Here is a 60,948-nt window from a genome sequence, read left to right as displayed (position 1 = left end):
CGGATTAACTAATTTTTGAATTTTTCGTTTGACCTTTCCGAATTAGTAACAATTGATTACTAAATTTAATTCTAGCAAACAATTATTGTAATTAAAATCTAATTTATCAATTCAATGAATTATATATATTAGAATTGATTTATTTACTTATTAGAATAATTAATTACTAATTTTGTAGCAAATCAATTATTGTAATTAAGATGTCAATTCAATGAATTAAAAGATTTATTTCTTTATTAGACTAATTGATTGAGATCTAATAAGTCAATTCAATATATTTATTATTATGTATCAACCAATTTTCGAATTTTCCGTTTGAATCGGATCTGAAAATTACTTCTTGAGGAGTCCAAATGGAGGTATAATAAACCTCTTGGAGGTTAACCAAATTATTACCTCTTTAGAATAATTTATTATTAATGATGTGCTAGCAAAGACAATTATTGCAATTAAAATCTAATATGCCACAATTGTAATAAAGAATTTAATGAATTATATATTACTAACAAAAAATAAAAACAAATACTTCTTTGGATTGTTAGCATTATATCATATAAATAAACAATAAATCTTTTAATTCAATTAATGGAAAATCTTAAAGGGAATAATATACATGCATATTATTCGGCATCCAAATAATTCTATTTCAATGCAAAATAAATATATTCTAGCACAAAATAAATCTATGCATTTAATAAATTTATATTATAGAATTTCAAATCCTACAAATCTACTAATATTAAATTAAAAATAAAAGTAGAAGAAAGTAGCCTGATTGAAGGCAGGTCGAAGCGCGTAGACGCTGTCCCAAAGAAGTATTTGCCCCCATGTACGGGTCACCCGGCAATCCTTCTCGGAGATACGACGATCCTACAACTTCTTCTTCGGCACGTCTCGGAAGAAGTCAAAGCGAATCCGATCGGACTTGCAGATCCAGCAAAGAGCGGAATGAAAAGAACTAAATAAACAGAATAAAAATGTAAAAACAAAATTTGGAAGTGGCTAAGAGGGAGAAGAATTTTTTCAGAATTTTTTTCACTATTTTTCTCAAATTTTTCGTGTTTTTAAAAGAGATGAAAACAAGGAGTTTATATAGGAATTTTCATAGGGGCAATATGGTAATTTTACAGATGCGTATTCAAACGCGTCTGCGTAATGTCCGCGGGCCTTCCTTTTTCTCAAATGCGCATGCGGTCAAATTTCGGGGCGCATGCGCATTTAAATTTTGTAACACTTGCTTCTCTCGCTCTCTCTTTTCCTTAAATTTGGCCGCGTGCGTATTTAAATTTTTCCTAACACTTGCTCCCCCCCCCCCCCCCCCCCCCCCCGCCCCGCCCCGCGCGTCCTATCTATTCCCAATGGTTTCCACTCCTACCCAAATGCTCCCCCCACCCCACCCCAAATAGTATCTATGGAAAAAGGGATATGGGATGAGCAATGCTGAAATTGTTGAATGGGGGATGCACATAGTTAGCAACCGGCATATTGGCTTGGTGTGACACACAGATTTGATTCCGGTTGTTCATCTTGAATGTGAGATAGAGGGGTAAAATCATTTCTTGAGGTTGTACAACCGTATCCTTGATTGCTTAGAAGACAAAAGCAACTCAATCTAGTAGATGATATAAAAACCCATGGGGCTAGATGCATGAGCAGTATTAGCAGATGGGAGAATCACGATTAGAGCTTGAAGTTTATTGAAGCATAAAGAGAAATGTTGGGGAAAATAAGTTGTCCCGAAGCACGTGAGCATACCACCGGCACATGATCGAAGGCGCCCGACCTCAAAAGGCGCCCGACCTCGAAAGGCGCCCGACCTCGGAAGGCGCCCGACCTTAGAAGGTCCCGACCTTGGAAGGCGCCTGACCCTGGAAGGTCCTTTACCTCGAAGACCAGATCTCCCCGACCGCTTGCTGTGGTCATATCCTTCTGAAGCCCGGCCAGGTACCATGCCCTACCACCGCCACTCAAGCATTAAATGCGCATGGCCCCTGTGAACCTCCGGCTCACTTAACAGTTAATGCGCACGTTCTCTGCAGACCTCCAGCTTACTCAACAATTAATGCACCTAACCCCTGCTGTCTACGGATCCTCAGTCCTCCACGGCAAGTCAGCTCGGCCGCGTTTGGTCAGCCGCGACCACTCCCTGACACCGACCTCATCCTCTACGACAAGGCATTAATTTGCATGATTGCGGATCAGTTTCTGCGACGTGCTCAGTTATACGGCAACCTGCTCCCATCACATCACAGGTAATCCAGCACCCCACTATAAAAGGGAAATCCCTCTGCCATGAAATGGGGGACCAAAAAATACGAAACAAAACTCTGGACAGATTGCTCCTGCTTGTATTTCCTCTCTGATTTAAGCATCGGAGGGCCGATGCCGGAACCACCGGCCACCGGCTTCTTTTTGCAGGCTACCAGGGAGACGCCGCTCGCCGACGGGACGCCGCCTGAAGACCTTCGCCGGAGCCCTACTTGTCCAGCTGACGGCCGCCCCCGGGTCCAATTTCCAGCAACAGTTGGCGCTAGAGGAAGGGCCCGAGGTGCGGTCATAAAGTTGAGAAGTAAGGGAGCCTCTAATACCTTCCGGTGCCCTACGCCGAGTCCCGGACATTCTGTCCAGAATTCACCGCCAAGACTCCCGGCAACTCCAGTTCCTCAGGTGCAGCCGGAACAGTTTGACATCCTGATCCGACAAGTCCAAACCCTGGCCGCTGCCGTCCAAAACCTGCAGCAGGCCGAGGCGCCACCTATGCCGCCTCCCCAGGCCTCGGTCCGGCCGGTCCTTCCCCCGAACGGACCGGCGCCCCAGACCCGAAGCCTTCATGGCTCTTCGAGGGCCAATATTGAAGAGCGAGCATCCCCCCAGAGAGAGCTACCGGGGGAAGACGTAGATAGAAGACTGCAGTCCTCAGAGGCTGAGTCCGCCCCGGACCGACATAAGCCGGAGCAGACTACGGTGGCAATCCCCCAGACTGGGGAGCTCGACAGGAAGGTGAAAAAGCTCGAGCGCCAGATTGAAGCGCTCCACAGTAAAAAGGCGAAGCGCGAGGGTGACTTTGAGTTCACCACCAAGTTCCCCTTTTCCTGCCAGATCGAAGATGAGCCGGTCCTACTAAGGTTTAAAATGCCCCAGGTGGAGCCTTACAATGGTACAACCGACCCCCTCGACCATTTGGAAAGTTACCGAGCCCTCATGGCTTTGCAAGGATCTTCGAAGGCTGTGCTCTGCAAGGCCTTCTCGGCGACCCTTCAGGGGACGACTCGGCTCTGGTTTTTCAGGCTGAAACCAGACACGGTGTCGTCCTTTGAGCAGCTCGGCAGATAATTCGCCACCAACTTTGCTGCCAGTCGACGCCAGCGGCAGACGTCACTCCCCCCTCGACGTCAAACAAAAGAAGGGAGAATCCTTTAAAGACTACCTCGACCGCTTCACCGCTGCGACCTGGGAGGTCCGTGAGCTTGATCAGTCAATGGCCATCTCGGCGTTGAAGACTGGGGCTCGCTCCTACAGATTCCTCTTCTCTATTGAGAAGAGCTTCCCTGCCGACTTCACAGAAATGCTGGCCCGAGCTCGGAAGTACGCGAAAGCCAAAGAAGCTATCGCTTCCAGGAAGGGCGTGACCGAGCAGGCCTCGAAAAGGCAGAAACGCCGTGAGGAGCGCAGCCGCCAGAGGAGCCAATCTCCTCGCCGAGGTAAGAACCTACCTCGGCTAAGGAATCCACCCCGGCAGCAGAGACAACCTCGACCAAGGTCGGGATGCCCCGTGAGTCGACCGTAGAGTCTCAAACTTCCTCGACCTCGGGAAGCGTCGCAGGTCGACAGTGCGTTCCCAGACCCCTCGACCTTGCGTACGATGCCTAACAGAGTTCGAGATGCCTCGTGAGTCGACCGTAGAGTCTCAAACTTTCTTGACCTCGGGAAGAGTCGCAGGTCGACAGTGCGTTCCCAGACCCCTCGACCTTGCGCACGATGCCTCGACAGAGTTCGGGATGCCCCGTGAGTCGACCGTAGAGTCTCAAACTCTCTCGACCTCGGGAAGCGTCGCAGGTCGACAGTGAGTTCCCAGACCCCTCGACCTTGCGCATGATGCCTCGACAGAGTTCGGGATGCCCCGTGAGTCGACCGTAGAGTCTCAAACTTTCTCGACCTCGGAAAGCATCGCAGGTCGACAGTGCGTTTTCAGACCCCTCGATCTTGCGCACGATGCCTCGACAGAGTTTGGGATGCCCCGTGAGTCGACCATAGAGTCTCAAACTCCCTCGACCTCGAAAAGCACCGCAGGTCGACAGTGCGTTCCCAGACCCCTCGACCTTGCGCACGATGCCTCGACAGAGTTCAGAATGCCCCGTGAGTCGACCGTAGAGTCTCAAATTTTCTCGACCTCGGAAAGCGTCGCAGGTCGACAGTGCGTGCCCAGACCCCTCGGCATTGCGTACGATGCCTCGACAGAGTTCGGGATGCCCCGTGAGTCGACCGTAGAGTCTCAAACTTCCTCGACCTCGGAAAGCGTCGCAGGTCGACGGTGCGTTTCCGGACCCCTCGACCTTGCGTATGATCCCTCGACTAAAGTCGGGATGCCCCGTGCGTCGACCGTAGAGTCCAAAACTCCCTCGACCTCGAAAAGCGTCACTAGGTCGATAGTGAGCCCAAGCTCCCTCGGCCTCGTGCTCGGTACCTCGACCAAGGTCGGGATGTCCCGTGTGTCGATCGTAGAGTCCCAAACTTCCTCGACCTCGGGAAGCATCACCAGGTCGGCAGCGAGCCCAAGCCCCCTCGACCTCTGAAAACCGGAGATAGAGCCTTTGCAGCCCCCCGAGACATTCGACAACAACCCCGAAGCAACACCCGCGAACAGACGGCGGCGATGTCTCCTAATTCGTCGGTGTCCCCGAAACGGATCCCAAGCTAAAGAACACCTCCGAAAACCAGGAGGCAAGGCAGCCTGCTTCGACATGGGACGCCCGACATCAAAAAAAAGTAAGAGGTACATCCCACTTAGCACTTGCTCCATTACATCTACACACTTATGGATCGCTGGCGAGACCCTGATCGAGCTCGGGATTTTCCCTGACTAAGGTCGGGATGCCCTCCTGGATCGGCCCAAGGCCGGGGTCCCATCAACCCCGTGCATACCTTCCTTATTTACGATCCCCATTTCAGCCCACACAAACCCCTCTGAATAAGAGCTCGGCCGAGCCCCAATTATTGAAAGATCAACGCCAGTCTCCAATGACGACCTCGACCATGGACGCCCTGATCAAGCCCGAAAGGGCCAGGCACTCATCATAGATTCCAACCCTACTCGTTGGAACCTCGACTAAGCCCGAGACCAACGACCGTCAAGGCCCCGGCGGCAACTCGACATTGGCTCGCGGTCTCCTTAGGGGCTGACCTTAGCACTTTTTGTAAACTTACGTCCGAAAAAGCCGAGCTTAAAGGACGTGGTCCGAATGCCCCAGGAGATAAACTTGGAGGTCTAACAAAACCCCTTTTTGGGGTCCGAGGCCCGAGCCGGGTGTCCTGGAACTTCAGGAGCCAGGTTCAGCGGCCCGGCAGACTTCGAATCCGAGCCCAGAGACCTGGTGGAATTTCCTAAGATCTAAGCCCGACGTCAAAAGATCATTTTTATCGAACTTAAGCTCAATAATGTAGCGAGCATAATCCGAACTTAAGTCTACGAGCTTAACCGAGCTTGAACACTTGGATAGATCAGCCAGAAGGAAGAAAAGCGAGTACAAACTGGCAAAAAAATGCTCTTTTATTAATGAAAACCCCGAAGGCTGAAGTACAAAACTGAGGGTCGGCCGAACAATAAGCTTGAAGGCCGACCCCACTTACAACAAAAAAAAAAAGAAAGGAAAGAAAGAAAGGAGAAGCCAAGTCCTAAGGAGCGGCGACTGCACCAGTATCACCCTCAAGGTCATCGATCGCGATAATCTGAGGGTCTTCGGCGAGTGCTGGCCCTAAACCCCCCTCGGCGACCTCAATCGGGGCCTCGTTAGTAGCCCCGGGAACCTCCTCGACGACTTCTTCGAAAGGAGCCTCCGACGTCGCCCGATCGGCCGTACCCGTCTCGGCCTCGGCGAGCTCCCCTTCGGCCATACCACCCTCGGCCTCGGCCAGCACCTCCTCAGCCGCAATGATTGCGGGGACCTCGGCCTCGACCTCATCACTTAGGCCCATTCTCGGCTGAAAGGTCGAGCTGAGGGCAATACCGGGCCATCTGCCTTCGAAAATTCTCGAACCTCCGAAGGAACCCGTCCACGGTTTCCTCCTCCAGCATATCGCGGAACTCTTCTGACTCTTTGAAGAGTTCCACTGCGTTCTCAGCTCGCTCGAGTGCCCTCTTCTCCCGGACCTTGAGCTGCTCGACCTTCAGGTGGAGAACTCCGCCCTCGTACTTATGGCCGGTGGCTTCAGAACGGGCCTCGGCAAGACGCGCCTCGGAGGCGCGCAATTCCGACCTTGCCAGCGTGTGCTCGGCCCTCTCCTCTTCGAGCACGTCCGCCAACGGTAGCCGCCCGGCCTCGGTGGCCTCTCTCCATGCCTCGGCCTCCGCCAGTGTGGCCTCCAGCTCGGCGACCTTCTTCTTGGCCGACTCTAGTTGTCCGTAGAGCCGCCGAGACTCTTTCTGGCATTCTGAGGCAATAAATACCAGGGCATCGATCTCATGAATGTGCTGCAGAAAAGAAATAATGGTAAGCAAAAATGAAGAAGGTATTGGTGACTAAGGACAAAATGAAAAGATGACTCACCCGAGTAGTGTTGCGGTAAGTCTCATCGATGACTTCCTCCAATGAGAGAGTCTTGAACTCAACCTCGTCAGCCAGAAGCATTGCGCGGCGGAATACCGCGCGCGCGACCTCGACATCCCGGAAAGCCGAGCTGTCCTCGCGAATGGGGGACTCTGGGTCGGCCGACCCCCTCTCCCCAGCCTCGGAAGAACTCGGCCCGGCCGAGCTCGTGACGACGGGACGAGGCGCCCTCGGAACCCTAGGGCCCCTGCTCGACTCAGGCCCCGAGCGTCGCAGCTGGATGACCGGACGACCCGCCCGTTGGGAGATAGGGGTGGGGCAGGTCGGAGAAGCCGAGCTCGATGCCCCCCCGGACCCGAACTCGCGTGCTCAGTGGGCGGAGCTCTCCTCCCGGTGGACCTTGAGGCTCCAGCCTCTGGACCCCTCACCTCGGCAGGGGCAGAAGGAGCGGCCGACTTGGCCTTCTTCCGGGGCTTAGGAATAGCCCCGCCGGCTTCGACTTCCCGCTTCTTCAGTCGAGAGAAGAGGGACGTGTTGCTGGTCGGCATGTGGGAAATGTCTGAAACAAAGGAATTCTTCTAAGTGTCAGCCCAACATCGGAAGGACAAAGGGAAGAAACAAGCAAGGTAAAAATCAAAGAATAAAGGAGCAGCACAACTGCCCTTACCCTCGGGGCGCGCCGAGCTCAGGCCGACTTCTGCCAGAGCTTCCTCGGTCAGAAGCTCGGTCGGGAGGATATCCTTCCCGAGGATTCGCAGGGCATCAGAAGCCCTCTGCTCCCTCACCGAAAGACTGTTGAGCCTATTTAGGGCCTTTAGCCCGGGATGCCCCCATCTCGGATCGAACCCCCACGAGAGCTCGGAAGAAAGAAAGAAAAATCCTCCCTTCCACTCATGTATTGAGGAAGGGGCACCTCGGAAGAGCGACATACCGCTGCTCCAGGCAAAATACAACCATTCTACGTCCGCCGGGTTCGTTTTTAACATGAAACACCAGCGGAAGACGTTCACCGAGGTCGGGATCCCGTGCGCCAGGCAGAGAGATACAAACCCGACGATGGTCCTCCATGAGTTTGGAGTAAGCTGCGCTGGGACGAGCTGGTACTCCACCAGCAGGTCATTCACAAACTCATGGAGCGGGAACCGCAGGCCGGCCCAGAGCATATCAATATACACCCCGACCCGACCTGGCGGAGGTCTAGACACCCGACCTTCCGACCCGGCAACTTCGAGACGAAACCCAGGTCGGAAGAAAAACCGGGAACGGATCAAGTCTAGCTCCTCCTCAGTCACAGTGCACCCAACCTCACCGGGACCGAGACCCATTTTAGAAGAAAAGAGAAAAAACAGAGAAGAAAATAAGAAACAGTGGCGAAGAATGGGAAGGGAACAGATACCCAAAGAAAAGAAAAAAGACTTCTGAGCCAATGGGGAGAACGACCTACTGTGGGATCACCGGAAATTGTCTCTGGACGCCGCCGGGAAGACTCAGTCGCAACCCAAGAAGAAAGAGAAGAAAACAGTAGCAACAACAAGGAAGCAAGACCTCCTTAGGGTTAAGTCGGGAGGTTTATATAGACCCTCTCGATGGCCCAGATCGGCGAAGCTAAAACTCGACTCCCGCCTAGATCTCGCCACGTGTCGGCCCCAAAACCCGAAGCGACACATCTAACCTGGACCGACGCTTCGAATATGAAAACGAAAAGGCCCCTTTATCGGATCTCGAAACCCCATCATGAGCTCACCGCGCGAGGCAGCCTCAAAGGACGCAAGGACGTCGCCCCATCTCCCCTCATTAAAAACGCGATCGAAACGCGCGAAACACCGGAATAATTTAAGGCTTCCTAACCCCCACCGGCGCAACCAAAGCAGTTACTTCCCGCGTCCGAGCTTGCAAACGGCTCGAACTCAGAAGTCGGGGGTAGTGTTGGGGAAAATAAGTTGTCTCGAAGCACGTGAGCATACCACCGGCACATGATCGAAGGCGCCCGACCTCAGAAGGCGCCCGACCTCGGAAGGCGCCCGACCTTAGAAGGTCCCGACCTTGGAAGGCGCCTGACCCTGGAAGGTCCTTTACCTCGAAGACCAGATCTCCCCGACCGCTTGCTGTGGTCATATCCTTCTGAAGCCCGACCAGGTACCATGCCCTGCCACCGCCACTCAACCATTAAATGCGCATGGCCCCTGTGAACCTCCGGCTCACTCAACAGTTAATGCGCACGGTCTCTGCAGACCTCCAGCTTACTCAACAATTAATGCACCTAACCCCTGCTGTCTACGGATCTTCAGTCCTCCACGGCAAGTCAGCTCGGCCGCGTTTGGTCAGCCGCGACCACTCCCTGACACCGACCTCATCCTCTACGGCAAGGCATTAATTTGCATGATTGCGGACCAGTTTCTGCGACGTGCTCAGTTATACGGCAACCTGCTCCCATCACATCACAGGTAACCCAGCACCCCACTATAAAAGGGAAATCCCTCTGCCATGAAAAGGGGGACCAAAAAACACGAAACAAAACTCTGGACAGATTGCTCCTGCTTGTATTTCCTCTCTGACTTAAGCATCGGAGGGCCGGCGCCGGAACCACCGACCACCGGCTTCTTTTTGCAGGCTACCAGGGAGACGCCGCTCGCCGACGGGACGCCACCTGAAGACCTTCGCCGGAGCCCTACTTCCCCAGCCGACGGCCGCCCCCGGGTCCAATTTCCAGCAACAAGAACTATAGCTACTACCTTTATTTTGATAAATAATAAGATGAATGGCGTCTCACAATTGGAGAAGATTACTCAACTTATTAAGCTTATATCTTGATTTGCAACATCTTTTAACTCCTGTAGTGAGACTATCTCCAACATCTGAACCATGGACGAAAGCCATAAAATTATGGTTTTGCAAAATATACTTTCGGAAATTGAGGACCAGATACACAAAGAGTATAAGTAGATGGAAGAATCACGGTTAGTGTTTGGAGTTATCGGAGGATAAAGAGAAGTATAACTACGTTTCAGAAAAAAAAGAAAGAAGTATAGCTACTACTTTTACTTTGATAAATGATGAGATAAAAGGATATTATATACAATTGGAAGGGAGGGTTACCTAACTCACTAAGCTTATATCTCGATTGATGTTACCTACCAACTCAAGCATAACCAACTTCTTTAGTGGAGATGTCTCTAATGCCTAAACTATAAATCGAGTAAGGAAATTTGGAGCTCCCATTATTCTCTTGTAGCGTTCAGGATCGTGCTTGTTTCTTGGGAGCCCTCATCATCTGACTTTCTTAAGATGAATTTCGACGATAGTGTTGGTGAGAAAGGAAGCAGTGGAGGTATCGGATTTGTTATTAGAGACCAAGATGCTAAACTGGCGGCGGCCGAGGGTCGGCGGATCTTTGACACGTCTATCGTCAGCGCCGAGTTCAGAGCTACATGAGAGGGCATCATCTATGCAAGGCTTGTGCTGGGTATGGATCGTATCCTTCTCGAGGAGGACTCAGCTACGGTGATCGAGTGGGTTTGGGGTTGGGGATGCGCTGTTGGGGGAAGGCCACTGCTCCATGACATTTACAGGATCATGGGAGTGTGGCTCCTATCGTGCTATATATGTCTACAGGAAAGTAAACGGTGCTGCTAACTAGGTTGCTTCCTTTGCGGCTTACCACTCTAGAGGTTTTATTTGAGCGAACCACGTGTTCGTGCCTGAGCTCTTGTGTGATTTTTTTTTTTTTTTTCTGATTTTGTTAGTGGCATTCATATCCATCACGTGTGAACCACCGTTGTTGAAAAAAAAAACAAAAAAGCGGCCTGAACTAAGCTGTACAATGGACGTTTTGCAAAATGCACTTCCAAAAGCTGAGCATTTTCGTAGAATTTTATGTAATTTATCCAATATCAAGACTATGTAATTATTACCAAAAAGAAAAGATTGTAAAACAATTAGTCATTAGTTCTATCTCAGGGACAGTTTTGTCCGACTAATTGAAAATTAGCAGGTAAGAATTAAAAAAGAACTATTTTGAGATTGGATTAGAATAGAGGGATCGATATGTCAAAATCCTCGTATGGTTTGCCGGTCAACCAAGGGTCTGACGATAAACCCTAGGAGGAGGAATCCGCGTCCATGGCTTCCTCCTCTCTTCTCCGGCCTCTGTCCGCCGGCGCCCTTCCCCGGCCTGCCCTCCACTTCCGTCCTTCCTCCTTATCTTCCCGGCCCCAAACCCGCGGCCGCCGTCCTTCGTCTTTCGTCGCCAGGGCGAGAGGAAGGGAAACCCCTGTCTCGCAGCAGTCCAAGAACGCAAAGGAATCGAACCAGGCCGCCTCCACTTCCGCACCAGGAGGAGGGGACGAGGTGGAGGAGGTGGAGGAGGACCTGCCCTGGATCCAGGAGAAGGCCCTCGATCTTGTGGAGTTCACCGGGACTGTGACCCAGGCCATCCCCGGGCCTCGCGTTGGCCAGAGCCCGCTGCCGTGGCTTCTCGCTGTGCCGCTGGCCTACGTTGGGCTCTCTTTCGTCATTGCCTTCGTCAAGACCGTTAGGAAGTTCACTTCGCCAAAGGCCAAGCGCAAGAGACTGGTACCAGTGGATTCTTGACTTATATCTGAACGGAAGTTTTTTTAATCTTTTTAATAGATTCTTTGTTGATGTTCTTCTCCTTACAATTCTCAAGTGGAAAGAAGGAATTTTTATGCTGATTTAGGGCTACTGTGTTATTGGTTATAAATTCAAGGGCATTGTTTGCATATTTATTTAAAAGAGATCTTTTTGTAGGTAAATAAGAATGCTTTCTTGTTGAAATCAATAGACGAGTTGTTTCAGAAGGGGAAGGATGAAGTGAACCATTCGGCTCTCAAAGGCCTTATGCAGAAGGTAATGTTAGCACTAAAGTAATGAGAATTATGTGCATTGAAACTGCTGGTCCACTTTATATGCTGTGTGGTTAACCAAATATACATGCCTGGATGATGAAAACAAAGAAGTAGCTTATTGCTAAGCAAGGGTTTCATGTAATGTAGAGATTATTATGGAATAACTTTGCCCCATTTGGGGCTATGTGCAAAATGAGATTTGAGAAAATTTTTCACTTGGTAACCTCAGGATTGCTGTTTCAAACTTTTGATCTTTTGATTTTCTTATGTAATCTAATTATCGTTAGTGTTGGCTTAGTTATGCACCAAGGCTGCTAAACTATATTTCGAGAGATGTTTATTAATTCCATTTAGTAGAGGGTCTCTCTTGACTGCATGCAACTGTATATAGGTAATATGGTTTAGTCATAAGATTGTATCTGCATATGCAGCCACATTCATCACATTTTAAAAAACACTAGTGGCTCTTCTTTGCAACAACTCTACAATAAGATAAGCCATTCTTCTAAGGATAAAGTAGGTCTTTCCTTTTGCACTAGCTGTTTCAGCCTTTTACCTAGGGTTTAGAGTTTCTGTCTTCCTTGCTTAATGGCTTAAACACCTTTCCTGAATTCTAACCCTGGTGGTACACTAATTCATTCTGGAAAGAAGTTTATATGGTTGTATCTTGTTGGCTTGTCCTTGTCTTATGGAACTATTGCTATTTACAATTTCAGTTCATTGTCACCGAATCCTTGCTTTTGTCATTCACAATTTTCTTTTTCTTTTTTTGGACATCAGGAGGGGCTAATTCCCACCTTTTCTACCCTATACCCACCTTATGATTGGGAGTTGACTCTAACAGAAATCGAACCCCTGCCTCGTTGCCCAAGTGGCAAGGGGTTATACCATTTGAGCAAGTGCTTGGTGGTGGCATTTGCAAATGTTAAATTTGGTAGGACACAGTACAAGCCTTTCTTTAGTCATTAAATCAAAAATTTTGTTTTCATTTTTCCACTAGGTCTACTTTAGTACCAATACAACTCAATAATTGCTGTATGGAAAAATAGTTATTTCAAAGGAGAAGTTTACTCTTTATCATTTTATCATAAATGGGGATATAAAATATTTCAAGGCACCTGACAGTTGGTTTCTTCCTCATTTGCCATAATTCTTACCAACAAGATTTGCCCAATTTTTAAAGTCCATTTTGTAGATTTCTTATAGCTCACTATTCTTATTGTGTTTGATTTTTACTGTTTCAATATGTGCATACGTGTGTATCAGTATATCTATGTAGATATGTATCCATATTATGTGTATATATATGTATGCATATATATATATATATATATATATATATATATATATATATATATATATATATATATCATGTATACATGTATCTATGCATGTATGTGCATAAGTACATACTATGGATGAGAGATGATGTTAGGTTGATAATAGCTGTTTAACAAGAAATTCAAGCTGTATGTATAACACTCTTGAACATGTTTCAAAAATCACTTGAACAACAGTATGATCGATAATGTACTGTTCTAGTGCAAAACTGGCATTGATACGAGAGGGAAGCACAAATGGGATAGTTTGAACTAAATGCTGGGATGGAAGCACATGATCATATTTTTTGTTAATAGAAATTTTCAAAGTATCAAATGAAAGGTTATGGTCCATTTTTCTAAAAAGTGCCTAGCGTGTTTCTTATGTTTGCTCATATAGCATGCAATCTTTACTTTATTCTTTAGTCATCATGTTTGCTATGATACTTTTTAAGTGCTTTTTACAAAGACATTTAGTTGAACATCACCATCCCATCATGAAGGGTATAAAAGGAAATTGGTATGCAACTGGCTTGCAGCCAGTTCCTTTTGTATTTTTTTTCTATTATTTTCTGAAGTTTGACCAATCATCAAAAAAGTCAGATATAAAAAACTGAGATATAATCATAACCATTAAATCACTTGGACCCTTTGTGATTGTTGGGTTAGCATTTAGTGCTGACATGAGCTTGCTTACTCTCAGTCTTCTAGTCCTCTCGCTCGCTCCCTCTTGCTATTGGAGATCAAAGATCCCTTGCTGCAGCATTGCCACCTTCGCTGCCACCCGTCCATTGCTTGTTGCATCCTTGTCAAGTCTACTGCTGTCATAGGTCACTTTGTCCATTGTTTGGAATAGGACAAGGTCACTGGCTTTACAAGCGGTAGGACATGGCCTCAAGGGTTCTACTTAGGAGCAGGTGGTGCTGCTTGGCACAGCCAGTTCATCCATGTGGTGGGGGCAGTGGCAGAGGTGGTGGCAGCATGAGGAAACCTAAGCACGGCTATTGTGAGGAATTGCAGGGCTAAGAAGGTTGTGATCTACAATGATCGGTAGGATGAGATCATGCTTGTGATTAGTACCATTCAACACCAATTAAGGATGTGCAGGGAGGTGGAGAGAAAGATAGGGGGGAGGGAGAGAGAGAGAGAGAGAGAGCGAGAGAGAGAGAGCATAAAGAAGAGTTGTAGCATTAATTGGGGGGCAGGGTGGCAAGATGGTGGTCAGTCAGTTTTAGGATGGGAGTTGGATAGATAATGGGGGAAAAGGAAGAATACATGGTCGAGATTACCCTCTGGCTTCAATTTATTCACCATACTTGCCCCTCATACTCCGTTGAAGCTGGTCATGGCCGGTCAAGTAAGGACGAATGTTGCCTGTCCATTTAGATTTTAATGGCTAGTCTAACTTGGGAAAATTTTGTTGGATGGAATAATATGAGTACCATAGCAAAACCTATGTATATGTGTTTTTGTGTGTATGTATTTGTTGCTTTCATATACTTTTAAGCATTCATATATTCCATGGCTTTTATTTTTGTAATTATCTATGATTTTTTATTAGCTATTAGAACACTTTGTCGTAACATAGGGTGTATTTTTAAGTTTTGGAAGGTCTGAGTGAATACATGGAATTGTGAGTTTACAGGTACAACTTCAGATGACAAGTTTTTAGGACTCAAGGGGGAAATGAAAGGAACTTTTTAGTTAGTTGCACAAGGCTGCATTAGGAATCATAGGTGGTCCCAAAGAAAGGAGAAAAATATAGATTTGAAGGCTAAGAGAAACAAACTCATGGTAGTTGTAGGAAATCTGAATAGAGTTGGTTTTGGAAAAAGTCATTGTCATCACCATTAGGTATGGGAATGATCACCTAGGGTCTCAAAAGATCAGGGCATATTATTTACTTATGAGGCCATTACGTTGAACATAGAGAAATCTCTCGGTTATTAATTTTACATAATCTGTGATTATGCTAATATGCAGAATCACAAGCTTATGTGTGGACTTCGAGATGAACCCCAAAGTCAACCTCAATATCTATGTGCATCCAAAATATAATGCAATTTTATGTTATGTATTTATGTAATGTAGTGTGATGTAAATTACATATGTATGTATTTTTTTATTTATATGAAAGAGAACAAGAAGTTTCAAATCTACTAGGATTCTTAGATACCTCCTACGCAATATGAGATTCCTAATCATACATAAATTAGGAAACTGACATGATTGGCGGAAAAATTCATATAACTAGGAATTACATGGTGTTTCGAAAGCGTGCAGTAACTTAATAGTGTCACAAAATAAAACTTGACACCCTTTTATGACTTAAGAAAGCTTGCAGTAACTTATTAGCTAAAATGACACATGATTGATGCATTCCTAGAGAGTAAATATTAACAAAAATATTTGATAGAAACACAGATCTACCTTCGACTCCGACGTATTTTTCCATGATCAAAAAGATAAATCATCATGCAATCGATCTTATTAAGATGACTGGGCTCGTATACTGTTGATGTTTCGTGCAGTATAACCCCATCAAACAATAGTAGCCTGTTTTGCTTGTATGCCAATTGTCATTGGTTTGATCCATGATGATTCTCTTCTAATCAAGTGATCTGGGTGCATATCAAAATTGGCATAAGATTTCTGGCCTAGCTAAGGCAAAATTATGCTGTTGTTTGTAGCTCTCTCTTTTTTTAAACTACATTAGGAAAATAGGAAGAGAGATCTTAAAGTACGTAGAAGAGGATATTTCTATTTGCTGATACTAACATAAAGTCTTTAAAGTTTTTATTGACCATTTGCTGTCATATTTGCTTCTGGAAGTTCTGCTATTCAGGTTGTCGTTTTGCAGACCCATTATTTCACTTAGTTATTCAGCATGCACAGCACTTGTAACTGTAAACTATTTCATACAATCAAATCTTTTATCAAACATGTAACTTATGTTACTTTGGTGATGAACTCACTGCTTGTGTATATTCAGACAGATTTTAGCATGGAAGATATTTTGAGAAAGTACATCCGGTATGCATTGAATGAAAAACCTTTTAACCCTGACATGGTCGGGGATCTCATACATCTTAGAAAAGCATCAATGTTGGAAGATGCTCAAGTTGCAGCAGTTTTAAATGAGGTTTCAAGGCGAATTGTCAAGGAGAAAGGTGATGTTCGCTACATTTTGCTTTTTTACTCATGTGGTCAAATTGCTTCTTCCTTGAAACCTTCAAAAAATTTTGCATTACAAATTTTAAGATCTACAAATTTATGTTAGTTTGTTTTTCTCTATCAAAAGTTGACTGTTATGTAGTTAGAAATTGAACTTTTTATTTTAAACTTGACTTTAGTTGGCAGAGGGTCTCTGTAGTCTGTAGGGCACTTGACTTGGTCCTACACTTGACTTGGTCCTAGAAGTAGAGGCGGTCTTCTTGTCAAAGACTCGAATCACATCTAAGTAATATTTTGAGTAATATATGATATACCTGATTGTGAATCCATTACTTTTTTTGATAAACACCCAGTCTTTTGCTTTATCAAGTAGAGTTTCTAAAACAGTATGCAAGTTAGAATTCTTCTGACCTATGATTTGATTGAAAATGTGAGTTTTTTTCACATTTCTAAGAGTGCTTGATAACAGCAATCTCAATATGTTGTTGAGACGCGATAACAAGAGAATTTATTCTACATGTTGGAATATACTTATTAACGAACCTTATTTTGAATGCTTGTGAAATTAGAAAATTTATTTCACAATGTTCAGTCACTGATGCATGAAAATAACAACAATATTTTTGTTTTTTGAGAATAGAATTTAAATTAATTACCTAGGTCTGAAGTCTCGAGGATACACCATTCAAGACAAACCCAGAACCTTCAGTTTTTAAGTGAAGGGTATGCCCACTAAGGTGACCTAAGATCATAAAGTGACAACCATATTATTGTGATATGTTCTCACCTTAAGTAACTTGAACCTAATTTATGTTTATTAGGTCACTAGCGTTTGACATGCATGATGCATGTGATTGATCCAAGAATGAGGATTATTTGATGGATGATTATGTTTTTTTGTGAAAAAATAGAATCATGGAGAGAAGGAAGAGGGGGAATTTCTGAAAGCTTAGTTTATTATCTCTCACTATCTTCTCTCTTTCCTCTCACATGTGCTTGGGAGTTTATGGTAATAAAATGGCTAGAGAAGCTTGGAGTGGCAGAAAGCTTGGACTCATGCTTTGGAGACAAAACCTCCTATATGGGCAGATTTAACTTTGTCATTTGATAGTCCAATGACTAGGTTAGATCAGACCTGTAGTGTTCTTTTGTAAAACATGTAGTCATGCTTGAGGTAAGATACAGATTATTACTTTTCTTCTCTTACCTGTACAATCCATGTATGATGGTAGTCTGATGATCTGATAAGAATGGTTTAGGCTGAGGCATAGAGTTGCTAAGGGAGATAATTGTGTTATAACAGTAAAGATAAATAACATTGAAAGCCTAGGTACCCTAGGTATAATGTTGTGTTATATTGTGGTGCCTCAGAAAACATAGTGTTGTATTAGAGTGCAGAAAACAATTTGTAGAATTAAAATAACAATCCCTAGGCACCTTCACACGCAGATGCAAAAATTACATTATGTAGTAGTTGAAATGCTAATTCAGATATGGGATAATAGTATGTTTGAAATTTATAGTTTTTTCATTCAAAAGATTTTTTTAGTCATGTCATGTTATTTCTCTTGATTCTAATTTTATCAAAGTTTCAATTCTATTGAGGAAAAGAATGGATAATTTTAAATAAAGTTGTTGCTTGTTGTACAAGTCATTTCTGTGAGCTTCATGCTAGGAGTGCAATAAATTCCATCTGTGGAGGATGTAACCTTGACATTGTAGAGTAAGGGATTTTTGGTTATGTTGTAGCATTAAGCACAAATTTTGACTGTTATCATGTTATGTTTTTCAGGGCCGGTAGTTATGGACATGTCGGGATTTACAGAAAAGGGTCTTAAGAGAAAGGTTGCTGTGCAAGCCCTATTTGGGAAGATCCTATACCTATCTGAGGTAAGCTATTCTCTTATATAAAAGCTATTCAAATACTTTTCTACCATTTCATCACAGTGACAATGTATATGCAAATGGTGAAGGATTCTCATCTCTTTTTTTTTTTTTTTTGGTTAAAGCAAATGGTGGATGCATAGTTGCATACCATATCTAACTTCATTAAATGTAAAATTATATAAGCACACAAGGTAGAGGGGATATTAAATGCTAATATGCAAATCTTGGCAGTAAAGAACCTATACTAAAGGTACTTGCAAACCCTGTATGGGAAAGCAATTTCACAATTTAAAACTCCAAGATACTCTTTGATTTTTTGACATGAGCACTCATATAATTTGTTAGCTTCATTCCTGCCTTCTCTTTCTTTAAATTTGTCGAAATTTCTTATTGTTCTTTCTTTGAATTCGTATTGTTCTTTCTTTAATTAGCTATCTGATCATACCATGTTTCCTTTATTCTTGTGATTTTTTGCATGCTCATTGGCTCGTGTGTTGGAGGGGCAGGATGGGGTTTATTCTGAAGTCCTGAGTTTGTTGATGGGGGCACAATGATAAAAATACTTTTGGCAACATTGGTCAACCATTGCCATTTTCAACTATCCGCATTTTATACTGTTCTTTTCTCCTCCTCCTCCTCCTTCCCCTCGTCATTTTTTCAAACAGTCCTGAAAATTTTGATTTTTCTTCTTTTTGTTTGTTGATGAGGGCATGATAATAAAAATGCTTCTGACAACATCGGTCAACCATTGCCATTTTTCAACCATCCCTATTTTATACTATTCTTTTTCCTCTTCCTCCTCCTCCTGCTGCTGCTTCCATTTCTTCTTTCTGCTTCCATTTGGTTAGCATTAGTGGCATCATTAACTTTTATCTACTATTAGAATCTTGCATTTTCTTTGTTGTAACATTTTTGACCAGAAGATAACTGCAGTCATCTCTTATCATGTATAAGATGGCAAGCATCTCAGTATATAATTCTGGACTGTTGGTCCTTCATTATAGTTAAAGGATTATGTCTGTTAGTTATGGCTATATCTACTTTATCATTTACTATTTTATCTAAACTATCAAGGATGCTTGGTCTGTTTATTTACGACAAGAAACCTCTTATGTTTATCTGCCCTGATTGACTTTATGCATTTTAAACTTCATGCACCTCACTTTTTGTTTTGTTCTTTTTGTTGCTTATGGATTTCTCGATTATCATGCACTTCATTGGAACCTGTTTATCTAATTGTTGATTTTCCACTCGTATAGTCAAAGAGTTCAGGACTATTACAAATTGCCTAGCAAAAATTTAAGCAAGTAGACTGAGCTTAAATGAATCGAGAAGAACAAAATAAAATTGGCAATCCTTTTAAGGACATGCTTTCAAACTGTTGAGCTTGTCTGGAATCCTAAAAAGCTTTGAGCATATTTTACATAGATGAATTTTGCAATAAATAGTAAGGTGTCCACCCATCCATCTATCCTGAAAAAAATATATTAAAAAGGTGGAACCTTAGGGGTATCCGGTATCCTGAAGAAAATATATATCTGGGTTTTTTTTGGAATGTCAGTTACTTTTAAACTGCCTCTATCCAATTGCATGTAGCTAAGGCAGAGAGTAATGTATCAATTTTTTTTTCTCTCCACATAGTAGATTGGGAAAAGTGAGCTGGGAGTGAAAATGTAGACTTTAATCTGAATGTAGCAAGGTTTGCCATCTCAGTACCGGATTCCGTACCGGTGTCATACTAGTATAGTGTCGGTATGGTATCGTATGAAATTTTTTTTGACGTACCGAGTGTCGGTACGTTCTCCGTACCAGGTACTAGTACCGAACCGTTATGGTACGGTATGCTCTCGTACCATCCGGTTCTGGCCGATACGGTATACCTTGCAATGTAGGCTTAGGAGAGTGAATATAACTAAAAAGAAATGAACAAAAGTACGATGAAGTGCAAAGTGTACAACAAGATGAATGGAAATTGCTTCTAAGCTTGAATGCACAAATATTAACATGTTTTTTTTTGTGATAAACCTTATTAATTAATTTTGTGCATGTTTTTTCACTGACACTGTTTTTTTGGCCTTCTGTTTTAAAGTGTAAGTTTCAAAAATAGAAAATTCCAACTTACACAAGCCTTTGTATTGATGTTAATCAACAAGTTAGAGATCCAACCGATATAAACCATTAATCTAGCAAATGTATTTTGAGAATGCGATTGTTGCTGTTCCATCATCATCTTTAAATGCTTGTCCTAACAAATTGTGATCAATAATAGAGCACGACTCTAAACTGAGATTTGAGAGGTCTCATGGAAGAATTCAGCAGAGGTTTTTCCCAACTATCAACTTGATGTCAGCTTATCAACCTTGTGTTGGTGCAAAAATCCTGGCCAAGGCAGTTAGGCAACCAGAGGCCTTGCTTTAAAACTTAAGGCATTTAGGTATGTGATAAAACCTAGCTTATTCTTTGGTGATTAAGCCTATGCAACCAGGGAGCAGCCCTGAAAAATTCTGGTAGACTTGAAAAGTGTCTACCCAGGTAGCATGTACCAGCAAAAGTTCTATCTATAGCTGACTTAGTGAGCCACTTTCACAATCTAAGTTATCTCATACTTATGCAAGCATTGTTTTATAATTAAACATTTAATAGAGGTGTATGACTACTAGCTGGTTCAACTGAAGCATGTCATGTGCAATGCCGGCTGTTTGGCTTCCCTCCTCCTCCTCCCCCAGTCAGAGAACCCAAAGAAAGAGGAGCTGTTGCTGGGCCAACTTTTGAGGGTGGCACGGAGACCTAATTTCAGCTCTGGCTTAGTCTTTAGGACTATTTGATCCAAGAAGCTGTCACTTTTGTGCCAGTAGGAGGTCTAGATTCAAGAACCGTAATTTAAGTTGATTATATGAATCAAAATTAACAGTTCTGTGGGAATTAGGATAAAGGGTTCAACACTTGTGAGATAGTACAGCCATTATTGATTACAGCACTAGACATGAAGTTTGACGGATAGGTATTCTATGGGGGCTATTTATGGGAAATGGCTGAAGTATAAAACGTAATGCAGGAATTGGAGGAAAAAAATTATTGCAATTTTAGATAAAAATAAATGGGCTTCTTGAAGAGAATTTGTAAAGATTGGTTTTGTAGCCAAAATTAGAATCTGTGGATGACAGCTGACTACTTAGAGGCCTTAGAATTGGAGTTTCTACGAGAATCTGGAAGTGTAGAAGGGACAGCTAACCAGCAGATATTGTTAAAGAAGGAAAGATTTTGCATTCTCTTCATTGCCTAGGGTTATAATCTTTGCCTTTTGCCTTCAATATGGAGTTACACAGCTTATTCATTGCCTAGGGTTATAATCTTTGCCTTCAATATGGAGTTGCTCCCACTACTTACAGGAATACCTCAAACCTTGCTTTGAACAAAGACTTCTTCATTGCATGTGTCACGAAAACTTCAAATTGCCATGCAGTTTTTTTCTTTTGGCCTCTTCATATTTCAACGACCTTGATTAAGTACTGAAACGAAATCATTTCGTTTCTTGATCTGGAACTTTGTTCATTTAAATCCTTTCATCCTTGTTGTCCCTTGTGTGACCTATCTGCAATATTTGTCTCCGTAGTTCTTAGTCTATACAATCATTTCATATAGTCTATAGAGCCATTTCATGTATGGTTAGGTTTTCTTTTTCCGAAAAGTGACAGGTTAGAATCCATTGGTACCTACTATTTACACTTGAAACCCATCCGAATGGTATAGTTAGAAAAATTTGATTGGAAAAAGAAGTATGATCTTGTTTGATTAGTGTGATTCCCTTTTTTTTTAAAAGTCTTGTTGTTGCGATCCAGCTTGGCTTGCATTGCTTACGAATGGATAAAATGTGATATATGATTTTTTATGTAGTTGATCTCAATGAACATAACTAATAGAACTTATCCATTTTTTGGTATACACTCCCTTTTTTTTTGTGAACAAATATGTAGTCTTGTACTCTTGGTGCTTTATTCTCCTTTATTCTTAACAACGTGCATGTCTAGTTACTTAAGAGTTCATTAAAACAAAATAGAATATATCATGTTGATAGCCTCCTTCCATGGCAATCCATCGCGAGATGGTGCCAGTGAATCTTGGAATACTGCTTCCTGTTTCTGGAATTATTCCTGCTTGGTTTGTTGCCTTTCTCTTTTGGGTTGGGGCTGGTGTGGGGTGGGGTGGGGGTTACAGTTACGTCAATTACTTTGCATGGTGCATTTCTCTTAATTAATATCTTGTAAAAGCATTTTACGATCCACATTAGGTTTAATCAATTGATGGACATACAACTTGCAAGCACAAACACTGATGAATGTTTTGTTATTCGTCTGAATTGTTTTAAGTTCACCTAAGTAGTTGTAGTCATCATTCATTTATTATTTTATACTTACGTTGATTCTTCTATTTTGCATCTTAATCCAGCTTCCAGAGTTTTGTTCAAGAGACAGCTCGCTAATTGTTAAAGAAATATTTGGAGTTACAGAGTATGACTGGTTCCAATTTCAGATTTGTATGCCACTGCCCCTAAAATTACATTTCCGCTTATTTCTTTTTCCTCTTGTGTGCACAGTGAGGATGCAGACACCCTCCGGATTCATACACTTTCTGAAGTTGGTGATGTTGAATCACTTGAGAAGATGGTTGATGATTCTGATGCAGAAGATCCCAAAGATGGCTCTTTATCTGCTCCTTGATCTCAAAGTAACCTCCAAGCTTAAAAAATTGGAGGGGGAGCGATTTGGAGAAACATATGTTTTATGTTTCTAGCATGTAATCTTCCTGGAAAGCAGCGGTAGCTAGCCAAAAGCATCTTTTCGACATTAAATACTTTCAGCGTTGGTGTTTAAGAGGGAGAAGAATTCAACAGGTGAGAGGTAGTAATAGAGTGTTTTTCCAGTGCTGTTACGCCAATATGGTACTTGCATGCCTCCTGTACAAGTAGTTTTGCTTAAAGGAAAATGGGAACAAAGAAGCCACTTTAATTAGAAGCACAGATGAACTGTGGAGAAATCTCTTCCTGTATGGTTGCCTTTATTTCTTTAATTTTTTCGATTAAATCGGTTAGGTGCTTGAGATCAGAACTGGTTACAGCAGCGCTCCAGCGCTCCTGGTGCAAGACTCCTTCGCATAGAATGATTTAATTGGCCTGCTGTTTGCAAACTTTTATGATTATGTTTTTCCCAAAATAAATGATGATATCCTCGATTCTCTATGGGGTTTCAAATAATTATCTTATGGTTGTTTCAATTGTGGAACTGCATTTAGTTGACAACGGAAGTAGGGGATGTTGAGGGAAGCATTCCTCAAAGAAGTTACCTTGCCATATTACCTCATGCGAAGTATATTTTCATTTGGAATGCTTAATGGCAAACAACTTTATGTTGGATCACCATAGATTATTATTCTTGAAGCCATGCGTATCATGAGCGATTTTATTATTGATCATCCAGAGTTTTGTGGAAATCCTCCAATATCTTGGGTGATACGGTTGTTGTTATTGGCTAAATATCTGCAATTTGATTGCATGGTTCACTAGCCGTTTTAGCTTCAAAGTTCAAACATCTCTGTTCTCACGAGGGAGTGGTCCTGTACCAAGCGATGATACCATGGTCAGAAGTACTGGTTATTAGTGGTGGCAAGGTCAATACCTTGAGACAACTAAAAAGAGATCCTCTTAAAGTTTAATAGCTACTCGTGGAAGGCGCGTTTTATTTCTTTTTTGGCTTTCTTTCAAATCCAGTGTTGTTGCATCACTGATTACCTCAACCTTTTGGTTACAGTTGTATATACTTTAGTTATCCCAAACTAAGGGAACAAGAATGACAGCTTAGAAAAATTGCTTAGAGATATGGTAGCTTAGCGCCCAGAAGACCGGGAATAAGGCAGAATAGGACGCGGATAAATATATTTAATCCACTGACATGAGGATTATTCTATGCCCACGCCCTCATTTTTTGAAGGCTTTGAAGGTTCTTATTCTGACTTTTTTTAACTGACACGATTTATTTAATCCACTGCAGGTTTGTATGTTATGGTTTCCATGCACGAGGAGCTGTGCACGTTCAATATATAAAAGATAAAAGAAATAAAACTCTAGTCATGATAGAAGGAGAGAATAATCATGGGTTTCCAATTAAATTGGATGGATCAACTATTGAAAGGGGCATAGGAGACTTTTGGGGAGAAAGTTTATGAGAATAATTTGATTTAGAGAATGAAGACTAAAAGTGTTGAATTGAGATGCACTTGTTCCACTTGGACTGGTTCATTGATTATATATTTTAGCAAAACAAAGTTGTTAAGTCCATACATCACCTATGGTTGTACCATGTAACATGATTGCCTATCTTTTCTATTCTTCTTATAAACCCATCATGCACAAGTTGAGAACTGTTCAAGCCTGGTCTTCCACGAGAATCATGCCATAAGATCAAGTGGATGGACAGCTGTTATCATATGAAAGAAGTTTATTGTTATGAGAAATATGTGGTAGTAGTAGCCAGTTCTGCTTTCTTAAACACCAACTGCACTTTGAGGCTTTGTTCAATTTCTCTTGGCAAAGAAGATGTGAATGCTTGCGAGTTCAGATCATGTACTTGAGTTCTGACTTGGGGAACAATTTGGCTAGTGGCAGATATTCAAACTTCAGAAAAATCTGTTAAGGTGTTGGCAAAAGTTTGTGAAGAATATGGATAACCAATAAAAAAATAATGCATGCATGCCTTTTTATGCATTTATTCATCAGTTTATGTTAATTTATACAGAAACAAGCGGGGGAGAGGCAAGATCTCAAAAGCCAGGGGTACCACCAAGTTTAGCAATCGGTGGAATGACTTCCTTCGAATAATTTGCGACGAGAGCATCAATAAATCGTAAAGTTCATCGACTATATAATGGTTCTTAACTGATTAAATTGCTAGAGAATACTCAAGGAAGTCTTTTTCTCTCTCTTTTCTAACAATTCAGATAATATTCTTATGAACAAACATCTAACTACTGTTCTCAATTCCTCTGTGCTCTCATGGCATGGACAAAATAGAAAGTATATTTAAAAAAAAAAGCCACCAATCACAGTGAAACACACCACTCCCCTCTTGCCACCTTGCTGGAGAAGTAATAAGATATTTTAAAATTGCAGATGTGCAACTTTCAACTACTGTAGATCCCAAGAACTATCAGGGAAGTTTCAGCATTCAGTATATAATAAACAATAGCCAGTAGAGGGGTCATGTCTTCTGATGTGAGATTCGGGTCAAACTTTCTTGCCTTGCTTTCCGTGGTCTAGACTTGGGATGCTCGCTTCCTCCAGGTTTTATGCCGTTCTGACTTTTGGAGTTTAATGCGCTCGTAACAACTACCAACCCATCCGTGTGTTGTTGGGGCCTGCGTATGGCTATAAATTAGTCCCATACTCTTGGGAAGTTTGCATAGTTCTAAGTGCAGATCGCAGGAGCAGGCATTGCCATTTGCCAGCCAACAGCAGAAGGCCAGGTAAGAATTTGTTCCATGCCTTCTCAAAAGATTATATATTGTTAAGAGTGATAGCTGCATATCATGCATCCTTGAGGTGAATGAGAAGAGAAATCACAGAAGACAAAGATTACTTCAGAGTTCATTGGAAACTAAGATTTCTTTAGGGTTCATTGGAACCTATTTCCTTTTAGATCATGGAGAAAATTCCAGTTAATGTTGTTGTCATATTTCAAGGATTATGTTTGCGAACTACATGGCTGATATGGAGTTTGTGAACTATCAGTCAAGTTTAGAGGACAGAAGAGAAGGATGAAGGGAAGGAAATATTAGTTTCTGAATTGGGGTTTAAGGAGAAATAATGTGACACTTTTTTAATTGAAACCACATGGCTGTCTAACAATGCAAGTTAGTCTCCCTCTCCTTTGCATCAAGCTCTCCATATAATCACATGAGAGAAAAATGACACCAGTATTAATACCTTTTCAGAAATAATATTCACTATTAATTTGGTGGATTGATGTCGGCATCGAATAATAACAGGTTATATTCTTCCAGGTTCATCTTCTCGGCATATTTCAGACCCCAACAATGTCTTACAAATTTGTTACTGATCATGTCGAAGGAAGTCATCTCTTCTTGTGGACCTTTGTAGCTGCACTCCTATTCTTCTTCATTTTTATGAAACAATCTCAATGTAATCAAAGAAAGAAGATCGGTAGGAATTCGATGAAATTGCCACCAGGGGGACGAGGTTGGCCTTTGATTGGTGATAGCATCAAGTGGTACAGAGCTGTAGCTAGTTCTCATCCCCCAAGATATGTGGAAGATCAGGTGAAGAGGTATGTGGCAATAAAATTTTCTTTGAAGAGTTTCATTTGATTTTTCACCAAAAAAAAAAATCATTTGAATTCTCTCCATAGTCATAGCTACATTCATTTATCTCTTTTTATTATAGATACATCCATTTCATTTATCTACTTCTGCTAAAGAGACTTTCAACACCGATATCTGACTCTATCTTGTTTCACAATCATAATCATGTTATTAATTAAACAGCTTTGTCCGGAAAATAGAGTTGGGAATGCCACCATTATGAACCAAAATTGGAATCTCTCCCCAGTGCAAGCACCGAGAAGGGAGGTGCCAACCGGCGGATTGAAGCCTTGTCTGTTAATTTGACCAATTGATTACTTTGGCTACAATATATTCTAAAGATGATCCAAAAATCAATACTTTTTTATTTCTTTGGAAATGATTACAAAGTTAATAATTTTTTAGGTAAGAAAAAGTTGCTTTAACTATTGAAGAATTGAAGCATAAGCAATAAAAATCATTCGAATAGTGATGAGACTCCATGAATTACTAGCCAATGATAGCTTTATGAGAAATCCAATGTTTTAAATTCATGTTTCGAGCGGCAATATAGACTCACATGACAATATTAACATATTTTGGGCTATATACAGGTATGGGAAGATATTCACATGCAACCTATTTGGTAGACAAGCTGTTGTCTCAGCTGATCCACACTTCAACCGATTCATTATGCAGAATGAAGGGAAGTTGTTCAAGTCATGCTATCCAAAATCATTCTGTGATTTGGTTGGGAAGAATGGAGTGATTGTGGTGCAAGGAGAGCGGCAGAAGAAGCTTCATGGGATTACTGTGAACATGATGAAGTTGGAAAAACTTAATTCAAATCCCCAATTCTTAGAAGATGTCCAGATGGTCATACTTCAGACATTGAACACTCTACAGGAAAAACAGGTTGTAGTGCTTCAGGATATCTGTAGGAAGGTAAGTATAGCCCACTTAAGAGCTTACTTCTCTAAGTTGTTCCTCACGTTGTTTTTTTGTTAAGAATTGGGGACCAACGAACACATTAAAAGAAGCAACCTAAAAGTTTGATTTATGTTGTCCAAAGGTGGCCATAAATTTGATGGTTAATCAACTATTGGGAGTTTCAAGCGAGTCTGAGATCGACGAGATGGCTTGCTTATTCTCTGATTTTGTTGATGGTTGCCTCTCTATTCCAATCAACTTGCCTGGATTTTCCTATTACACTGCAATGAAGGTGACTAACCTATTTAAATGACCTACTACTCCATATGTAAAGATCCAATATCTTCTTAAATACTTAGGAGACAATTTACTATGTTGCACAAAAGATCGTCCCCTATTAGATAACTATATACTTTCTTGTGCAGCATAACAAATTGCAGACAAGCTCTAGTTTTCTCCCACTTTCTTTTTTAATACAAGTCCTAATCCTGATGATGACAGAAAATTTCATAATGCAAATATTAGATATGAAAGATCTTCTAGTCGTAAATGTTCTTACGATCATCTTGAAGATTTCTCTCATGGTTTTGTTGACCATAACAGGCAAGAGATACCATCATTAGAAAGATCAAGAAGTTGATACAGATCACGAGGCAGAAATCTAGGTCGGCAGCAAGCAATGGGGTCCTTGGTAGACTAGTTGATGAGGAAAACTTGCCTGATGATGTTGCTGCAGATTTCATTATAAATCTCTTATTTGCTGGAAATGAGACAACAGCTAAAACAATGCTCTTTGCTATTTATTTCCTCACTCACTGCCCCAAGGCATTAGAGCAACTACTGGTAAGGAGAGCTGCTTGCAATGCTTATGCCACTAAAATTATTTGTTGCACTTTGATTTATGGTATCTTATTTTAAGATAGATATTAGTAAGCAGTGATATCTAAATATATGCAGTTTTTTGTTGTCTTAAACCTTCAGAGATTCCTTATTTTTAAAATGATAAGTTGTTGCATGTTTCGAGTCTAATTCTGTGCTCTACTTCTACCCTTCTCATATCATATGGCCAAAAGCAAAATCTTTTTCTCATTGCATGTTCAATCTTTGAGTAGGATGAGCAACAGAATATTAGAAGGATGGCCCACAAAGACATGCTTGCATGGGAGGATTACAAAGCGATGCCATTCACTCAATGTGTAAGAAATTTATCAGTTATAATTCTTTTTTAGTTTCTTACTCTAGCATTTTAATTAAATTAACTTGGAGAAGATTGAAATCATATCGAATATAGGTAGCAAACCATCATAGGCAGGCTTCTCATGCCTCATGATTGGGAACTTGAACTAACGGCCTTATACTTTATTTTCGAAACTTAAAAGTCTTTGTATTAGGAAAGAACTATCAAAAAGATATGATGAAGTGAAACAATGAAATGAGCGCCTCTCTTGCCATCTCTCTTTGATAAGGTCTTGAGAGATGAAACAATATTAGATATAAAATAGTATTCTTAATCATTCCTTATAGTCTTATGCAATGCAATAGTAATAACATGGATTGCATTGAATTTGGTGATATATGCAGGTTATTAATGAAACCCTTAGACTTGGAGGAATAGCAATATGGTTAATGAGGGAGGCAAAAGTAGATGCTGAATATCAAGGTAATAGCATTTTATGTCTTCTTCATTTATCCAATCAGAATCATATTTTTTCCCTATATTATATGTATCAATAGGTATTGTTTTTTATTAATGTGAAAGACAGATGACTTGGATAAAAATTATGAGGATGAAGTTTAAAGAGGAAGACCAAATAAAAAGAAGCTTCAAAGAAAGAAAATGTACCTCGGTCATATTCTAGAATCACTCTCTCCAAAATCACTATGATATCTGTCCTTGAATTGCTCCTTTAAATTATAAGAAATTAGAGAGAGGAAATTAACAGAAGTAGATGAAAATGAGTGCTGATTTTCTCTACTATGCTAGAAACTAATGCCTAGATTGTCTAGATTTAATATTCTATTTTCATTTCCTTTCACTGCCTCTGAACATCATAATATACTTCATTCCAAGGACCTTATCCATATGAATGAAAATCCCTTTAAGTCAATTATTTATTTTAATTTAACTTATCATCATCATCCTTTTCGTAGCTAGTTATTATCTTCCTTTGTTTTACTTGTTGTCTTGACTTATTTATCTTTTTATTTGCATGGTCTAGGCCATACATGAAAGAGAATGTTAAACTTAATATATGTTATTGATCCATTCTCTATCAATATAAGCTTTTGGACTAAGTCGTTACATAACATTGGTAACCATTAGGTTATAAGTGAGGAGTAGATCGGGTTGTATCTCATTACGTAAATTTAAATGAATAAGTGAATGATCAAAATACTCATAACTGTCACATACCAAAGTAGATGTATTATTTTTACAAGAACATTTTCTCAAGGACAGAATACATACATAGGCAAAAATTATAGAGTAAGGTGTAAAAAATATCTTGAAAAGTAAAATAAGAACCGCAATTATGAATGGTAAAATCAATAGTAGCACTTTTAGTTTATTTAAAATAATATATTATGACTTTAACTAAATAAAATTATCTCATTATTTTTTTCTTTTCTTTTTCTCATTGTTTGCCAGATTTTGTCATCTCAAAAGGATCCTTTGTAGTTCCCTTTCTCTCAGCGGTTCATTTGGATGAGAATATATATCCCGGGGCTTTAAATTTCAACCCATGGAGGTGGATGGAGCAAGAAAACAAGGTTAGTGTTTTATTTATGAAAAAAGTCATATTTGATAATTTATTGATTACACTTTATACATGTGTTTGATAGTTTGTATTATTTTGGTCAAAAGAATAAATTTCTTCCATAATTTTCCATTTGATCAAAGCATATGTCTTTATACACTGATTTGAATATGAACCCTTATTTTTTATTCATTTTCAAAGTTTTAGGGATAAATTATGTAGCTAATTTAATTTTTAGAAGCTATATGGTAATCAAATGACTTGGTTCATCATCTGAATATTCATTCCAAGTCATATTGTGGAGATTTGAATGTATTTATAGTTACTCTTGTCAGATTAAGTTCCTTTTTTTTTCTATATACTTAGAAACTCAAGTTCTATGTATATGTTGATAACTATTTTTTTTTTATTTCTTTGGTTCTAAGGAGAAGAGAAATTGGAGAACTAGCCCCTTTTACACACCTTTTGGAGGAGGTGCTCGATATTGTCCCGGGGCTGAATTAGCTCATCTTCAAATTGCTTTCTTTTTGCATCACTTTGTCACTAAATACAGGTTTATATACTTTTCCTTCTCCGACAAGTTACGAGAATTTGCATATAATTTTTCTATTTGATATACTCTTATATAAGAAATATGAAAAATGATTCAACTTGTAGAAAACTTAAATACAAAAATATTTTCAATAATATAGTTAGATAATATTTCTTAACAAATATATTAATTAGATAAAGTTAAAATGAGATAATTGAAAATCCAAATATACATTAATACATATATACACATGCATAAATAATAATATTACCTTCCAGTTTTGATAATAATGCAGTAGGAGCAGGTCCATGACCACTAATTTTCACAAGCATAGCATATACTTTGGTGTAGTCCATATAATTTTGGAGATAAATCCAAATTCATGAACTCCAAAATTGTTGAAACTAAAGATGAAAACTGAATGACCACCTAATAGCATTTACTCATACATATAAACTTATGGACATACATATATGTATTGCACATTGAAGGGGTGTACGATCAGGATATACATTTATGCACTTGATAACTCAAAAATATATAGTTGATAGGTCTTTGTCGCATTTTAGTTTTGCTTGTATTACACAATTATATTATAAGTAGTTTGTGTATCTTTCACTTGCAACAAAGATTGATTGTGCTGATATAGATTTACGGGTTATGACATACTATACACTGGATCTCTCAATAATACTCTAGTTAATAGTTAATCTATCTTTGATTAGGTGGATTTGAGGTTGTAAAAGTTATTTAATTATGTTGTTAGACAAAAACCAATACACAACCTACATAAGGAAACCTGGTCTTCACCTAAAAATCTTTATTTTTTAAAGATCCTCATGGGTACCAATAACTTGCAAGAACCTTCATATGAGAACTTTTCAAATCATATGATTCAATTTATGCATGGAAATGTCTCCTACTAGATGTCTATGTCACACACTTATATATTAAGTATTCATGAATAAACAATTACATGTAGATTGAAAATGTTGTCGCTGAAATTATGGTGAACTAATTGAAATATTTATATAAAAAATATAAGCAGGTGGGTCCAACTCAAGGATGATCAAATGTCATTCTTCCCTTCAGCTCGCCTAGTTAACGGATTTCAAATTTGTATCATCAAGAATATGGATGCAGTTCCAGTTCAATGAAATCTTGTCTATATTTACTACATTCGGAGACTTCATCCAAGTTGCATTTCAAGGCTAGTAATGCTATAATTGTATATTCTTAGTTAGTTCATGATGTAAATTATTTTTTCTCCTACAAAGTCATGTATATTCTTTATATATGCATACATGATGTGTATAGGTGTGCTTATGCAAATGAGTCCAAGTGCATGTTTCTTTTCCATACTTTTGCAAGGATTCATCATCAAAATTTCATGTTCTCTAAAATATCACAACATAATTGATATTGTTAGCACTTTTTTCATCCTATCCGAACATGTCATGAAACCCCCTGGCGAAGTTCCATTCAGTTGTGGTAGAGAAGAGTGGTGACAAGCCAAATGACTGAGTAGATGCATGTAGGCATGCCACTAGCGTTTGATCAGCCGAAAAGTAATCAAAAGAAGGATAGAGAGCAGCATGTATCTAGGTGCCTTAATTTTTAAGAACTTTTACCATAGTTACACCACCATTTTAATGAGATGATAAGATATGAGCATTAGGCTATGATCGAGGTATAACGCTGCGCTATGGTGGTAAAAGTCAAGATATAGCTACTTTTAGAATAGAAGCTATGGTAGACTAAGATAAGATAAAATGCATTGGATTGATTGTCGATGGGTCTCTTACAAAGTACAGTTTTTATTGACTTATGTAATTAGATAACAACTACACACTATGACTGTTGCTATCATATCTTGTCTTCACTTCTAGTAGTTTTGATAACTGACATCAGTTATCCTCCACTATGAACATTCATTAGCATGGTTGCTTTACAACTATGAGGCTGATAATCTTACTAAATCATTAGTATGATACTACATCTCTTTCCATATCAAGCAACCAAACAACTATGATTGCATGGAGTTTTTAATTACAAACAACCGAATTTTTTTTCTTTTGTAATTGCAATTCAATTGCAGCTTGTGTTTGAATTGTAATTCTTGGCTACAGAACAATTTGACATTAGGTCCTAAATTCACATACTTGTTTGGAAGGAAAACAAAAGGTTAGTTGCCTTGCCAGTAATGCTTTTAACATTCAATTTAGGCAATTTCGAATTTCTTATCAATATTGATTTAAGAGCTAAATGTGGATGTAATGGGTTCTATTATGAATGCCTGCAATGGAAGCTAACCCCTGTCCTACCAATAAGAAATAAAAAAAAGAATACCAAAAGTTAAAGTTTCAATTTTGATTTTTAAAGCATATGCATGTTTGGTGTTGCACAACTTTTTTTGTAAATTTTAAAATAAAAATATTACCTAAAAAATAAAATGTGTTTGCGAAGTTCTTCTAAAATAAGCAAAATAAAAAAGTGCTTTCTAGTGAAGCAAAATAAAACTAGCTTCTAGCTTCATTTTTTTTTCATAAGATTGCTCCATGTTAAAATAGGGGAAGAAGGAGAAAATCTTTATATTTTTGATTAATGTGAAATTTATTTGAATAATATAGTATGTACAAGATGTTTATATAGGAGAAATTATAATAGACTTGGAGTGTGATAACAAATCTAAATTTGAGTACGATAACAACTCTATTAATATTATAAGTTAGGTTGCATACATTAACACACCTTCTTCAAACTCAAGATGGTATGGTATAAGCCAACTTGAGTGTTGAAACTAAGTTTAAAAAATGTCTGGGTGGATGGGTTTTAGTGAAGATATTTGCAATCTGATTAGGGAAGAAAATAGAGCAAAGTTGTATAGTACCACAATGAATGTATTGGCGAACAAAGTAACAATCAGTTTCGATATATTTAGTATACATGAAAAATATCATTACGAGCTATCTGAATGGCACTTTGATTAATATAGCAAAGAGTTGTAGCACCATGATGAGCAACTTCCATATCCTCTAGCAACCATCTAACCCAGAGAAGTTCATCAGTAGCATTAGCACCAACCCCATATTTTGCTTCAGTGCTTGACGTGGGGATAATATGCCTCTTATTATGCCATGAGGTAGGACAATCACCTAGAAATAAATGATAGCTTGTAGTAGAGAGTTTATTAGTAGGATCACCAGCCTAATCAACCCAATCAGCATTAGAGTAACCATGCAAAGGTGGTCATGCGCTAGGACTCATCGAAAGGTCCATCAAGAGGCCTCAGCTAGGCGGCAGTTGAGGTGGCAACGTGCTAGGGCTTTGGATTCAAAGCCTTGCAAAGAAGGAAACATCTTTGTGGATTCGGGTTCAGATGCATCAGATTTGAACCCATATCTATTGAGATATGAGTTTAAATTTGCAGACTTGGTTAGCCACAATTTGTGACATGCCGACTAGCATGTCATCCGATGAGTCGGCAGACATATCGATCGACATGTCATCTGCCATGTCAGTGCAAGGCATTTTTTTTATTTTTTTTTTAAAAAAAAGGGTAAGGGGGAGGAAGGGACAAACCCACCCCTGCGTAGCAGCCCCCACTGGGCCCCGCCTCGCCAGGAGAATGTTCGATGCGGGCAGAAATGGCCGTGTGTTGGGTACACCGACCGGTTTTACTCATGCCTTCCCCACCCGTGGGCCGGCTCAGCTACCCCTCTGGGCTCTGGCTCGAGTCTCACGTGTGAGTACGTCACACCTGGCACCACCCCGGCTACTGGCGGTCCAAGAGCGGCCCTATACCTCATGTCCAAGCAGTGGTCGAAGCCACATTTTAATTCTCGTCGCAGCGACTCGAACTTGGGACCATGGGGTTAGAATCCCCATCCAGTACCACTAGGCTACCACCTTGGTGGCGGTGCAAGGCATTCTGGCTAACACATTATTGGTCATGTTAGAGCCATGCCATCAATGATGCCACAACAGCTTGATTGTCAGCTTTACCTAACATGTAAGCGGCACAAGAGCAATTCTGCAATGTCAGTTCCATGTCAGCTACCATACCATCTATAGAAATTCATTCCTTAATTTCGATATACTAATTTCATTTTTGGCATCTATTTTTGTAACTTCTGCTTCTACAAAAAGTCTCTTTATCACTTTTTTGGATATCTATTTTTGCTATAATTATGTCTACTAGTGAGACTCATTGTGAGATTTCCACCTTTTGAGATAGTATTGAATGGGTCCAATTATATTTCTTGGCCTCAAGCTATTAGTAGTTTTCTCAAAGACAAAAAGTTGTGGCAACTTATTAAGAAGGGATGTCAAACAACCTACTAAGCTAGATAATGAGGATGATGCTACATATTTTGATGAACTCAAAGACTGGGACTAGAAAAACCATCAAATAATCCTATGGTTCAGATATACATCACTTCCATCTATCTGTAAAGAATTTGGCTATTATGAGATTGCTAAAGAGATTTCGGATATGCTTGAATATGCTACAAAGATAATATATTATTGTTGATCTAGCTTATCGGTATTAACTTCGAGGTGATATTCATCGTATGCATCAAGAGCTTGATCAGTCTATTCAAGATTTTTATGCGCAGATGCATTCTCTTTAGGATCAATTAGCTCCTTTTGAACCAGAATGGGTCACTTCCACTCATGCACAAATGTTTCATATTTATCGAAATGAGGATCAATTTATTCAGCTTTTGATGACTCAGATATGAGCTTGAGCATACTTGCGCATCGTTACTCCATATGATTCTATTACCTACATTTGATTAGGCTGCTACTCTTATTAATTTTTGAGAAAACTTGTCTTGGCTCTCTCAAGTCCCAACATACAGATGTTGTTATGGCTATTCCTCCAGCATCCTCCTTTATAGCTACTGCTCCTAGTCCCAATGTTACTGTTGTTGCAACTTCTGGTTCTTTAGTATCTCCTAACTCTTTCACCAAGCAGGAATGTTATTATTCCAAACTACTTGGACATCATATTTCAGAGTGTCCTAAACTGGCTCTCATACCATGTTAAAATAGGAGAAGAAAGTTAAAATCTCTGCATTTTTTATGGATGTAAAATTTACTTGAATACAATAGTATGCACAAGGTGTACATATAGACCTAACTATAACCGATTTTGAGTTTAATAACAACTCTATTAATATTACAAGTTGGGTTGGATACATTAACATTCCATGTCTTTCAAATATGGTAAGCTTACTATGATGGGTATTCTACAATATGTGATTGCAAAATGGTTAACATCAAAGAGTATTTTAAAAATATAATAAATGTGATTTTAAAAAAAAAATAATGTTTTAAAACAAGAAGCAATGCATAACGCAAAGGCAGAGGGTAGGGATTTGGAGTTTTTGACCAAATTAAGAACTCGAATCGAGAAAGGATAGATTTTCCTGTCCAAGTTGGTAAAGTCACTTGATTGCCAAATCGAGGGCTTGGATCTAAATATTGTCTTCATCATGATTTGGAAACTAGGGGTATTTGGAATTTCCTCTTAGAGTTTGGGCCCATTATATAGGAGTCTCTTTTATGACCCACAGGGAGAAAAAAAGAAAGAAAAGGAAAAGAGTATACGAAAGCCCATGGTGATGCCTACGGAAGAGTGGAGAGAGGGTGCCACCTAGAGGAGGAGAAGAGGAGACTTGGGAGGGGAATGGGAATGGATTGGGTGAATTAAGGCTACCTACTTCCCCACTTTTTATTAGTTCTTTCTCTCTCCCTCTCTAAGAAAAAGTGATTGATACTTATAATACATGACTTCGAATATAAATAAAATCTAAAAATATATTATGGAGCTATTTGGATGTATAGAGTAGCTCCAGGTATAACTTATGCAAGAATGGTATATGCAAGGCTTGTATAATCAAGAAATTATGGTTAATTGATTCCTCTTGAGAGAGTATCTAACTTTTTGAGAGATCTATGGATCAAATCTTTCATAATTAAATTTTTTTCTCTTCCATACTAACCTATTCCCAACCACCACTACATATGGTATTTACATGGACAAATTATCCTAGCATCCAAACATGCCCTATTACTAATATATATATATATATATATATATATATATATATATATATATATATATATATATCGTTCTATGCATGTTGGGCCTAGCTGAAATTGAGCCACTCCTAGCCTGATTTTTAATCCACTCTGAAATCCTATTTCAATTTGACTCATTGGACTAAAAGGATATTTGGTTGGAGGGAGTTGGACTTTAGAATGAGAATGGGAATAAGTGATTTTAATTCTAGTTATTTGGTTGGAGGAGTTCCATTCGCATTTTGATTCTCGAAATCCAATTCGAAATTTTATCTAGTATTCAAATTTTATTTTAATTATGAGTTTTTTTTTGCATGAATACCCTCCTAAATATCAATTTTTGTATGAATACCATTCCAAAAGTAATATTTGCATGTATACTCTTGTAAAACACTTGTTTTGCTTTTTTTTTCTTTTTTATTCTTATTTTTGCATATATATCCACATCATATAACGTCGTTAAAAAATTAACGGTTTCAAATTAAAATGACTAAAATACCCTTAATGGGTAGATATGCAAAAACAAGGCGATCAAGATGGAGGACAAAAAAGTAATTTTAAAATTAGATTTTATTTTTAATTAAAATAAATATGGTTTTTATTAACGGTGTTAGAAGAACCATTATATTAGAGGCATTTGTATAAAAACAGTATTTTATGGGGTACAAAAATAAATGTAAGTTTTAGACGGATATTCATGCAAATTTAAATTTTTTAAAAAATATTTATGCAATTTTTTTTTTAATTATTTTAGTCATAAACCAAATGCAGCGGAAAATATGGTTATTATTATAATCCATTCTAGTTCTGAGCCCAGCTGCGGCCCAAATTTATCTTAAAATTGGGGCAGGAAATTGGAACCCAGACCAGCTATCGGTAGGGGAAAAAAAAGAAAAGGGGGATTTAGGGAGCTTCTGAGATCGGACCCAAACGGAACGGAACCACGGAACCGAATACCCTGGCCCCTCATAGTGGGCGAGGAGCACTTTTAGTATCGCGGGACAGCGAAACCTGCTCTCTCGAAGGTTCGAGATCTCTCTCTTTCTCGACCTCGAGTGATCAAAATCTCCCCCAATTCGACCGCTCTCAATCGAATCGATCTCCGTTAAGGATTCATCCATCCGTCTTTACGCTTTGTTTCTCTGGGAGGAGGAGGAGATTTGCTGAGTTAGGGTTGCTTCTGTGATCGAAATCCATGGCAGGAAGAGAAGTTCGAGAGTACACCAATCTCAGCGACCCCAAAGGTACCAACAATACGAGCAATAAGCCATCTGGCGTTCTTCTTCTTTTTCTTTCTTTCATGGCATCTTCCTTTCCCTTGCTTTCTATCTCAATGTCTCCGTGATTTTTCTTGTTGATGCTATTTCCTGTGTTTCTCTTAACTGTTTCTAGTATTTGTATGGATTCATGTAGGTTTGCTTGTAAAATTTAGAACTCTATGTGAATGTCTTTTGGTTTTTTCGGTGATATCCCTTTAGAAGCTCACGTTGATGGGGGATAATAATGGTGGTTGTTGTTTTTGATCCGCAGATAGGAAGTGGGGGAAAGGGAAGGATAAGATCGACGATGAGGACATTACTTTCCAGCGCATGGTAGCAAGGGTTAGCGGATCGGCCCTTCTATCTCTATTTCTTTCTTCAAGTTGTTGCCTTCTTAATTATTTTTATCTACGTTCCACTGTTTGATTTCGTATGGGTATTCAGGTGATGATGTGCTTTTTTAAACTGTGACAGCGAAGAAGGAATTTTAGGTTTTATACCATGTAGTTTAATGGAGTAGGAAATACGTCAAGAGATCGATGCTTAGACATTGGTAGGTTTGCCTTTACTCTTTCTTTACTTGGCAAGGTCCTGTTAGAATATACTCTTTTAAACGATGGCACAATCTTTGCCGGCCATATAATAAGAAGAGCAACTCAGGTTTGGGTTTCAGTTAAGCTTGAGTTGAACTAATTGAAACTTAGTTTGATAATAAATTATATTCTTAGAGCTAATGTTATAGTCCATGCCTTTGGGGTTTCAAGTATATGATGGAGTTCTTTTCCATTTTAGAGATCAATGGTTTAGTCTGAGGATTTGGGTTCCACCTAGATGAGAACTAGATACAGGAAAAGAAAGGCTTATTATTAATTTAAGTAGATTGAAACAAGACTAGCTATAACCATTGAATTAGATAGAGTACTTGGCTAATTTTTAATAACTACATCACTCTGAGTTTAAAGAAAGATGAAGATGTTACTTCCATCTCCATCTTTGGGTGAATTACTTTCAAAAATTGTTAAATTAGGAGACCATTAAATAAATATTTGTAGAAGAGGCTCAACTAGGGAGGTGTCAAAATTTTCTTTGTACAACTTATAAAATTGAAGGTAGCTTTGAAAGGGACACAAAAGGGTATGAAAAATCATAAGTAATATGGGGCTAACTTGGCTTACAAGCTCTATCTAAGTGAGAGATTCACTGCTTCATGCAAGCTGCGGTATTTGTGTCACATAGAGAAGATTTCAGCGTATATTTAGGATGATGATGTTCTGAAATTAAAATATTGGTTACTGACATCCAAAACTTTCTTCATAATCCACATTAAAATTTCCTATTCTTGCCTTTCTATTGATACCAATTTTTCTTAGAAACTATTTATCCCTTCTTCTTTTCTGTCTCTGGAAATAGTAGTTATCATATCAGATCTTGTAAATTTTGTTCAAAGGGCAATTTTCTTTATGATTGATCAATAAATCCCACACTAGGAAATTTGGCTTTAGTAGTAAATATAATACAACACTGATTGAAGTTAAAAATAAGCTGCCCAATTCAAACCAGGACTTTTGGTCTTTAAATCACTAGATTTTATTTTATTTTAAGTTTTTATCATGATTTAATTTCATTTTTTAGACCCTATGTTCATTCTATGGATCTTCCTTATTGTATGCTTTACATTAGAAATCTAATCTCATCTGCAAGCCTTTGGATAGAGAATTAGGCTGCATTCTTACATAAATTACCCCCATCATTTCTATTCATGTCATGGGGCCCTATATGCATTGACCAATTTGGAGTTAAAGGGAGAAAAGAGGGAGGGGCAGATGGGTGCCTATCATACTTGAATGTTCTGAGACCCATTTCTCTTGTAGCTAGAATCTTTCATCTTGGCTAACACACCCAATTCAGAGTCTTCCTGGAATCTTGAACGTATACCTGCTTCCACATATCTACACCAATATTATCTTCCATACCCTCTCCCGATACTGGCAACTAAGCCCCTTTAGACCTGCTTCTTTCTCTATCCAAAAGTTCCTAAGGTCAGCCAGTTTGAAGAGGGGTTTTAGGGTAATCCAATTATGGCATCAAAGGTTTATCCTTAAAGTCGTATTAGACAATATGATGTGAATATTGAGAAGAGTTAAGGATTCTTCTCTTGAACCTCTGCCTTTTAACCTCTATATTTCTTGCTTAATATCAGACTTTTGTCTATATGATCCTCCTTTCTTCTGTCTCTCCATGTCTATTACTTTTTTTCTCTCTGTATTTGGCTATTAATGAAGAAATTATCGTCAAGATTGGAAGTTTTTAATGCTCATCATTTTGTGTGGTTGACCTGAGGAGCTGCATCACGAATGACTAATATATTTTCGACATTGATTTTCCTTAAAAAGTTCATGAAAAATGTTAGTTGCAGGTCACTTGTGTTTTACATGGCACACTTCTAAAGCAGTGCCATTTAAGGAACTCCACGTGTGAAACCAAGATGATCTGTGGTTCCTTTTGTGAAATCACTCCATTGAAAGTGTCTTTGAGCTGTTGGACTACAACATGCATATTCCTACCTTGCTATATTCCCTTTGTGACTTGTATGCTTCAAATAGCAGTGGATGGTATGTTAGTGAAGTAAATCATGGTTTATGGTGTCTATTATTGAACCTATTAACTTGAGAATGGAAACTTATGTGCATAGTTTGAACAGCTTATTTGATGGTTTTCCCGAGTTTCACCTCGAGGCTAGTTTCTCCAAGGATGCCTAAGGGCTTCCATGCAAGGCTACACTTTGAGGCACAATATGAATCTGTGGTTTGGCCTGTGTGTTAGAATCAGTGTGGTATGATTACAGGAGGAAATTGACATGATTGTTTGTTTTGTATGCATTCATGTATTTCTTTGCTAATGTGTATGCTGCATTATCATGTTTGTTCAAATTGTTCCAAGTGGAAAAGATGAGTTAAATGATAAATGATATTCTTTTCTTAATCTTCCAGTTTAAGGACTGTCCATATGAATGTTCTTCTCACAAGTATTGAGTTGAAGTCTTCTAATGGAGAAGTTGAAACTATAAGATTTATTTTTCATCAAATTAGAAGTGAACAAAATAGGCCCCACATGCTAAGGAAACAAGCAAGCACGCACAAGCTTCTTTCTCCCCCCGCCCCGCGGAGAAGAGAGAAGGGGGGGGGGGGGGGGGGAGTGGTCGGATTGGGACTTCTGTCCGAGGGAAGAAAAGAGATATAGGAGTATGTTGAAAAAGATAAATTTAATTAAGACATATTTTTAATATTCAGGTCTTCTTTTTTTTAAAATTTAGATTCATGACCAATCTGTAAAAAGAATAGAATCTCTAAAGTTTCCGAGTATCTGATGTTTAATTGATTCTGACGTGCATTGGACATGGATTATCGGATTTGGATTTGAGTGTCCAGATAATATCAGCAGACCCCAGTCTACAGATTTCCTTTAGCTTGGTCCAAGTTGAGTGCTTGCATAGTGCCATTCATTTTTATACAGCTGATTGTTTACTGGTGACACATTAGTCTTTAAACAAAAAGTCCTAACTCCTAGGTGTACCCAAAAAAAAAGGAACAAAAGTCCTAAGGCTGATTGTTTGCTGTGGAGGCACTCACCAAAGCCCATCATGTGGGATAGAAAGATTTGGATGAGGTCCATTTGATGTCAAATTCCTTGCTGGAGGTCTCGAAATTCACTGAGTGTATTTGTAATGCATCTGGCTTCCTAATTGTTATCTACTCGCTACTGGTCTCCATGCTGCGAATTTCTTTTTATTTTTTATTTTTATTTTCATTGGGAAGATATTTGTGATAATTAAGTCAGGATGGTCAGGTGGCCCAGAGGTGAGCCCTTATTTCCTGAGTATGATCCAGTTGATGCATGTGAGGAGGAGGGTGGACTTTGGTGATGCTCATGACTTACCGTTGAGATATTGTGCAATGCATGTAGCAGAAACCTTCATCTAATTAATAGTGGAGATGCCAGTTTGAATGACATGCTGGCTGTTTGGAATCCAGGATCCCTACTTTTGAAGTTCATTTTTTTTCCTGTCACATCATTTTCTTGGTTTACCTGGAATTCAGATTCCAAATTTTCTTAAAATTGCTTTGGTGACTAAAGAGATAATAAAGAGTTGGTTGAGAGGGGTTGTGAGTTGGGAAGTCTTGAGAGGGGAGGAGAGCATGCCACTTTTTAAGGAGCATGGCTTGCTGGCGTATTTTTTTTCCCTCTTGGGATTTCTAGGTTGGGATTTAGAGATCCCAGATCTCTAGGAAACCAGATCTCGATGCATTAATTCATTCCTGATGTTTCTGTGATTTTTAAGAAGGGAATTGAGAGTTTAGTTAGCATTTGTCTGTAATGCAGCTTTTCATTTACCCATCCATGAGCGTTTTCTTTAATGTGTGTTTTTTCTTAATTTTGGGGTTTGGGTTTAAGTGGGCGGTATATCTATTATACTACAGGGCAACTAAAACTGGACGTGCAATGTCCACAGTATACAAGCAAAGAATAGGCAATATCCACAGTACACAAGCAAAGAACACTGTTGTGCATGTGAAGTTCAAGCAGACATCCGTGCAACCAAGCCAGTGGGTGAGGGCAGCCCGATAGAGAAAAACCATAGAAAACCCAACAGAGAAAAACCATGGAAAACTCAACAGAGAACAATGGACAGAAACCATAGCTGATCCAGTAACTGTATGAATGGATCATCCATCCTGATTTAGAACAACCCAGTGGGCGATGGCAGCCCAAAAGTGGTTGTTAAAATAGAAGGCTCCGAAGTGCTGGGCTGAATCAGTGCACTGAGGTGCCCACGATGGTGGGAGGATGAATGAACAGGAAGCAACAGCACCATGGAACAGTGTGTTGAGTGTCCGACGGACATACCCCATGGAGCTCTCTTTATATATTGTGGAGACGCGGATAGATAGAGGTCTTGCTTAAATAGCTAACATGAATATATGTAGTCCATTTACCTTTTCCATGCTGACTGGAAACTGCATAGATTTGTCATTATAAATTTTGGTTTTTATACATTGAATTTATTCTAGTAAGTTTGCAATATGACATGTCCTCTGGCTAGTCTGGGTACTTGATAATTTCCATTTGTTTGTGCGAACTTTCCTTCCTTTGCCTTTCTATGAACTGATCGTCTGGTTTATTAAGCTTCTTATGCCTAGAGAAATGCACATTGTTTGGAGGGTTTTGCCTCACCATTTAATTTTAAAATATATAGAGTTCTGATAACATGCCCCGGCAGGGATCTTGGCTTCTCCTACCGGGCGGTTCATGCTAGCAGATGCAGGAGGTTGCTGGTGAACGTGGTGGCTACCTTCATGGGCGAGGCGGTACATGCTTTTCTTTCACATAACAAGGCTATATATTTACCTAATTTTGTTAACTTTGATTTGCTTTCATATTCAGCTTTGGACAGTGATGACTTGCTCTATCTGAAAGAGCAAATGGAAGCTGAGGAAGATGCTGAGCGTCTTCTTCGACGCACAGAGAAACGTGCATTTGCTGCATTCAAGATATCCTTTTGAGTTTGAATGCATAATTTGCATTTCGTTTTGTTCTTTTAATGGGTCTTGGTTCTTTTGCTTTCTTTTATTCGCCCATCACAAAGCTGCAAATTTAGCAGATTCCACACCTGCATCTATGCCCTTGCCGCTCCGTGTTGAACCAAAGCCAAAGAGTGGGATCAGGTGATATTTCATTCTGTTGTACTTGTTAAATGCTACTGATTTTTTGTATTCTCTTGTAAATTTTTTATTTGGTGTTCTCTTTGTGGACAGGCAGCAAGATCTCTTGAAGAATATTATTGAAATCAAACCGAAGCGACGGAGACTATCAAGCCCTTCAGGTTCGACACAGGATGACAGGTCAAGCCCATATGTGGCTACAAGAGTTTCATCATCCAGGGATGATGAACGGATTTTGGAGAAATGCTCATCTCCTGCAGAAGGACCAACCGAGAACAAATCCTCGTCTTCGGCTGATCAAGTTTCTACACATGGGGATGCCGGAGATCAACTGGGAGAAGATTCATCCTCAAGGAAGTCAAATGGCGAAGAGACGAATGCCAAACCAGATAATGCTGTTAGAAGCTTATTAGGCTTAGCTTATGAGAGCTCTGATGATGAATGACTGGGATCATGATAGCAGTTGCAGTCACTATGTGAGAAGGACAAAATATGAGTCTGCATACTAATAATTCAATTAGAAATGCTGCAGATCAATCTATGCAACTCGTTAGATCAAGTGAAGAAAAAAAAAGTGGTCTAGAGATATGATGTTAATAGTGTGCATGGAGCCACTCTTGTGCACAAATCAAGGCTCCAGGGTAGTTGGATTCAAGGAGATATGGTGTGTTGGTCCATGATTCTCCATACTGTGCTAAAAGCCGACTTTGAAGAGTTTGTGGATACCATGCCAATGTTGGATGATGTTGTATTTCTCCACCACCTTAAGAGATCAAAAGCCTCATCTTCCATTTCAGAAAGAACATCGTCCTAGGTGTCCAATGTGAATTTCTTGGATGCTTCAAAAATTCTATCAAAGTTCATGCCAACATTTCTTTTACCCAGGCTAATGGAGGAAAGTGTGATCCCACTCCATCCGTATTCCCAAATTCAGTATAAAGATCTTGAAAAAGCTGTGAACCTCATCAAGCTTTCTTCGACATTCCTTCTCATCATATGATTGCATGTGGTAGAATTCCTTAAATATCAATTTAAACTTTCATCAGTAACACTTTCATCTAACAATTATCAAATTCCAAAAAATTCTTTGATGTATGAATTTGCAATGGGAAAATTATCAGCTGAAAATGTCGTTGTTACATCAACAAAAGCTTCCATGAGTTCACACGTTGCCTCAGCTTGTTTCAACTCATCGTCTTAGAGCCAAAATTATAGTGTTCGCTTGCAAACCTGATGAATACCACTTCATGCAACAAAGCATTTTAGAACTAAATGTGGCAACATCCAAAGCTAAACACCTTTTCCAGGAGCACCATGATAACCCACATTCCTTCCGGCACCAATATATTAAAGATACGTCACCATGGTAACATATCTTATAAGTAATATAATCCATATGATTTAGATTTTGGATTATATCTATTCTACGGTTGCACCAATTCCCTCAAACATCAAAGATTTGACTCTTTTATCTTTGAGTTTCTAAATATTGGAAGACTAATTTTCATCATCATGATTATCAAAAAAGGGGATGGCTTTGGCTCTATTGCTTCAAATTTATTTTCTTTCAGCTTTCCAATTTGTACCAAATGAGTACATTTTCCCCAAGCGAAAAATTGTAGTCTAAACATTCCTCGTGAATGCTTTGTGAATCCCTTATTTCTCTTAGATGGTGGTAATTTTAATGATTTTTTCATATAAAGTCATGCTCTTATTTGATTTTCTTTGTTTCTAAACATAGCATTCCTAGACCCTAATATAGATGAAAACGTAACTTTTCTTGGCACATCACATACATGCATACGCACAATACATATATACATAAATAGGTAAATAATATATACATACATATATATATGTGTGTGTGTGTGTCTACATAAACTCAAATGTCCACATACATACATACATACATAGATATGAACATCTATACATACATAAAAGCGATGAAATTTTTGTAACTTTTTAATTGTCATAATTAATAACTTTGATCAGGTTTCTCCATGAAAATTTTAATTTGTGGAATTCTAAATGATGCTGCATTTTTATAAAAAAGATTGTAACCTTTTTGGACTCTGAAGTTAGAGTCCAAGTGGGAATGCTTCGCAGTTCAAGACTTCTACGATTCTTGCAAAATAAGAGTCCCATATGTACTCTAAAATCCAAATTCACAAAATTTATAGGCTAGATTAAGAACATAATATATCAAATAAATCTTAAACAACTTCATGAGAAAGGGATAATATACTTAATCCAATGTTAATGTATTTTTAAAATTTATCTCATATATAAAAGTTTTAGTAGTAAACACGTGCATTTTCTTATACATTAAAACAAATCCTTACACCATATTAAAGAGGCTTTATTTTCCAATTTTTCAATGCCAACAATAACTTTTTGATACGTTTTCTGAAAATGGAATTCTAATATTGGACTTGAAATATTTTAATTTTATACATAATAAGTGTCCGACGTCTTCTATAGTCAAAATTTGTTAAAAAATAAATTTTATTTATATAAAAAATATAATATAGAAAATAAATATTAAATAATTTTATTAATAAATATTAAATCTTAAATAAAACTTTAGAAGCCACATGCATCTGCTCAAGAACTTATTAAATCTTAAGCAACTATATTTCCCAACTACTGAATTTCCACAATCACCCTATCTTGATTTCTCTCTTGAGGATCGTAATCATGATGAACTTATGTAAAAAAAGGAGATTTTGATTGTTTTTTTGACTTCAAGAAAGAGGATTCCAAAGAGAACTCTCCTCAAAATGGGGTTTCTACGGTTGTATGCATAATAATAGTTTATCTAAATTAAGAATGTAATATAGCAAATAAATTTTCATAATTTCAATATGAAGGCATATTACCACATGTATATGCTTAAATCTTTTTAAAACTTATTCTATATTAAATTCTTTAGCAATCATTTGTATTTACATATGCATTGTAGCTAATATGTAATAGTAATATGTTGTTTGGTAGACGAAAAATAAGATATCATAATCTACAAGAAAAACATATACTGTGTGGATATAGTCCATAGGACAACTTATTTTCCTTTCTATCTAGGGGAATGGAGCAGAAAGGAAAAGGGAGGGAGGGGCATAACAGAAATGCAAAGCGTTATGTTTAACAAAATACAAATGAAAAATTGAATATTAAGTTTACATATAAAGCTAATTAATCCACTTGCAATACATCATGTAAGTGATATCTTTTGGGTCCATTGCATACCCTAAAATATCAGAATGTTAAGACATGCATGCCTTTCAACAGTGTTGCCTAGCTATACAGCCCAAGAAGAGAGGAAGGAGGGGGGGGGGGGGGGGGGGGGGGGGGGATGAATTGGGTTTTCTAAAAACTTTATCTAATAATACAATAGAATAAGTGTTTGATAGTAAAATATAAACTTTAGCAGCAAACTAATAAGTAAACTAAAGATAAAAGCAAACAAATCAAGCAATAAAAACACACAAAGTTTATAGTACTTCGGTGTCAACTCTGCACCTACGTCCACTCTCCAAAACTTTCTTCTTGATAATTTCACTATAATCTTTCCGAGATTACAGTCTGATTGTTTTACACGGGCTCACAATCAACCCAGTTGATTTTTTTAGTTAATCAACTAAAACTTACATCGATTATTTTACTCAGGCTCATAATCAACCTAGTTGATTTTCCCAAATAATCAACCAAAACTTTTTCTGAGCCTATCCCAGACTAAACACAATCTAATTCAATATTTGGATGGATCTTTTTTCGAGTTTCAAATTTTGAAACTTTTTCAGCAAAGTATACAAAGAATTAAGGGTAGACACAATAATACAGCTCCAAAATAATAAATACAAAACAATAAATGGAGCACGACTCTATTGGTTGGCTTTGATTGATCTTGAAGGCACTTCAACAACTCTCAGATATTGTAGATGTGATTTTTTAGCTTGCAATAAAAAATCTTGAATGATATTCTCTTTGAAGCTCTCTTTTTTTGTTTTCTCTTTTTTGCTCTAGTGATTTTTTTTTTATACTGCTTGAGCTCTCTATCCTTTGGAAGTGGTTGGAATACACTCCTACTCGTTAGATAGGCTCAAAGAGCCGTTGTGAGATGAAAAAAACCATTGTGACTTTTTCTCGGGTCAACTCTTGTTTGACTAGCGCTTGTAATTTTCATGGGTCGACTCGCCGATATGATGAAATTTTTTACCTTTCTATTTTTTCTTTGTGGCTATTTAGGGGTTGACTCGCTTTTGTCTGGGGTCGACTCTTTTTGATTGGAGTCAGCTCGAGCTCTTCATGTGTCGACTCGTTACCATGTTGAATTCCACATTTTTCTATCTAATCTTTTGAGACTATTCTAGGGTCGACTCTTGTTTGACTGCAGTCAGCTCGAGCTTTTTATGTGTCGACTTGTTACTACGCTGAATTCTACATCTTTCTATCTGTCTTCTGAGACTATTTTGGGGTCGACTCACGATCTAATGGAGTCAGATCATAAAGGCGTATCAGTTAGTTATAGTGTGCGAGGGTCGACTAATTGCAAATTTGGAGTCGATTCTTGAGGTAGCTTAGGATGAAATTTTCTATGCTTATATGTGAGCTTCGAAAGAATGTTCTCATGGCCTTTTTGGAGTTATGCTTCTTGATGTAGAGCTTCAGATAGATGATCTTCATTTGAGAGTAAACTGAAGGCTTTCTTCTTTGCTTTTTGAAATCAATCAATTAAACTCAAGGCAATGGATTAGTCAAGTTTTTACGCAAATATTTTGTATCATCAAAATCAACTCTTTAGGGTCAACAAACAGCAAACATAAGTAAATTTTCTTCTAATATGTTGCTAAGGCATATCGAAAATGAAAATAATACAAATATTTATAACTTTTCAATTTTGAAAGTATACAAAAAATAATACAAAAAATCTTGCTAAATACTAGATCCCATCTCCCATGCAACATCCTCTTCCATTGTGGTATCAGCTAGCTCAACTCCTACATTGCCACAAGCTTGAGCACCATTCCGAATTACTAATCTTACCACTGATAGCTCCTCTCTTCTGGAAAGTTGTCATGAAATCTGCATTCATCACTCTGGCGAAAGTGACATTGGACATCCACCTATGAAGCTACACCATCTTGAATATCACACCTCACTTCATTTTACATTCTATTGGAACTCTCCCAGCATTTGCGTCTCAAATCAAATGGTACGTACATGCTACATACACACTTCTTGTCCTTCATCAATACCATGATGCCATATGCCACCTTCATAACTCCATCTTGTGTTGGATGCCTTGAAACTCCTGAAGGACAAAAGAATTAGTAGAGGTCTTCCTCACGAACTTCATTTACTATTCCATTTCAACACTGCTTAGTGAAATCAGAGGAACCAATCTTGGCTAACATATATAAGTATATATATATAGAGCCAAAGATAAAATCAAAAAGCAAAATATTTTTGCGTGTGTGCATTGGATTCGGAATCTAAGAGTTCCTCTATTGTGTTGGATTGGGAGACATCATATTTTGAGTGGGATTAGAAAGAAGAGAAGAAAGGGGTTCCATCGTCCATCCGAGAAGCCATAGCCATCCCTGGATGGATTCTTACATCTATTTTGTTAGACTTGGCAAGGATCTTTCTAAGCTTCCGGGGACGGATCTTGTATATCTAGTCTTCCATCCTACTGTGACATTGTAACATGGCCTAAAAAGCTTGGAGGGTTAGGCATCCACAGGCGTGGAGACAAGCTCTCATTGGAAGCCAAGCTTGTGGACTCCTATGCTCTCATGCCTTCGCTTAGGCCAAGATTGTTTTTACCAAGTATAGTTTTGTTGGTAATTGGTGGGACAAATAAGTTCTTAGGTTTGGACAACATTTTGCTTTCTTGATTAATAAATCAATGAGTTTCTAAACATATATAGAGCAAATAGAAGAAATCAAGTTAGCAGAAACCAGTACTTGGTTTAAGACATGCTATAGAAGGTGCTCCTTTTAGAGTAGAATTCGTGTAAACATACCTGATGGTTTAACCTATCTTCCTTGAAGTGCAGTTAAATAAAGGAGGATCAAGGTTGAAACCATACTAGCCAATCCAGATGCTATGAAAATCGATAAAAGAAATTTTAACTCTCTTTGATTTGAGCTTCAACACTCTTGCCTCAAGTACTCAGAATTCATACTCTCTTAATGTGCAAAGAATAATATCACTCTCTTGATGCTCTTCTTCACACCCCTTTGTGTTGTTGGAGATAGAAAGCAATGGAGGTTCCTTTCCCAGTTTATGGATGTGAATGGGAATTATGAATGAGTGTCTAAACACCCTTTTATTTGGATTGGATGCATACATGCGATCCATTAACTTTGGATGGGGCAGGAGTCATGGAGTCTCATACCAACAAATTGGGAGCTGGTAGACCAATCGGATCGACAAATTATTTCTTTTTTGTTCTTTTCCTTTTTTCCTTTTTCTCTTATTTTGTTTAATTTTTAGAGACTTATTTTGTGACTCCTTTGGTTGTATTGCTGCATCAAATTGTTGGCTCGCATGTCATTAAAATACTTCATATATATTAGAAAAATAATCAACCAAGTGATACAAGGAAATTCAACATAAATAAAAGATTAATTGAAGAGCGTTCGAAACTAAATAGTGTATACATGTATTCATAATATAATGGAGAAGTTTCGACAAACAAACAACCTGAAATTGTTAGTTCATCAATTATTCGTTAACAATGGTGTGCCCCCTACATTATATTATTGGCTCCCTTCTGTCAGAGCTTCTCAAAATTCCTATGTTCCTAAGTTTTTTTTATTATTTTTTACCTTTTTAAAAAGTATTTCTTCTACCTTTCCTGTATCAATGAATATGTAGGGCTTTCCCAAATTGCTTATAGGCACTCGGATGATTTTCCAACCATTAGAGAGAGAGAGAGAGCGAAAAAAAAAGAAAGGACTTGTTTTTTCCAATTAAACCTAGGGGTAATAATGGGTCCAGTCGGACCGGATCATGAGTGACTCCAATCTAATCTGATTTCTTGCTCGGATCCTAATATTGGACCGAACCCATCCCAATAGAAAATCTAGTCGAGTTGGGTCGTGTCCACAGCTATAATTTTTGACCCAATGGGTCATTCGGGTTGGGTCGGGTCCATATATAACTCGTTCCCAATCCAAAAGATTCAGGTCCAGATCGGATCCGATTCAGGTCCATATATATCAGTTGGATTAGTTTCCACAATATGATTTTATGTAATTTTATGCACTAATAGGCAAGCTATGGATCACCTTCATAATTCTAAGCCAATATCATATCATGTTCTCTATTTTGATCTCTAAATTAGCTTTAACCTCCGTAATAATGAAGCACATAAGCCGTACGTCGCCTAATGTTTTAGAAAATGTATTCTAGTAGTTTTTGAATTTTCTGCACCATGCCATTATCAACAATATCAAGACTATTATTGTTTTTTTGGAACTTGTTTTGCATGGATTTTTGCATCTGTTAGTATTTGTTTTCTTTCTTAAAGAGACCGATCGCATCGAGGAGAAAAAGAAGGTGAATTGGTTGAAATTGTTTTCAGTATCGTTCTTTCAAAATAAGATTTTGTGAACAATATGACGAATATTTTGTCTGAATGCCTAAGTGGATAATTCTGTACCTTTTGATGAATCGCTGAAATTTGGATGCCCAGAATTTTCTTTACGCTGCACGTATTCATACTTTCATAGTTAGTATACAAGATCTGCTAATAGATGAAATTAAACAGTACCATACATGTTTCAAGGGGCCTGCTGGTTGAATCTGATGGATATCCATCGAATTAGGCTCACTAAGAGACAACCAACAAAAGTATGATGCCAACTTTTTGTTACTGTTCCATAACTCCAGGCATCAAAATTAGAAATTTTGAATCATTGTAGTGAGGAGTTTTGCAATGCATTAGGCTGGGTGGTTAGGCCTACTCCCTATGGCCCACAGGCTCAAATAGTATATCGGGTTTGGGTTGGGTGGGGCTGTAGGATTGAAAACCTAAGATTATCTAAATTTCAAATGGATTGGGCTGGGTTAGAATTCAGAAAATTCTGAGTCCAATTTTAGAACCCAACCTAGCCTCATGGGTTCTTTAAAATGGGTCGGATCGAGCCTAAATGGCCGGGTCATGTTGGGTCATGGGTCAACCCGACCCATTTGCGGCCTTAATTAAACCCAGCCATCCCATTGAATTTAGTGCAAATTCGAAATTGGATTCTCCGTCAAGACGCAAGATTACATAAAAAAGATCACAAATATGTGCCAAAACAAGAACAAGGAAGGGATCCGGTATAAATTCTCGTCAACATAAAGGTGAAATTGTCAAATTTTAGATTCAATCATCTATGTCATCAATCCTTCTACTTTTTACTAATTTCATATATATACCTACCATCTTATATGGACTAAATCAGCTTGCATGTGATTCTCCACAATAATTATACCGGAAATTTTCAAGTTATGGCTAAACAAAAGAATTTTACTACTGCTAATTATTAGACAAGGTCAAATTTTAAATAGACGCGGCCTGAAGCCTTTGCACCAAATCTCTTAAAGAGAACAGAAGCATCAGACCAAGTTGATTTGGAATATGCTCGCACCAAAATAGTGGGCCGGCCAGCGTTGGCTTTTCTCATCCCTTGCAATGTCACAGACGATTACAATCGTATATGGTTTAAGGCAGAAAAAACAACCATTACTCCTTAAGATACGTCCGATTAGAAGACATTTGGAAAACAAAATAATAGTAGTTATTATAATAGTTGTTATCGACAATAATGATAAAAAAAATTGCTTAAGTCGCCATTCATCATATAGAAAAATAGATTTCTGCCGGCTGGTCTTGAAATTTTGTATGAGAAGCTGTGCGGGCATGTATTTAATTCTATATCGGTTATTTGCTGGGTAGATCTTGAGTACTTATATAGAATCAAAGAATTCAAATAATATCTTCCAGCTGATCATGTTGGTTTATTTTGAATATTAGTAAAATAGCTGTAGAAACGAAAATCTCTCGACAGCTTGATTCCTTAGATGCTCGCAAGAGACGGCAAAATTGTCACCAAGAAGAACCAAGAGGATAAATTAGGAGTAGGGAAAGGCTGAAGCAGTCATTCTTCCTCACCCTTACAACCCCGTTCACCTCTGCTTCCAGACATGGCTGCAGGCCAGCCTCCTACCTCTGAACTCAGTATAAGGTTAATCAGCAAAAGCATCGTCAAGGCAGCAAACTCCAACGCACCGCTCTCTGTGATCCCGGTCTCCAACTTCGACCACCTCTCCGGCCGCTATCCGGTCACCATCTTCTATGCCTACCGCAAGCCATCCACCGGCGACTTCAACTCCGTCGTCAATGCCATCAAAACCTCTCTCGCAGAGACCTTGAATTACTTCCTCCCCTTTGCGGGACGGATAGTCCCTAATCCTGAGACTGGCGAGCCGGAGATTCTATGCAATAACGAAGGCATCGAGCTGATCGAAGCTTCGGCCGATGTCTCAATAACCAGCCTCAACTTCCATGACCTGAACGACTCCGTAAAGAGAGTCATGCTCCCGTTGCCGACCGAGATTCCTCTAAGCGTCCAGGTGACTGGTTTTGCATGCGGGGGCTTCTCCATGGTTTGGAGCTTCGACCACCTTCTGGCCGACGGTGCTGGCTTCATCAAATTCTTGCACTTGTGGTCCGAGCTGGCCCGAACTGGGCGAATTCCGGTGACGCCGAACCACGACCGGTCAATTTTCCGTCCCCGGTCCCCTCCCAGCTACGGCCCGTTGCTTGACCGGACGTTCACTGGATGCAAGTTGCATGATGTCTTGGCGATGCCGCGGAACGACATCTCTCTCAAGCGTGCGTACTACATCCATGGATCATGCATCGATCGCCTTCAAGCAGCTGCGAGTAAAGGTGGTGGAGTCGAGAGGACCCGGACCGAGGCTATCTCAGCTTACCTCTGGAAACTCTTGGCCAGGTCCCTTGGGGAGACCGATACCGGGTGCAAGATGGGGTGGCTCGTCGACGGGCGCCCCTGGATGCGCTCAGAACCGGATGGAGACCTGTCGAACTACGTCGGGAATCTTGTGTCGATGGCGGTCGGGGAGGCGAGCGCGGGGGAGTTGAAGGAAGGATCCCTCTCGTACGTGGCGGAGATGGCAGCCCAGGTGATCGAAGAGGTGAAGAACAAGGCTCATTTCTTGGAGCTGTTGGACTGGATCGAGTGCCGTCGGCCGGAGATGGTGCTGGCGAGGATTCTGCTGGGTCTTAAGGGGCCGGCGGTGGTGGTGTCGTCGTGCCACAACATGCCAGTGATGGCTACTGACTTCGGATTTGGGTCTCCAAGGCTCGGTACGTTCTACACGGTGCTGGATGCCATTGGAGCTGGCTATGTGAACCTAATTTCCAGTGGAAGGGAGGACGGCTCCTCGTTCGTCTTTGCCTTCATATGGCCGAGGTTGGCGTTGGAGCTTGAGTCGGATCCTGAGCAAGTCTTTCTGCCCGTTACTGCGGATTATATTGGTCTATAATTCGTGTCTCAGTAGTATCCACTGGAGGGGTTTTCTTTTTCTTTTTTTTTTTTTGCGCCTGTGTTTTCGCGTTCTGTTGGTAAGAGAGGTTAATTGCACCTGGTAACGGGCCGTGTCTGTATGTTTTTCCATGATCTGTTGATAATATGTAAAGTTTCTGTTAGATTCTTTATCAGAGTCAGAACGGATTATAATTAAGTTAATCAATATTCAAAGTTTATATAAAGATTATTTTTAATATTCATGAACAGATTAATATTTATATTAATAAAAATAGATTAATATTAGATGTTTCCTCGTAAACATATATTTATTTATCCTACTGCAAATATTGGAGAGTTATGTTAAATGATTTATCCTTTCCATTATTACTGATCTTTTTATTAGTGAAATGTTGAAAGTAAAAATAATTAATTGTTAAATACATTTTACTTATAACATATCTTTTCATTCTATTTTTAAAATTTTTATTATTCTTTTATTACATCAAATTATATTCTAGTTTTCATTATCTCCCCATGTATCGCGTGGGTATCATTTGTGTTTGCTAATATATAAATGGCAATATAATTGATACCTACATTTTTTTATCGATGTGGTTTTGAAAAATAAAAAAAATCATGATAAAAAAAAGAAAAAATGAGGACTCACGAAAGAGTCGTGCCACTAGTGATGGCAAATGAGTGTAATCTAGATAAAAGAGATTATGATTTTCTAGGTCACTATTAGAAAACTTTGGTGACATGATGTTTTGATCTTCAAGAATTTGGCATCCAACCAACATTAGTAGAGGAATCGAGGTTGAATAAGACTAATAAGGTGATAGGTATAGAAATAAATATTTTAACAGCGGAAGGCAAATTAAGGGCCATTTGGTTTCCAATTTTCAGTTTTGGTTTTCAAAAATATAGGAACCGGGACATAAATATTGTTTGGTAAGTTTGTTTTCATTTTCAATTACTGGGAAAGCCTTTCTTAGTATCTAGAAAATATAGTAACCAAAATTTATCCAGCAAATAACCGATGTGGGACTAAATACATGTCCGCATGGGTTCTCACATACTCTTCCGATTTAAGCTCCGACGTCCTCGTCAGGCTAAGAGTTCAAATTCATTCAAATCTAATCACAAGCACCACAATCGGCTCGTGGTCAGCCTCAATGAATTTGTGTTGCAGTGTCTCCTAGTCCACATAGGTTATGAGCCAGGTCCACTCTGATACTATTTGTAACAACCCAGAATCTCACCTATAAAGGCTAGTTGGGAGATATTATTTGGGTTTCTTGATCTTATATAAGTACCCATGCGAAGATCTACCCAGCGAATAACCGATATGGGACTAAACACACGCCCGCATGGATCCTCACAGTGTCTCTTGGATGTTCCTTCGGTACTCCCTCAAGAGCCTAGGTTTTCATCAGGTCTGGATCAGCTAGGTCTTGGGATGTGATGACTCCTTCCTTTTCTATTCTTATCAATGGTTTGTTGACATCATTCTGGTCCGCAGTCGGGCTCCAGCAAGGTTACCCCTTGTCCTTGTATCTGTTCATCATCTATGAGGATGTGCTATCTTAAGCCCTATGGGCAACGTGGCTTAACCAGATGCTTGATGCCTACACGCCTGCCCTAGGTGCCCAGTCGATTTCTCATCTATTCTTAGTAGATGACAATCTACTATTGGTCTAGGCCTCTATGAGGAATGCAGTGGTTCTTAGACTGATTTTGGAGGCGTATTGCTCTGCCTCTAGCCAGAAGGTCAATCTCCTCAAGTCTGCTACTTGTTTCAGCCCAAAGATCAAGCCAAAGGTGAGGCGTGACATTAGGGAGTTATTGGGGATCAGGGAGCAAAAGGGGCCATGGACTTACTTGGAAACTTCTATTACTGGAAGGAGACTTTGGTTTACAGAGTGCACCAATATGATACAGTAGATCTAGGACCAGTTGGAGGATTGGACGTCCTCATCCTTATCCATAGTGGGCTGGCTAACCTTGGTGAGATCAGTTTTGAGCTCGATATCGTGTGTCCAATACCGTCCTATCGAAAGCTGTGCTTCAAAAGGTTGAATAGATGTTTCGGAGCTTTTTGTGGGGTTCGTATGTTAGGGGCATAGGGTGCATCTTCTTGCCTGGGGAAGTGTCTGTCAGTTGGTGCATGACGGTGGCCTTGGCATCCAGTCTTTGCTGATAAGGAGAGAGGCAATGGTGGAGAGACACGCCGCGAGATTCATTCTTGAGCTGAAGTGCCTCTAAAGTTCGATGATGAGGGCTAAGTATGACCCATGGATCTCTGACAGGGCTACCTAGGGGAGACGAAGATGCTCCTTCATGTGGAAGGAGATCTATGTGTATGATCCACTAGTGCTGGCCAACTCTAGGTGGCTGATTGGGGACAAGCATAATGTGGACGTCATGGAGGACCAGTGGATGGGTGACCTTTCTTTGAGGCTTTGGTTGACTATGGTTAACATGGAGGAGGCGGTCAACATGCACATCTGTGACCTACTTCGGCCTAGTGAGCAGAGGGCGGACATCAACCAGACGATCCGGCTCTTCGGGAGCTTGGTAGAGAGAGTGTTGTCTATTGCAGTTTCGAGGTGCAACGCTCTCAACATGAGGGTTTGAAGTTCTTCTTGTAGCCCTAAGGTCAAAGTAAGAGACCTCTAAGGCATCTTCAGAGATGAGCTGATGCAGAAGTAGGACTGTGCTTGGATATGGAGGGTTGACCTTCATCCGAGTGTAGCTTTGTTTCTTTGGAAGGTGACCTAGGAGCGACATCCGACCATGGGGGTCTTGTGTAGATGAGGGTTGAGCATCCCTCCAACTTGCCCTAGCTGTAAGGTGAAGGAGTTGGTTGATCATGCCTTCTTTTAGTGCGAAAGGGCGGTGCAGTTGTGGATGCTAACTGATATCCCTTCGATGGTGTATCGAACTATGACCTTGTCTGACTCCTTCCTTCAGTTTCTAAGAAGTTGGTCGAGTAGGCCCCACTTCCTTCTTGTGGCGATCCGGGCTGCATACGTTGCCTATCACATTTGGATTGCTAGAAATACCTGAATTTTTGGGGAGAGCAGTCTGCTGTCGAGGATTATTCTGGAGAGGGCTAGGATACAGGATGATGAGATCATCCATGCTACCCATTCTGGTGGCCCTACGATAATTCGGGTCACTTGGGATTCTATCTCTGCTTTTGTAGCATCTCGATTGGTGTTCATCACCTGGAAGTCCCCACCCTTGTACTTTCTCAAGGTCAACTTTGATGGTTGTGTGTTGGATAGTGTTGGTGCATGCTTTGTGATCAGAGGTCCGAACTCTAGAGTGATAGTAGTAGGTGAGAGTTCGATTGTTGACACCTCAGATTTTGGAGCAAAGATAAGAGCTACATTGGCCGGCCTTACCTATGCTTGTTGTGTTTTAAAAGCTGACGCCATTCAGTTGGAAGGCGATTTGGCTACATTGATCAGTTGGATACAGGGGCATGCAAGCGAGATCCGGATCCATCCCTGTTTCGAGATATTTGGAGCTTAGCGAGAGGTTGTGTTTTGTTTGGGATCGGCACATCTATAGGAAGGCAAATAGTGTCGTTGACCGGATGGCCTCCTTTATGCAGACCACATTGGTGCGGTACTCTGGACCGGTGAGGCTCAGCTGCCAACAGCCTTGCAGGATGTTTTGTTTTCTCATTTTTTTTGGATGTATTCACACTAGTGTTGTGAGTCTCCCACTGTAGGAAAAAAAGAGACTTAATGTTGATGCCCTTTTTATAAGCCAAATGCCTTGTGCTATAGGAGAATGCACTATAAGGACAATCTTTTGGGAAAGGAACATCGTCCACATATACTATTTTGCCAGATGCTTTCGCCAGATACTTGAATTTCAGCTCCAACTTTCCTAGTTGACTTGCTTACTAGATTATAATCTTTGTTCTTGAGTCCCTAATTCAAGCTCAAGTGAATCCTAGCATTTGTTGTTGTTTGGCATGCCACAAGAATGACATCTGGAATAACAAATCAGCTTTGATGGAGTTCAAGCCCTCCACTTTAGTTGCCAAAATAGAGGCCTGAGCCATCACAGCTGTTTTATGATACTTCTCCAAGAAGGGACGCTAGTCTATTATCAAAGCATCAACTTACACGGCTCTATAGTCCTGCAGAACTTTGGAAACGTGAAGATTGGGAGACTGTATCTCAGTGGTGAGGATAAAGTTTGGAGGACCCGTGATCATGGGAACATCATGATCGACCACAATCAGATCTCACACGACCAATGCTTCGCCTTGATCTTCATCATCCCACTTGAGTGGCTATTCTTGTTCTTCTTCGACATAAGATTCTTCCTCCACCAAGGAGATTAGCTCTTGATTGGGGCAATCAGTTGTAATATGCCCAAAACTTTGGCACTTGAAGCACTTGCAGGGATTGAAACTAACAATGTTGGATCGGCTGGAGTTGGCGCCCTTATCCTTCTTTTGAGGTGCTTGAGAGGAGCAAGCTTTTGAAGATGGTGATGTCTTCGATATAGAACTCTCCCGGTTGGACGTACCATCTCAATATCTTGGAATCACAAACTACTCTGCTACTTCTTGACTTTCAATGCTGGTTGGATTGCATCGTTCAACGTCCAATAGGGTTGGATTTGAACAACTTGTTTAATTTCAGGCTTCAATTCTCCAAGAAATCATGCTATAGTTTGCTCTTCGAGCTTCTTGATATTGCACATCATGAGTAGTTGTTCGAATTCCAATGTGTATTCTTCTACGATCATATCATGCTGCCTAAGATTGTGAAGCTTATGAAATTTATTATGGTGATAATCTTCAGAAAGAAATTTATGTTTGATTTCACGATGCATCTTATCTCATGTTCGGTTCTTATTGTGTCCTTCATGCTCACATCATCGCCTTAAATTTTTCCACCAAATTGATGCATACTTTTTGAGCTTGATGGCAACTAGCTTGACACGCCGATCATCAGAGATTGTATTAAGCTCAAAAACTCGTTCGGTAGTGTGAAGCCAATATACAAACCTGTCAAGTTGCAAGCGTCCTTCAAAGTAAGAGATATCTATTTTGATACTAAAGTCATAATGGTTGTAATATGGTCTTCGTTCATGTTGGTGTAGGATATCTTTTTCACGTGATGAAGATACTTTTCTATTATAGAATGGATTGCAATCTTCCACTTCTCTATGGGAACACTTGCTTTTATTATTAAAGATCTCTCAATTAGAGTGGTGATTGGAATGTTAGCAATATCGGCATTCACGTTGCTCTTGCAGTTGATGAAGCTGCTGCTTTTTTTATAAAAGTTGTTCAAGCTGGCTACACAATTCATTTAATTGATGTTTCGCAAGTCTTGCTCACATTCAATGCACTTTTGAACATTGCGGCGATGTGACAACATATTGAAAGCATGCTCTAATACCAACTAATCTCCAGAAGGTGTTGAACTTGGGCTGAAAATTCGAAGGAGGAAGGGTATATTGTCACAACCAATTGTAGCAAGGTAGAAATCCTACTACAGCACGAACGATGTAAGGGATTAAAACATAAAGCCAATGGTGACTCGAAAGCCAATGGACTCTAATAAGAGCAGGGGGTCGATGGAAGAGGAGCAGGGATGAGTCACTCTTTTCTAAGACCAAAAATACCATCTTGGCAAACTACTCCAAAGATATAATTCTTATACGTACACACTCATTCACGAACTCTAGCAATCCACCAAAAGAGAGGAGAGAGGAGAGAAAATAAAGAGAAGGTAAGAGAAGAATAATTTCCATAATAAAATAATTAAAATTTTTACTACTCAAGGATCTCAAGTATGATTGCTAAAGGAGTTCGAGTGGAGGTATGATTTTAACTATTGACTTTATTAATAACATCAAAAGTTCCCAAAAAAAAATCACAAAATTGAAAACTTCTAGAATAAAACTAACATCAAACTTTTCTAAGATTGGTAATATCCTAAGACTCAAGCGTACGGGACTTGCGATGCATGCGGCCAGAACTTGCGACCCGTGCAGCTAGAACTCAAGATCCGTACGGCTAGGACTCATGACCTGGCGCTTTGGCGTGAATGGCGATGATGGTGGATGGGGTATTGATGGTAGTGGTAAAAGAGAAAAGTTTCATATTTTTGAAAATAGTGAAAATAAGAATTTCTTATCTTTATTTTTTCTAAAAATAGTAAAAATAATTTTTGAAAATACAAATAGAAAATAGCACCAAAATTTTCTTGTCTTAGTTTCCATATTTTTATTTTTTAAAAAAAATAAAAAAGATTCCAAATAGGCCTTCGTTCTTACTTTTGAAAATAAAAACCATCCATGGCTACCAACATCGCCTTTATTGGCGCAGCCACTACCTATCCCTTGTGACACCCCATCACCACTACCGCTATCTATAGATCATCTTGACAATCGCTAACATCATTACTATCACCACCGCTAGCACTGGCGGCCCCACTGCCACCCCAGCTAGCTATTAACATTGCTGACACTGCTAATTACTAGTCATCGTTACCACTATCGGCCGCCACCATTGGTTGTTCCGCTGCATCATCATCACCTTTACGGTTGTCAAATACAATTCAAGCACTGGTTAAGCAAGTTTTGGTTTTTGATTTTTCAAAATAGAAATTGATATTAATTTTTATGAAAATTGTAAAATGGAAATTGAATTTAATGCCAAACACAATCTATTTTAGGTGTTATTCATTGATGCTATGGTGCATTGGAAAAAATTG

At 39.6% G+C, this 60,948-nt stretch overlaps 4 protein-coding genes across 7 annotated transcripts; all 4 read left to right on the top strand.

The window, feature by feature from the left end:
- Positions 1-10,791: 10,791 nt before the first annotated feature.
- LOC103714791 (ribosomal RNA small subunit methyltransferase J) lies at positions 10,792-23,260 on the top strand. Its single transcript, XM_008802199.5, has 6 exons — positions 10,792-11,336; positions 11,532-11,630; positions 15,941-16,118; positions 17,915-18,012; positions 22,456-22,517; positions 22,604-23,260. Exons 1-6 carry the CDS (start codon positions 10,884-10,886, stop codon positions 22,725-22,727), a joined length of 1,014 nt encoding a protein of 337 aa, XP_008800421.2. The 5' UTR covers positions 10,792-10,883; the 3' UTR covers positions 22,728-23,260.
- Positions 23,261-23,387: 127 nt separating this feature from the next.
- On the top strand, positions 23,388-31,763 carry LOC103714807 (Cytochrome P450 superfamily protein). Of its 2 annotated transcripts, XM_088717742.2 has the most exons (10): positions 23,388-25,524; positions 26,062-26,345; positions 26,973-27,303; positions 27,431-27,580; positions 27,892-28,131; positions 28,401-28,484; positions 28,870-28,948; positions 29,936-30,057; positions 30,470-30,597; positions 31,625-31,763. In XM_088717742.2, the coding sequence occupies exons 2-10, from the start codon at positions 26,095-26,097 to the stop codon at positions 31,731-31,733; spliced, it is 1,494 nt and encodes a 497-aa protein (XP_088573868.2). In that variant the 5' UTR covers positions 23,388-25,524; positions 26,062-26,094; the 3' UTR covers positions 31,734-31,763. The 2 variants fall into 2 exon arrangements, with proteins under 2 accessions (XP_088573868.2, XP_088573869.2); XM_088717743.2 differs by lacking the exon at positions 27,431-27,580.
- Positions 31,764-37,603: 5,840 nt separating this feature from the next.
- Positions 37,604-44,448, top strand: LOC120104008 (ankyrin repeat protein). 3 transcript variants are annotated; one of them, XM_088717740.2, is made up of 6 exons: positions 37,604-37,910; positions 38,197-38,267; positions 43,204-43,291; positions 43,368-43,475; positions 43,567-43,648; positions 43,739-44,448. In XM_088717740.2, exons 3-6 carry the CDS (start codon positions 43,243-43,245, stop codon positions 44,088-44,090), a joined length of 591 nt encoding a protein of 196 aa, XP_088573866.1. In that variant the 5' UTR covers positions 37,604-37,910; positions 38,197-38,267; positions 43,204-43,242; the 3' UTR covers positions 44,091-44,448. The 3 variants fall into 3 exon arrangements, with proteins under 3 accessions (XP_088573866.1, XP_088573867.1, XP_088573865.1); XM_088717739.2 differs by having other exon boundaries at positions 37,605-37,910; positions 43,243-43,291; XM_088717741.2 differs by lacking the exon at positions 38,197-38,267.
- Positions 44,449-52,844: 8,396 nt separating this feature from the next.
- LOC120107650 (coniferyl alcohol acyltransferase-like) lies at positions 52,845-54,287 on the top strand. The gene has a single exon (XM_039121008.3). It carries the CDS (start codon positions 52,845-52,847, stop codon positions 54,207-54,209), a length of 1,365 nt encoding a protein of 454 aa, XP_038976936.3. The 3' UTR covers positions 54,210-54,287.
- Positions 54,288-60,948: the final 6,661 nt, after the last annotated feature.

The sequence above is a fragment of the Phoenix dactylifera genome, chromosome 3 (genome assembly GCF_051530095.1).
Source record: "Phoenix dactylifera cultivar Ajwa chromosome 3, Ajwa_hap1_PhDact_Kaust_v1.1, whole genome shotgun sequence".
NCBI classification, from domain to species: domain Eukaryota; kingdom Viridiplantae; phylum Streptophyta; class Magnoliopsida; order Arecales; family Arecaceae; genus Phoenix; species Phoenix dactylifera.
Note: the sequence above shows the minus strand (reverse complement) of the source record. Positions and strands in the feature narration are given on the sequence as shown.

What these genes read in the sequence shown, in the direction of transcription:
- LOC103714791 (XM_008802199.5), top strand. Translation starts at nt 10,884, where the DNA reads ATGGCTTCCTCCTCTCTTCTCCGGCCTCTGTCCGCCGGCGCCCTTCCC. An exon ending in TCAAAGGCCTTATGCAGAAG is followed by an intron (nt 11,631 to 15,940) that starts GTAATGTTAGCA and finishes GTGTATATTCAG; the next exon opens with ACAGATTTTAGCATGGAAGA. An exon ending in GCGAATTGTCAAGGAGAAAG is followed by an intron (nt 16,119 to 17,914) that starts GTGATGTTCGCT and finishes TATGTTTTTCAG; the next exon opens with GGCCGGTAGTTATGGACATG.
- LOC103714807 (XM_088717742.2), top strand. Translation starts at nt 26,095, where the DNA reads ATGTCTTACAAATTTGTTACTGATCATGTCGAAGGAAGTCATCTCTTC. An exon ending in GTGGAAGATCAGGTGAAGAG is followed by an intron (nt 26,346 to 26,972) that starts GTATGTGGCAAT and finishes GGCTATATACAG; the next exon opens with GTATGGGAAGATATTCACAT. An exon ending in AGTAGATGCTGAATATCAAG is followed by an intron (nt 28,949 to 29,935) that starts GTAATAGCATTT and finishes ATTGTTTGCCAG; the next exon opens with ATTTTGTCATCTCAAAAGGA.
- LOC120104008 (XM_088717739.2), top strand. Translation starts at nt 37,862, where the DNA reads ATGGCAGGAAGAGAAGTTCGAGAGTACACCAATCTCAGCGACCCCAAA. An exon ending in CTACCTTCATGGGCGAGGCG is followed by an intron (nt 43,292 to 43,367) that starts GTACATGCTTTT and finishes TTTCATATTCAG; the next exon opens with CTTTGGACAGTGATGACTTG. An exon ending in TGCATTTGCTGCATTCAAGA is followed by an intron (nt 43,476 to 43,566) that starts TATCCTTTTGAG and finishes TCGCCCATCACA; the next exon opens with AAGCTGCAAATTTAGCAGAT.
- LOC120107650 (XM_039121008.3), top strand. Translation starts at nt 52,845, where the DNA reads ATGGCTGCAGGCCAGCCTCCTACCTCTGAACTCAGTATAAGGTTAATC.